The following is a 70,918-nucleotide window of genomic DNA, read 5'->3' as shown; positions in this document are numbered from 1 at the left end:
GTACACTGGGCATTGCCATGCATCCCTGGATCCCTCGCCTGCTCGTCTCTCACCCCCCAGCAAAAACTTGATGAAAGTGCTCATTAGAATTAGGATCTGATGCTCCTGGCTGTACAGTTAACAGGTTGTGTTACATTCAGACAAGTCATTTATTCTCTCTGAGCATCAGTTTCTTCAGCTATAAGAATAATATTACCTAAGAAGGAGTTGTGATGGTAAGGCAGTGGGCACAGAAATTTACCACCCCAATCCCTCCGGGAGAGCCCCACTTGCCGGCTGGGGCAGTGAATCTGCCTCTGCTGCAGACAGCTGCTTGGTCCAAGGCCTCACCCTTCCAGGGCAGCCTGCACTGGGGAATTTTATGTTATGTAGATTTTACCACAATTTTTAAAAAGACTCTTTAAAAAGGAATCAATGTCAGAGAAAGATAAATAAAAACTATAAATAAATAAATATAGCACTTTTTTAAAGCACCTAGCAAAAAATAAAATAAAAATAAATAAAAAGTACCAGGCATGACGCTTGGTGCATAGCAGGCTTTCAGTAAAGGTCAAATGATTTCCATCCAGGGGCTAGGCCTGTGCTGCAGTCCAGGATGTGAATCCCACTGTGGCAAAGCTGGCTGGAAAGTGAATTTCAATTAAGTGAACCCCATTTTCTCATTCACTTTTATTGGTAGGTAAAGGACATGTTCTCACAGAAAAATGTATTGGTGTGGCCAATCCCTGGACATGCCGGTGATGGCTGCACACTCCAGCAACCATGTGCATTCCAGGGAAACTTTGTGGCTCTTTTGTTGTTGTTGTTGTTGTTCAGAATCTCCTATCCCCATTCTTGGACTATGGGAATTTCTCTTAATACGAAGCTGTTCTGACTAGAAACTCATGTTATCCTTTTGTCCAACCCCCTGATTTTGTAGACAGGCACTGAAGCAGCCCTGGAGGATTATGCAGTACGGATTGCTGGCTGAGGGGGGCTCCATTCACAGAGAAAAAGGACAATGTGAGTGTGTCTCCCGGAGCTGTTGGAATATTGGCCCTTTTAGTGGACTTGCTCAAGGTCACGCAGCTTTCATAACCAAATCGACAAAGTCTCAAAGCTGAAGCACTAAACCACACAGCTCCACATCTGAGAATGCCTCAGATTTACGGTTTCACATTAAGCTCCCCACTACGGAAGCTCCAAATGAGTTTTTTGAAACAATGAGAAAATAGCTGAAGCCTGTTTTTCAACAACTGGCTCCCTCAGAGACAGCTTCTGACCTGGGCAAAGATATTAGAGCTCATCACAATTCAAACAACTAGGCATCCAACGCAGCCAGGAAGTTCTGCCACCAGGCAAATACCACCCCGCAGTCGGCTTGCAGGGCCCCAGCCCCTGTTGATTCCCAGACTGAACAGTCCCTCAAACATATTGCAGGACTGTCCACAGTGGATGGGTCTAAGTGGCTGGAGAATGTCTTGGGCTCTCTAAGGAAAGGAATCCTAGTGGAAGGGTGAAGGAAAAGGACCTAGATCTCAAGGACAGAGGCGCTCCCCAAGCTGTGTTCATTCTCTGGCCTCCCCTTGGCTCTGGCCTTGCTCCTGTGGCCCCATCCTCCATGGTCTCCATCGCTCTGTATTATCGCTCACTCTGTCTCCTCCCTCGGTCTGCTGTGTTCTGCTTCCACTTCCCCTTTCCTGTTTCTTATTATTTTACCTCCCTCCCTCTCCTCACAATTCCAAAAGCAAAATTAACAAATGTAGGAAAGAAAACAAACTTTTTCTTAAATTCTGTGGGGTGTTTTTTCTGTAAAAAATATATATATATATATATTTTTCAAGTCCTGTGTCCATGTTTTGGAACTAAATCTAGTGTCTTAAGCTGCTTGCAGGATGCTTCGTCGTCGGTCATTTACTGGAAGTTGGCACGGGAAGTTTATTAGCCCATTTTACTGCACAGAGCCTGAGTGCAGAGGACGGCTTGTGTTGTACTTTGGGAATCAAAGTAGAAATGTCAATGAGGCCACTAATTATTCAGCAAATTAAACATTGCTGCCAAAGCTGCTGTTCCTCATGTCCTACATTTGATCATGCTGTCTTAATGCGGAGCCAACATTCAGATTCTGTTCGAGCGATAAGATGAGGATCTGTCAAATCGGTATTGGTTCTTTATGTTTTAGTAGAAATTATCTGAGTATGCAGCCTGAAACTCACATGGGAACCCAGAATGATGCTTATGAGTAACAGAGTTCAAGGATATAAAATTTGATTTCTATCCTGTTCTTATTCCTGGGGAGGGGGGGGGATGACACATTGCCAGAAAGGTAATAATAAACAATTATTTGTAAAACCAGATACCTTCCAATTATGACAAATGTTCCACTTTAGATTACTGAGGACCCCTCCCCCGCCAAATCAGTTTTTACAACCTTGCTTCATAAAAAAAATTAAAAAGGTCAGTCTTTGTGCCACCTAAGGAATTTTAAATTGTGAAATATATTTATGAGAATATTTAAGGTAAATATTTTCAAAATAAGCAGCAAATGAGTGGGTCACGAGTTTGCATGCACTACCTCTGAAAATGAGAACATTTAAAATGGTTTGTTCAAATGGCGCCATTGGCCTTTTTCCTTCCTTCTCAATGAGCATATGTGTTAGATTAGTCTGCAGAAAAGAGAGCATGTTTTCTTAGCCTCCGGTGCTGCGTTTATAAAAATCGGGATGATTTTAGGACTGCACCTTCATTTTTTTAATTTTCAAAACTTGTCCCCTTTTACTCTTTTATTTTCTTTCAACAAAACAAAGGCTGAGGAACCCCTTTAAGAAATTTTATACATTCCCACAGAGTCCCAGTTTGTTGACCTCCAGGCCACGGAGTAAAACCTTTCTTTTAAGTCAAGCATTCCCCATTGGGAAGTGCGCCAGCTTTTTCTTTTTATGAGGAATTTTAACTGCTGGACTTAATTTAATTATTGTATTTTGTACATAACTCCCAGAAGCCCCGGGGCATGAGCTTGACTTTTTTTAAAACTTTCAAATGAATATCTTTAGAAATGCACATTTCTGATGATAATGTTACTTCTTTCCCTTGTATTTCTAATCTAAATACCAAACATGGATCTTTCTGTTTCCTGATTTATTCATGGAGAGGTTACAACCTCAGCATCTCTTTGCCGCAGATACTCTTGCTGTGTAGACATGGGATATAGTCATTTGAGTCCTTAGTGCGGACTCATAGCTTTCATAACAAGAAAATAAAAACCATCTCCAGTTTAATTACATTTTAAAAAGTTGATGGTGACATAGTCTTCGAGAAAAAGGGTTCATAGGTGGATACGGCCTTGAAATTGGTAGCTTGCTGGCCCCATGGCTGCAGTCTGCCACCACCTCTCCCTATAGTTTCTATGAGGTGCTCCCCCAACATCAGCTGCTCCTCCTGGACCCCAGGAGAGGCTCATGTGTGAACACACACACACACACACACACACACACACACACACACATGCACGCACAAGGAGTTGTCATCCCAAGCTAATAGTAAAGATTCAATATCTTCATTTCTCATTTATCTCTATCCATAAACATTTTCATTTGATTCTTTTGATTTTCACCTGGAAATATAAACTTTGACCACATCTTGACTCTCAAAAGGTAGGGGAAAAAAAATTTTTGGTAACTGACTTAAAACTCATTTAAAAATACTGAAATGTGGCAAACATAAAATTTCCAAATTCAAAAGATCTATACAAAATACTTCATGGGGTTGGGTCACTTATGAAGTAAATTTCATTTTAGGACTTCTGAGATCTCTGAATTTAAGAATATGTTTTAAAGCAAAATTATCTGAGAGGTGAATCTGGATTTATTTACTTTGATTTAAATTTTAAAAGGATAGAAATCACCATTTTGGTGCCAAAGAAGGATATGAGAGGTCACCTAGGCGAATATTTTGGACCTTGGCTGCATATTAGAATTACCTCCCCATTAAGTAACTACCAGTGTCTGGCCCCACCGAGACTCATTACATAGGGCTCTAGGCTGGCCCATCATTCTGCAGTTAAAAAGTGAAACAACCAAACAAAACTCTGCAAGATAAAGTGGGGCCTTTACATTGGAGGTGTAAGGTATGAAACTATAACATGATTTGGGAACTCCTGGCCATGCTAAACTTAAAAAAGCAAACTTAAAACAAATAAATTTCCATAATTACATTTTGGGTCACATGAATTGGAAAATAGTTGCTCAATTCCTTCCACGTGACGCGCTTCCTAATTTTATACACATGCACACCCTCGACTGGCCATAGAAATGACTGGAATACCCATAGCCTTGAAATACTTCATATTTAATTTTTAAAGTAAGGTATGCTTGTATGGATGGCTGCCTTCCTACAAATTTCACCTCTTTAGTGGCAGCATCATGCATCGTAATAATATTCTGTAAATTTGTTTTTCTTACAAATCTTTAGATTCTAAAGGCAGAAGGCAGTATTTGCCCCAGTGTCATCTAAAGAACTCAAGACTAGCAAACCGTGAAGCTTCACATTGTACAGTTTTCATAAAAACGGAAGCAAAGATCAAATATAGGGTGAGAGAAGAAGATTTGACTTTGGGTGGTGGGCACACAATGCAATATACAGATGAGGTACCATAGGATTGTACGCTTGAAACCTATATAATCTTATTAACCAATACACTCTAATAAATTTAATTTTTAAATCATGGAGGCAAAGGGATGTCAGTCAAATAACAACTCATCTGAGTGAGTCCCACAGTCTCAGGAAGGCAGAAGTAGGCATCATCTCTGATGGCTCCAAGGGAGCCAGAGAGGCCGCGCTGAGCAAGGGCTCCTTCTAGTAAGAAACCCCAGCTGGGGGCTCAGCGGGCCTCTGAGGCGTCTTTGTGAACACTAACCCTCGCCCTGCCGCTGAGAACGGCGCCTCCCTCACCTCTCCTGCTCCCCTAATCTGCCTCCTCTCCCCTCTCCCCGTCAGCGCTGGGGTACTGAGGGAACGCCAGTCCTTTTGACTTGAGGACCTGGTCCTCCCCTGAGAGATCCAGGAAGCTTTGATCTCAATTCTTTGCCTTGGGCTAAAAGACCTCTGGTTGGCCACTCCTCTAGGATCCTAATAAGGCCAGGACCTGGGATCCCAGATGCAAACTTTTTTTTTTTTTAACCAAGGGACTGAGATGCAATGATTAAAGCTACAGAGTTACTATCAGGTACTAGGTCACCATATGGTGGACCTACATAGAATACATTCACTCCTCCAGCAGATATATACTGAGCTTCTATTACGTGCCTGTGGTAAGTGATGTCATTGTGTTAGCGGCAGGCTAGCAGGGTAACCCTGGAGGTGGCCCTAAGGCCCCAAGTTCCAGTAGTTCCGTCACAAGTGAAAGCAGGACTGGCAGTTGAGGACTTTCTGTTCTGGCTCTCCCCTTCCCCCAGTTCTTTTCTAATTATTCGTCATTACCCTTTACAATAAACATGCAAATTAACCAAGAATCTAGCTCCAGGTCTGAGACCAAAAACAGGTACAAAAAGGAAGAAATCTAAAAGTATCTTAGATGCAGCCATAAAAAAGAATGTTTACAAAAAGTTTAAAAATTTTTTGATGGCAAGGATAACTGCTGAAAACAGTAATGCAGGTTTTTTTGCCCATCAAATTTATTAATCACTTTTTGAGGGCCAGTGGCAGTGTGACCAGGTGCAATCCTCTTAGAAAATATTTGGCAATGTGTATCAAAAGACTTATTGTCATTTTCTGGTACCTTTTAAATCTAGATTTAGGAATTTATCCTAAGGAAATTCTGTGATCCTAAATACAGAAAAAGCCTCATTCACAAACACTACTTAATTGGCAGTTGCATCATTTAAATTAGAGAGGTAGGTTTAGTAAACTATGGGAAATTTACTTGACCGAATATTAGGCAGCCATTAAAGCTGTGTTTCTGAAGAAAATAGGAAAATGCATTTAATATAAAATTAAGTTCAAAGACAGACTGCAAGCTGCATGTGCAGAGTCTGGAGCCAGACGGCCTTATTTGCTGAGGAACCTGTGTAAGTTACTAGCTTCCCTGTGCCTCAGCTTTATTATCTGTGAAATGAGGTAATAATAGTACCTACCTCAAAGAATTGTTGAGACTTAAATGAGTTAATATATTTAGCTGCTATTATTACAATGTGACTACAGTCATGTTAAAAAGGAAGAACAGCATCTGCCCTGGCTGGTGTGGCTCATTTGGTTGCAGTGTCCTCCCATGCACCAAAGGGTAGTGGGTTTGATTGCTGGTGGGGGCGCACACCCAGGTTGCAGGTTCGATCCCCAGTTGGAGCTAGTACAGGAGGCAACTGATCCATGTTTCTCTCACATTAATGTTTCTCTCTCTCGCTCCCTCTCTATTCCTCTCTCTCTTGAATCAATGAAAAACATACGTTGGAGTGAAAATCAAAACAAAAATAACATCAGAAGGAAACATGTCAAAAATATAGCAATTACTGTGTTTGGATGACAAGGCTACAACAGATTTTTGTTTTTTCTTCTTTTTACATTTTTGTATTTCCAAATTCTTCATTAAATATGTCAACTTTTTAAAAATCAGGGTGGAGCTAATTACAAATAAAATCTGTTGAAAGCCTGCTTCTGATCATTCTATGATTAATTACACCTAGAAGACCCTGAGTAGAGGGGCCCCAGCAGGTAGTTTTCATATGAGTTCACACATCCTGCTGCCAGGACTGGGCACAGGCTGCCCAGGGGCTCCTTCTGACACGGGCCAGGTCACTGCTCCTCACGGGGGAGAGGGGCACATTCAGCTGTGCTGGGCAGTGGAAGAGCCCAGGATTCACAAGAAAGTGACCAGGGTTCAGGTCCTGCTCTGCCACCCACTCCCAGGGGTTCTTGGAAGGAGCTTTTCCCTCTCTATGAGGGATCTCTGATGCAATTAGCAGCCTCAGAGAATCAGAAAAGCAGTCCAGGGAAATTCTGAGATACTGCCTCAGTGGTAGAAAAAGAAATCTTGAAAAAATACTCCACTCCAGCTGTCCAATCTCAGAATTCCTTCTCCCAGGGCGGAGGCCCGGCTGCTCTGTTTACACACCTGGACCTGGTGCGAAGGGCGGTTTGGAGGAGGGTGGCTCCCTGGCCATTTGTGGAATCATTCCTGCTTCCAAGCAGCACGCTACAGGCAAGCCTTCAAAGAAATACCAGAAGCCAAGTGTACTATCTGTCATCACTTAATAATGCTCGCAGCTTTTCATATAACAAAAGGGGATGGAACAGCCAGCCCTACCTCAATTTGTGGGAGCCCAATGCTCCTCCATCAGCTCTGTACCAAAAGGGCTTTCTCTTAACTTTAAATATTTGATTTGACTAAAATGGGCAACCAATGCCCTTGGTAGGTAAAACAGGAATAAAATAGCTGTTTGCAACTTTATTTCATCACACAGTATGGTGATGGAAATTAATAATCTAGTATTGTTACTTATTTTTTTGTTAATCCTCACAAGAGGATATTTTTTCCATTGATTTTTAGAGAGTGGAAGGGTAGGGAGGGAGAGAGAAACATGAATGCAAGAGAGACACATAGAGTTGTTGCCTCCCATACGAGCCCCGACAGGGCCGGGGATCGAACATGCAACCCAGGTACGTGCTCTTAACCGAGAATTAAACCCATGACCCCTTGGTGTGGGGGCCGATGCTCTAACCACTTAGCCACACCGGCCGAGGCTCTGGTACCATTTTTTGTAAAATAGACGTGTGTGAAATTTAAAGAATGTCAACATCATTTTTCTAGATCTATTTTTGCGAGGTTGGAATTCAACCACAGAGACAGAAAGTTTATCTACTTTGTTCATTCCTGACATCTAGCATGGTGCTTGCCCTTAATAAATTTTCGTTGAATGAGTCAGTTAATGAATTAATGAATAAATGAGAGATGTTCTCCTCTACGTTGTGTTAGATGCTGGGGATTCAGAAATATGTAATTCAGACTCCACTCTTAGAAGCTTACTCTAGTGGTGGAGCCAGACACACACACAGAAAAATGACTCAAATACAAACACAATTGATTCCTAAAATCATACCACTAATAGTATTCATGTGTCAGCTCCTTCTGTGTGTCAGAGTAAAACATAATCCCTTCCTTCCAAGTTCAAAGTCTGGCCTAGAAAACAAACATGAAGCATAGAAAGCACAATACCACATGGAAAGCAAAACAGAAATATGTGCACAAAGAGAGATAGCTCACTGCAATTTAACCATGTGGACTCTGGCATCAGACTGCTGGAGTTCACAAAGCTGTGTGACCTTGGACAAGTTGCTTAGCCTCTCTGGATTTTATTGTCCCATTTGTAAAAATGCATATAATACTGGGACCTCTCTCATAGGGTTTTTATGAAGAGTAAATGAGTTAATATCTTGTAAAACATAGATAGTGCCAAACCTGTAATAAGTACCAAATATAAATATACATGAAATGAAATCTTTCCTGTTCTCTGAGTTTTAAACTCTCATTAGGCACTCTCTGAGGCTTTCTCTTTGAGCATGCCTGATTCTTCCCTGATAGGACTTGTGACTAAATGCTACTCTGAAGGTGTGGACTCAGGTTAATCAGGGAAGATTATGGAACATAATGAGCAGCTGGCCAGAAGGGAAAAAAGTCTCAAAGCCAAGAGACACCTAAACAAGGACTGCAAATTCATCCTAACAACCACTACTCTCCCTCCCTGGTTCAGGACAGACATTGCTAATCATCTTTGGTATCATTTCTAACTCAGTCTAAGACAGAATTACTTTCTAAACAGGGCCCCAGGCAGTGACTGCTAACCAGGGCCTGTTGGTGTCTCTGGCCTAAACCTTACCTTCTGGACCTTTGGGTTGTTTTTCCCAGGCCCCTGCTGCCAGAGCTACAGTGTGACTGCCCTTCTCCCATGACTGAAGCCCAGCTCCCAAAATGCCCTGCCAGCCCCCATTCCTGAGAGAACACGGTGGAGGGGCGTTTACTCTGCCCTCCCTTGCGGGTCCATGGCCACTAGCTAACTCAGCTATGCAAGTTACTTAACACCCTCTGAGCCTCCGATTCCTCCTAGATAAACAGGACCTCCCTCCTCTCAGATCGTCTCGCATTAAATGTGACATGGAACTGAACCCCGCTGGAGTAGGCTCTGGATAGACGGGTAGATGCATTATTACTAAGTCCAGCTGTCTTCCCGCCAGCCAGGCACAGTGCCTCATGACTTCCCCCAGGGTCCTGGCATAACAGAAAACAGGGTTGGGTGGCTCCAGTTAAACACAGTCGCTCACCCCCCAACATTAATTGTCAACGAACTCAAGATCCCATGAGCTCAGACACCTGGGAAGAAGTGAAGGCCAGCGGGAGTGGAAGGGGCGAGGGGTGGGAGTGACGGGATCCCAGGTGCATGCAGGGACTCCTCCACAGGCCCTATTGAGAAACAATGGGAAGGGACATTGCAGGGGGCCTTTACCCCGTCAGCAGAGAGGCGAGTTCTGGCATGAGCCAGGGGTGCGACCAGGTGGGCAGAACCCTTCTGTCTGCCTTCTCCAGCTCCTCTTAACTCAGGGCAGACTTACCTCTCTTTCTGGAGCCATTGTCATTACCTTCTCCCAATCGGCCCTAAGTATGGACGTCTCGAATACGAGTTCCTGTCCACTCTTCAACTGGGAAAGTTGTTCCCTGAGAAGATTATTCTTGGCCTTCTCCCTCTGCCTCAGCCTCCCCTGTCTGACTCTCCAGTCCCCGCTGACTCGACCTCTCCTCTCTGATTGTCTCCACCCTGAGACTCAGCCCCCTTCCTCTGACGTGGTCTTGGCCTGCTCTCACTCAGTACGTGTGTGATGTCCCCCCACCGTCACACAGAGGAGCACGTCCTACTTCCCCCGGCCAGAGAAAGCAACCTGGCACCCTTTGGACCAGCCCATGCTTAAGGACAGCCAATCAGTCAAGGGCTGACACCTCTCAGTTATCCTTGGGACAGCCTGTGACCCTCCTCTCCTCCCTGGACACCCCACTCTTTCTGGGCTCAGCCTGCGAGTCAACTCCAAACTCAGGCCCTTAATGTAAAGGCCCTGTCAGCACTGCCAGGGCAGGCTCCTCTCCCCAGCGTTTACAAGTCAAATGGGAAACGAAGTGAGCCCGGGCAGAAAGTTACGAGGGAGCACACCTGGGAGGAGAGCACGGTGCTCCCGTGATCTTGGGAGAAAGACTCAGCATTCAAATGCTGGCCGATTTCATGTCTACATTAAAAATGGGACTTGTGTGGAATGCAGCCGCTTCCTTTAATTGCTCCAAATAAATATCCTGCATAATTTTAAGCCATATATTACCAGGAAGTGCTGAGGGGCATTGTTTGCTGAGAAAGGCGTTACATAAATTGAAGCTCCTTTTACTCAGCGCCGAGTCCAGAAAGTTCACGCAGTGAGAAATATTTCTCATGGTGCACAACTGTGAATTGTATATAAAATTAAATTTTCTGCTTAAAATCTGCATCGTTGGACCTCCCGCTGGTTGCCACCATTTTGCTGAAATAAGATACTATTTGTGTTAATGGCAGCGAGGGAAACCTGTTATCATTGATTGTAAACTGGCTTCACTCCTACGGCTTAAAAATCTGGAGAGCATTATTGTGCAAACGTTGCATTTTCTGTACAAATATTACAGAGCAAAGTTTCACTACTGATTCATCAGCCAGGGTCCAAGCGGGTTCATAATGCGACCCCAGCCGCCCTGAGCACCCTGCACACCCGCACCGGGCAGGGGCTGGGGCTCCGCGAGGCGGGTGCTGTCAGCAGGGGAAGGAGGCGAGCGTCCATAATCGTCTGCTGTTTTTTCATTTAAAAAATATTTTTCTTCACCAGGGCATTTTTATTTGAAAGAGAAAGGAAGATAAAGGAAAAGATGAGGCCTAGAGAGGGTTCAAATTTCAGAGCCCACCCGCCCCACTCCCGCCCCAGGCCACCGGCAGCTCTGCCTCCCAGCCCAGCTCGGAGGACCGGCCGGTGACAACCAGGGCACCTCCGCTCAGCGCTGCGGGCAGAGGCGTCCGAGGGAGCAACTTCGTTTGACAAATGCGGAATCTGAAACAAAACAGAAACGAAGATCTATTTTTTCCTAAGGAGATGTGTCCTCAGAATGAGAATCCCGAGGGCTGGCTTTTCATCTTTCGTTTTCCCCAGCTTCCAGGCTTACAAGGGAACGCTCCCCGAAAAGTCAGCATCAGCCCGGCGCAGAGAAATACTGTTGATTGCCGTCTAACCATTCGAATAGATTGTCCCTCTCTTTTATTTTGTAAATTATTTTGTTGCTTGGGTAATACAAAATAGCTGTGACTTACAAAGAAACATGGGGTGGGGGAGGGGAGGAGGAAGGTTTAGCAAAATGGTTGCTCTACAGTGGGATAGCTCATATTCTGACAAATAAAAATGAAGCCAAAACGAACGGATTTCTTAAGGAACAACCTAGTCTGAAGACAGTGACTCTCGCCAAATCTTTTTCTAGAAAAGAGCACTAAGAGCACAAAGCCAGTGCTGGAGTAGAATACACTGGGCCATTTCCTCCGAGGCAGCAAATGCAGAGGAGGTGGGTGGAGGTGGCTGGGCCCTCAAAGACCTGAAGTTCAAAGGCGAGGACCACCAGGAAGGCAGCGAGGGAAGGCGGGTGGGACCTCACACACCACTTAGGGTCCAGAGTGTCCTTTGTTCAGAAAGCCATTCTTAGGTATTCATATGCATTAACCTAAGCTGGTCTCACCTGTGGGGAAAATACCTGGGGATACAAACAGGAAGTGCCCAGTGGGGTGTCTGAGCCAGCCCCCAAATGTATCACTTTGCCTATAGAATAGAGTTTGGGGTTACTACTATTCTACCTACTTCTGTTTCAATTGCATAATTATTAAATGAATTAAAGTAATTTACAAGTCTATGAATTAGCTATCTTTGCAAATTATTCTACTGGCTTTCTTTTCCTCTGCTAAACTTCTCTTATAGTTTCTAGTCTTTCATAGACTCCACAAATCTAACTAGCCCTAACCTGAGCTTCTACACGGTCACAGAATGAGTGGAAAGGAAGATAATTTGTTTTCCTGTTTTTTTCCTAATTATCATCCATCTACATGCCCTCTACTTGAAAAACATTAATAAAATCAGTTGCAATCTTTCATTCATTCATTCAACAATATGTCTTGAATTTACTAGGTGTTAAGAGCTAAAGCAAAAAAAGAAGCTACTGATTCTTTTTCATTCAAGAGCTCTGCCAACCTGGGGAATACTTCAGAAGTCTCAGCTTTACTGTCTTTTGAACTAATGTTTGAAGACCCAAAAGAACCTACAATGAAGTCTCCCAACTTCACTCTCCTTTGTCTCACTTCCTGCCTCTTTCCAGGTAGCCAAGCAACCCTGTTCTCCATAGAGCTCTGCTGCCCAAGGCATTCCTTCCCATGGCTCCATTAGCTCCTCTAGTCTTGACCAAAGATGGAATGCTTGACCTCCCCATGCTCCTGCCCAAACTTTGCCCACATTCTTTATATATATTTTTATTTTATTTTATTTTATTGATGTTTTAGAGAAAGGAAGGAAGAGAGAGAGAGAGAAACATTGATATCAATCAGCTACCTCCTGCATGCCCCCTATCATGGATCAAGCCTGAAACCCAGGCACATGCCATGACCAGGAATCGAACCCGCCACTTTTCAGAGTAGGGATGATGCCCAACCAACTGAGCTCACCGGCCAGGGTCTTTGCCCACATTCATGCTCTAGGCTGCCACTGATTTCTTTAAATAGGCATCAATTGCTTGTTTATATGAGAAAAATCATCAACAATATTTCACTGACTTTCCAGGGACTGCATCAAGAAGATATAATGCCTGTCCCTGCATAGGGCACAAAAAGTCAATGACAGGAAGACACATCTAAAAAATGACTCGAGATTTAATAAGCTGTCTAAGCCAACCATACCCTGCTTATGAACCCTGGCAAGCACAGCCAGAGAGTGGGCAAAGCCTGACAATGGGGCAAGAAGGGAAGAGCTGGGATAAGGAGGAGTTCTGGGGACCAATGCTATGGTCACCACCTACCAACACCACCAAGGCTCTCATGCCCAGGCATATACTGAAGACCTAGATAGTAAGACCCTGCCCCCATTTGTGGGTATTGGTGGGTGCCCCTAAAAGCAATGGAAATCTCAGTTTCCATCTCAAGGAAGAGTCCTCAGATAGGAATCTGCAAAGCTGATGGTTGGCCATCACTCAGTTCTCTTCCCAATTGGTTCCCTAAAGAGAAAGGCCAACCCCCATCTTTCCATGAGCCTACTCTTCCCCATCACAGATCATGGGGGCTCCAGTTTCATCAGGCAGATAGCCCTGGGGGGTATCACTCTCCTCCTCAGCCAGATGGGAGTTGAAGAGGATCCAATGGGTACAACACGCCAGGCTCATCTCCCTTCTCCCTTCTCCCTTCTCCCTTCTCCCTTCTCCCTTCTCCCTTCTCCCTTCTCCCTTCTCCCTTCTCCCTTCTCCCTTCTCCCTTCTCCCTTCTCCCTTCTCCCTTCTCCATTCTCCATTCTCCATTCCCTTCCCTCGCCATCTCTCCAACTTCTGGTATGGAGTGTCTTCTTTCTACTTCCTTCTACTTCTTACCCCCTTCTTGAGTTCTAGCTCTTTGTTTTGGGTTGGCAGACACCAGAGGGCAACATAAACTCACCTACTTGTCAGTTCTTTCCTTTCACCAGTAGAGGGAAGTTTCAGAGAATCTACAAGAACTAGGAGGTATTTGGAAATTATTTTGAAATATGGAATAAGCTAATGCAACAGAACAGCTCCCTCAAAGGCAACCGTTGCCAAAGCATTCTGTTCCCGTTGGCAAATAATCTGTTACAAAACTGTTTAAATGCGTATTGACTCACCAGAGCACGACACTGGCAAAATTTCCCTCCAGGCTGTGTTTTGCAAAGACACAACTTTCACGTGATGTGAGACCTGAGATTAAACTAACAGAAGTCATACATTATTCAAGGTAACACTGATGCTCCATCCCTTACTCACCATTTAGTCTTTTTCAGATCTGTTTTTCATTTTGTTTGAGAAATAATTGGTCAGGCATTTAGCCCTGAATGTGTTGTTTTGAGTACCTGTCATGGTAGCACTCCAGGTACTCTGAGTACATATGGGCTTATTTGGGCAAGTGAAGCTGAGCCAATCAGCACAAATGCCTATGAACCAAGTAGCAGAGCCCTGGAGGCAAAATGCCCAAGCCGCCCGGGTCAAACTTGGAAATCCATGCAAGGGTATCCCTCACAACACACTTCCCATTCTGCCATGCATACTGAGAAATTTAAAGAAGATTTCATTTGAAAAGTGTTTGAAAGAAAGGGATTCAGAAATTAAAATTGTGTCACTGAACTAACTGACCATTTACCAGTTAATCACCCTGACCAAGTTAACATTACTAACTTTACAAAGTAGACAACGTGGAGCTAAGTAAGCTGCTCAACCACTGCAATGTGCTTAATTGTTTGAATCAAGTTACCTGGCCTGGATATTTTCTGCTTAGTGTCCCCAGCATTTGAACCATTTCCAAAGCCAGAGCTTTATAGAAGGTCTTTAAAAACCCTAAAAGTCTGTAATTGTATCCTTCTTTAGATGGATTTTTAAATTTGATTTGCTGAATTTATCCATATGACTTTGCCCTTATTTCTTCATCAACACCTTTTCCTTGATTAATTATCTAAACAAGTCTTGAGCATTTCCATGCATCCCTTCAAATTGTAAACAAATTTTTATGTGTGAGTACATAACGGTCTTTCTGGGGAGAGGGGCCCATAATTTTCATCACATCCTCAAAGGGCTCCATGACCTCCACCTTGTTGCTGTGGATTCATGATGTTCACTAGGCCAGAGTTTCCTCAGTCCGTATGAAAGAACAGGTCACAGGTATGTGCCTGAGCCTCTGATCTCCTTAGCTCTTGGGTGGCTGAACAACGCCAGGAATGGCTGGAGCATCCAAGCTGGTCATCTCCTGCCAAGAACTGCCCAGTTGTTATAAAAACATTATTATTTTCTCTGTATGCCATAGTTGGAAGCACTGCAGTAAGCTTTTCACTTTTATCCCATCCACCATCTTTGCCCTCTGCATCTCTTCCCTCATCTCCATGGCCTTAATTCTCCAGAGAGAAGCACAGCATTGATTTGGCCACCTATGGTATAATCCGCACTTCATGTACTTTACCAGGAAAGAAAGTGGTGTGGTTGAGTCCCCTTCCTAAAAATGCTCCCCAGCAAGACTGATGGTGAGATCAGCTCATTTCCCCATTTCTTGGGCTGTTCCTTTAGTTAATCCCATGCATTTACCTCCTTCCCTCTAGCAGTTCTCCCTTGTCTATGTGTCTAGAAGAATCTCTATGCCAGTCTCCTAAATGGTCCCCAGCTTCATTGCAAATATTCTTCAAAAGCATTTTTATGCAAAGATTCTTCCCAACAAAGAAAGACATTAAAATCTTCCACAGAATCCACATATAATCAATTCAACCTCAGACATAGCAACAGGGAAGGCAAATTCCCATGACCCCTGGCTAACAGGAGCACCTCAAAATAGCATGAGCTGCAAGCCCTCCCCTGCCTAACACACAAAATTAATGTTCCATGACAGGCTCAGATCACATTGTTGTTATTATCAACAATTTTATGATTTTGGTAAACTTATAGGAAGTATGCCATTCACTTATGATTCAGAGTTTTATATGAATGACTTCAACAAAATGTTGACAACTGTCTGCTGCACTTCCACTGTCCAACTGAAAGTCTTGATCACCTAATCCTCAGTTATTATTCTAGCCCACATCACATTTCTATTAGAGAAGAAACAATCTTCCTTCATTTTACCAGTTCCCTCATCTGCCCCAGAGGCCCTTCGTTTACAGATTTCGCTTTGCTACTCATGAAAAGTCACAAACCCACAAAGAAGTCTTTTCTTAGTGGCACCACTATCTCTAAAATAAACAAATAATTCTTAGGATATTTCCAACTGTAATTAGAAAGCCTCCCCGCTCTGGCTGCTCCTCGCAAGCAAGCACTGAGGTCAGCGTTCCGGAGCCGCATTGGAGGATATTTATGCCAAGATGAGCTACTGCCTTCTTAATGAAACTGACAAGCAGGCTCAATTCAGGATCACTTTACTTGAAGGGTGTAATCCCTGGAAAATCCTTTAAGAAAGCAAGCATATCACTTTTCTATGTATTTAGAAATAGGAGAAAATATTTGGATACATGCCTGAAAATCACTGCAGTCATTTTAATACCTATGTTTTTAGGCAATATCTAGAGTTACAAAAAAACTATGTGATGGAATCCCCAAAATAAAAAACATAGAGAATATTACACTTTCTTTTGACAGTAAAATAACATGTAGATTCACAACTTGTAAAACAAAATTTAATTGTTTTTAAAATATTTGCTGAGTTGGCAGACAATGAAGTGCTGCACTCTCATCTCCAGCCATTCTAGCAGTGGACTAACTAGTTACTACTCACTAACCTTACATGTGTACCAACTCTTTTTACCCCTACCCAAGGATATGCTTATTGATGAGAGAGAGAGAGACATCAACATGAGAAACATCAATAGGTTGCCTCCCACCTGCACCCCAACTTGTGAATCAAACCAGCAACCTAGGTCTGTGCCCTGGCAGGGAAGCAAGCCTGCAACTTTTTGGCGCACAGGACAACACTCTATACACCAACTGAGCCACCGGTCCAGGCTGTACCAACTTTTGAAGGGGGAAATGAATATATCTGGGGGGGAAATACATACAGTAGAGATTTGCAGAGTGATTATAAATAAATGAAACATTAAGCACACCCCTAAACCAGTCTCTTACTCAAATCATACACAGTGGAGGTCACGCTGTTTGAACTTGATTTGGATATCCAGGTCCCAGTTCTGAAGGGCCTGAAAAAATTCTGTAATACTAATGATTAACAATATTCCTTATTTTGTGAATGGGAACCCCTCCAATTTATTTTTCAAATTTTTATCTATTAATTTTTAGAGAGAGCAAGAAAGAGAGACAGCAATTTGTTGTTCCCCTAATTCATGCGCTCACTGACTGATTCTTGTACGTGCCCTGACCTTTGCAACCCCAACCTTGGCGTATCAGGGTGATGCTCTAACCAACTGAGTACCTGGCCAGGGCAACAGCCCCTTGAGTTTAGTGCATGGGGATGTTTGTTTACATTTTCTATTCATTTTAATGACCAAAGTTTGAACCACAGTGAAAGTTTCCCTCTCCTTTCGTATTTTTTGTTTACTCGTGAGTTTTAAAGTATAATGTTTTAACATTGTCTCACTTTCCCTTAGATCAATAGAATAGCTAAAGTTGCTTTGATATATACTCCTGTTGTTTGACCGTCTCTATGTAAACAAGCCATGCTTTTTACTTGACACTAACCTAATACATTTTTCTGCACAAGGTTTTCAAAGCCTCATGAGCATCAATATGCAAATCCCCCAACAGTCCCGAGGGGAAGGTGCCCTAGGGAAAAATGAGTAAAGCAACTGCTGTAACAGAGACCCAGCATAATGAAGTCTGCCTGAGCCCCCAGCTGATGGCCTTTCATTTTCCAATGCCGAATAGGAAAATGGAGTAGATTTTGAGTAATTAAGTGATTCCATATATAATGGAAATTGAGTAATTCCATATATAGAATAGCACACTGGGTTCCTGGATTCTGGTAGGTTCCAAACCCAATTATGTCATGCTGTATGTGAGTTGAGTGAGCTGTATGTCACCTTCTCTTTGAAGCATTCCTGACCCACCAATCCCCAAATGCTCCTTCGCGTCCGCATTGGCCCCTGCATGACCTTCATTATAGTACCCATCACACTTAAACTGTCCACATCACTGGCTTCTACATTTTTATCCCTGGCCATACAATAGAGCTGGACTGAGTGCCTCTGTCACCTGTATCCCCATCACCTGCCATGGCCCCTCTGATGGAGAATGTGCTCACAAATGTGGAAAGAACCTCTTGGATTCTCCTGAATCCTTGTTTTATTGTCTAAATCCTACTTAGCACCTTTAGCCTGAAGCTAGCTGCCATCTAGAAAAAGGAAGAATCCAGCCTTTTGGGTTTTTAGTAAATTCCTCAGATTTTCTACTAAAACCCAAAGAAGTGGGAGGAAGCGAGGAAGTAGAGACATATGTGTGGGGTGCACTCAGGACAGGAAAGAAAGAAGGTGAATGGGAGATGGAGACTGCAGAGATCATGGAGTAAGTGGGAACTGTGCAAAGGAATGGAGAAGCCACACAGAAATTCCGACGTGAGTGGGGGCATTTCCTCTGTTGCAGCCACTGACCCAGGAACAGAAGTGCTGGCCCTAAAAAATGCACCTTCCCTGGATTATCTGAGGTCTTCCCGTCCATCCCAAGCTGCCTAAACAAGGTCTCCAGCTTCTGGTCTTCTCCCTGCCTCTCCCAAGCATGCACATCCTGGACAGCCTTCCCAGGTTTTGCTCTAAGTGACCAGCCCATGGCACTCACACTGACCTGCTAGACTGCTCTTCCCAGCAACTTGGCTCCATGCTAACAGGTAACCTTCCCGCTGGGATGCCAGGCACCATGCCAACTGGTAGAGAGCACCTTTAAGGCCAGATCGACATTTTGGTGCCCATAAAATCAAACTGCCAATGTTGCCACCTGTCTCCAAATAGGGCTTATCAGAGAAAGCTAAGATTCTAATGAGTTAAAACCACTTGGTCCTACACACCCACGTTGCTAATTCCTTAGAGGAGGAACAGTTATTAAAACATTCAGCATGTGCCAGGCACTGTGCAGGTTGGGCATCAACAGATGAATGGGTAAACAACATGTGGTACATCCATACAGTGGAGTATTAGTCAGCCTTAAAAAAAAGAAAATTCTGCCCATTGGGCATGATTAAGCATTGACCTGTGATCCAGGAGATTGTGGTTCAATTCCTGGTCAGGGTACATGCTGCAGAAGGCAGCCGATCAGTGACTTTCTCATCATTGATGTTTCTATCTTTCTCTCTCCCTCTCCCTTCCTCTCTCTGAAATCAATAAAGACATATTAAAACACACACACACACACACACACACACACACACACAAAACCCATGAGTTAGGGACACAGACTACAGTATAGTGATTGACGGGGGAAGGACAGGTGGAGGTGGAGGAGGAAAATAAAATTTAAAAAGAAAGAAAATTCTGGCACATGCTACAGTGTGGACAGACCTTGAGGACATTGTGTTCAGCAAAATATGCCAGTGACAAAAAGGCAAATATGGTATGATCCTACTTACATGAGGTTCCTGGAGTAGGCAAATTCACAGAGACAGAAAATAGAACAGTGGTTGCCAGGGGCCAAGGGAGGAGGGAAAGAGGAGTGACTCTTCAGCGGGTAGAGCTTCAGTTTAGGAAGACAAAAGAGTTCTGGAAATGGATGTTTGTGATGGTTACACAACATTGTCAATGTTCTTCGTGACACTTAAAAATGTTTCAAGTAGTAAATTTTATGTTCTGTGCCAGGTACTGGGCTAAGCATTTTATTAATTAGCTCATTTTAATTCACACAACAATCTAATATGTCAGTTCTCATTACCATTATGCCCGTTGTACAGATGACAAAGCTGAGGCTGGAGGATGCTAAGTCATTTGTCCAAGGTCCCAAAGCCAGAGCAGAGAAGCACGGGTTCAGGATATGAAGCCAGTACTCTGATTCACAGCCTGCGTCCATGACAACTCTCTTACAAACCTCAGTTCTGTAGGACTCGTTTTGATTCTTTCCCTCACTGATGTTGAAGTTAATATTTAGCAAAAAGGAGAAATCGTTGGAGACAATACGACCAGTGCTCACCTCTGAAAAAGGAGGCACAAAAGGCCAAATGGAAGCTAAAGTTCCCACTGTGTGTAAAAATGGTAAAAAACGAACAAACAAACTAAAAAACCTCCACATGACTGGATCATAATAGCCCACTCTAGAAAAGTCTGAGGCCAGAGGTTCAAAGTTGACTATTTTCTGAGCTCCACTGGTCGGTTAGCTCTAAACCTCAGCATTTAATCTCTGATGCTGGGGAAGCCTGTTAGGAGGGTTTCCATAAAAAGCAGCAAGTACAGTCAAATTCTGGTCTTTTCCAGGCACATACCCATGTGACCCGGCTGCCTCCCCAGCGCACCGCAGCACCTAGGTGTTTAATTTGGAATTTGATAGCTGCCTAAATTTTGAGATCTCCCGTAGGTGCTGCACACAAAGAATCCTCAGTGGCCACTGGCAGAAATTCTTAGAAAAACAATCCTCTGGCTTGTTGAAATCACAACTACCACTTTCACTCCCTGCCTCCCTGTCACTGAAGAGGCTGTTTTGACTTGAATTACAGGGGCCCATGAGGACTACCTGCGGTCCAAATGTGCATGTGACAATGGACACTCCTTTGCTGGCCGTCCGGTGTTATTTCAGACACTGTTGGACCGATGGGCTCTGTTCCGAGTGGGGAGGATCCACGCCTCAGAGAGGAAATTTTCACAGAGCCGTCTCCTCACCACGCACAAAATATCCTCATCACGTTGCCAGGGTGGGAGCTGAATGGGGGCAGATCGCTTCTGAATATGAGAATGACAGTTTCTACCCTGGCATGTTCTCTCCAGTCTCGGGGCCTGGATGTAATTGTGGGGATCCTGGTTGTTCGCTGCCCCCCACCCCGCTCCCAGCTCCTGTTTCTGCCATGTGTGGGGCAAGTGCTTGGAGCTCAGCAGCTGTCGGAACACAGTAAATCCATTCACATACTGACACAGCCCAATGACTAATACAGGCTTAGCAAGGAAACAGAAACATTTGACAAGCAGAAACAACTGAATTACTTTTGGAGGGGTGAGGAAATGACACCCCCAATGGGCTTGATCTCACCATTTGGTTTGGTCTGGGGAGCACGCCGTGGGAGGCCACCCGGATGTCATCCCAGTCACCCACCATCATTCATTCTGAGCAGAGGAGGAACCCAGCCAGTGCTTGAGGAACAGGAATAAGAGCTATAAGGAGTTGGTTGTTCTGAGACCAGGCTGGACATGAAGAAAATAAATCAGTCAAACCCAAATACTCGAAGTGGAGGCAGTCGGCTGTGCAGTTTGGTGCGGGCTTTGGAACCAGGCAGAACTGACTTCAAATCCTCTCTGCCACATATCCTATGACCAGGCCATGTAACCCCTAAGCCTCTGTTTCTTCGTTTGTAGAATGGAAATAATAATTGGATGCCTACCTAATGGGGCTGTTTCAGGAATAAATGAGACTATCGTATAAAGCACTTAGCCCATGTGTGTGAAGCCTGATGTGCAATAAGCACTTAACATTGGTATTAATCATAACGGCACATCTTAAACAGGAGACAATGAGCTTTGTGTCTGTCCACACATGCAGACGGGTAACACAGAAATCAAAATGAAGCTCTGCACTTAGCTGCTTCAGAACACACTTTCTCACCCAGATCCCCATGACTGCCTGCATCAGAACCTCAGCCACGGGGTGAGTTCGAGAATATCTAGAGCTTGAAGATGTCAGAGCCCCACTGGACTCTGTGTTCTGAATCCCATCTCCCAAACACTCCCCTGCCTAGCGTGGAACACCATTCGGAACACGTCCCCACAGCATTCCCTTAAACAGCGCCGAAGTGTTGAAGGTACAGGACAGCAGGGACTCTGAGGGCTGCCATTTCCTTATGCCTCCCTGAGCGCTGTCTCCAAGAGCTTAAAGTAAGGCTTACTGACACACGCTCCACTGATTTATTATTAATTGGCCCATGGGCGGGCACAGGAAGCACCAAGCAGAAGAGTGGTCACTGTTTTGAGTGTCTGCCCAGGTCCCGAATTTATGCTACGAACAGGGGAGCCAAAGTGAGGGCACAAAAGTTCTGGAGATTAGGGGTGAGATGAAGGGGGAGGTCAGGGGAGGGAAGAGGTGTGGGGGCAGGAGCTCCAGGAGGAACGGGAACAGAAACGGGGAGGCTGAGGGAGCAGAGAGGGGGAGGGGGAGGGGGAGGCTTTCTTGGGAACAAAGCCAAAGTCTACTGCCAAGGTGTGGGATCCAGGCAAATCTCACCAGTCAACATGAATAAGTGCCCGCCAGCAGAAAGACAAACTCTGCTTCTGTCCCAAGAAACGGGCATGGATGGCCAAGGAAAGCAGATTCTTATCTTCTGGACAAGGGCCCAGCAACACCAGTTCTGAAACATGTTACCAAGAAAGGGACGTCGGGGCAGCGAGAAGATTGTTATCGCAGCAAAGCATCTTAGAACCCACCCTCTGTGGAAGAAAACAAGACATTTGGGGATGGGAAATCAGCACACATTTACACCCCCCCCACACACATGCACTTGCTGCCTGACAACACCCGAATAAGCCAGAGATAGTGACTACCCTCCCCCCAGACATGCAAGGCCTCTCCCCTGCTCAACTGCTGTGGGCTGGTTTCTATTTCCTGGTGCAATTCACTTGGGAAAATGGTCCTTCCATTGATGATATTCTGTGAATTGGCCAGAACCACACAGATAATAATGAACAATACAAGCCTAATTTTGCAGATCTGAAAAACACCCCTTAGCTGTCACTCCTTAACATTCTCCTTTCTGCTCACCCAGAGAGAGTTCTGTCTTTTCTTGATGAACATGAGCCCCTTCCTTAGGGCAGGAGACGAAATCCAACTAGAGCTGCCATGCTGTTTTCACCGCCAAGGATTTCACAGTCTGGGAGTGAATCCCTCCATGATGTACTGAGGAGGGGGTGTAATTGTTTTTCTCAATGGCAGAAAACAGTCCAGGCGCTACTCTCACACTTTGATCATGAACTAGTCTCTCATTTACTCATACCTTGCCTGGCCTATGTATCAAAGTCAGTATCACACCTCTTCGGGAACTTGTAAAACAGGGTACTTTCAGACCACTGGACGAACATGGGATAAATCAACTCTTAGGAAATAAAATATTGAAAAAAATTAAATGAAGTGGACCACGTAAAAGCAAGGGTGGAAGAAGTGGAAATGGTTGGAGCACAGTTCTGCTTGTTTGTTTTCGTGAACAGTTTTGACACCTGTGAACTCCTGCCAACAAAACTCAGGACTGCTTTTTCATAAGAAAAGAGTTCTAAAGAAAGGGTGATGTCGCTAGCAATGTCCCCATAAATAAAGATAAGTGGTTTTGGTGATAGATGGCTATTGCCTGGCTCTCCCAGACCAGTGCCCTCCAGCATGGTATCACCGTGGTTCCCAGTAAGAAAAATCCAGAGTGGAGGAAGAGAGGAAGGAGACCAAGAGGCTAACAGTTAGGAGGGAGCACTCTCAGTTGCTTTACATAAACTCTTACATTTCATACAACAAATCAATGAAGTGCTGTTTATTATAGCCTTTTTATCAATAAAGAAACAGGCTCGTCCTGGCTGGGTAGGTCAGCTGGTTAGAGTGTTTTTCGGATATGCTGAGGTTTCAAGTTTGATCCCTGATCAGAGCATATACAAGAATCAACCAATGAATGCATAAATAATTGGAACAACAAATCGATGTTTCTCTCTCTCTCTCTCTTTCTCTCTCTCTCTCACCCTTCCTCTCTTTCTCTAAAACCAATTTTAAAAATTCTAAAAAGAAACAGAAACTGAGACTCAGATAGCAAATACCTTGCCCAAGGTCACATGACAAAGACCTGATTTATCTGTCCTAATTTATCCAGAATCTATGCTTTTTCCAGAACCATTTTGCCCTTGACCTACAAAACTACAAAACCGAGAGCCAACTATCCAGAGCCCTAAAGTAGGGATTTTTTCCTGTACCCCATTTGAGAGCTTAATCATAATATAACCAGAATTTGGTTGAAAAGGTGACCTGAGACCCACCTGCTGCCTCGGGTGCTACAGAAATGGGTCACAGGCGAGCCAAGACCCTGGGCAATCCCCTCAGCTGTCAGGGGGCCAGGGTGCAGCCTGGGACACAGGAGTCCCTGAGCCAGGGCCCTCCAGATTGTGAGCAGCTTTATAATTTACCTATTGTGTCATAAAATATCACTTCTTGTGAATTCCATCTATGACAAAAGTTGGGAAGCACTCTGCCTTAGGATCCAAAGGAAACTGCCTGGATTAAGCCCCAATTCCACCACTTCATCGTTCCACAAGTTTATCTCTCTGTGCCTCAGTTTCCTCACCTGTAAAATGGGAATTGAAATAGAATTCAACTCCCGGGGAGGGGGGGTTGTGAGAATTAAGTAAGATAAAATACACAGAGTTCTCAGTACACCTTCTAAAAGTGATCACTCAATAACCATTAGCTGAGCCATTCGGAAACATAACTCTATGTGAGATTAGGTTCATCTATCAATCGGTTAATCCAGGGTTGCAATATACAATCTGACCTGCCTTAGCTTCTTTCATTATGGGAAGACCCACCCCCTGTGGCTTCCAGCTTCCTCCTCAAGGACATTTGTGCTGTGGGAGATGGCCCCAGCCAATGTCCCTTCCCTTCTAGCCCTATACACAGTGCAAGTGCATCTTCTAGGAATTGCACTTATAGCCCCTCCTCCCTGCAAAAAATGTATGGACAAAAATAAAAAAACACAATCATGAGGGAGGATAATTAGTGTATTGTGAAGAAGGGATGATTTAATCAAAAATGCAGAAAATAGCCCAGCGACGTGAAAAGCACCAAAGAGGCGAGCTCAGAGGGAATTTCAGAGGAGAGAGCCTAGACCGTGTGAGAGAGGGCCTTTCCACCTCCACTTCAGTTTCAAAGGGAAAAGCAAGGGCTGAGACGCAGAAAGCACAGAGGACGTTTGCAAGTTCCTGAAGCTTTGGGGGTTTTCACACAGTGTGGGTGCCCATATTGTGTGATCGGATAGAGTGGAATCATCTGTCAGCCTGTCTGTTCACATAGCTGCGCTATTCATAGAAAGTGTACCTCTTCCCCCAAATAAACACCATATGCCTCTTCTCTTACCTAATTGGGTGCGTGTATCCGAGGGACCTGCGGCAGGTAGGGGGAGGAAGCGATGCCAGGTGACTCAAGTGGCTGTTCTGGGCCCTTCCGCAGAACATTCTTCAGGGATGTCACGAGCCATAGGGAACTATATTAAGTAATAAATTTGAAATGTGGCTTGACTCCTGCCATCTACAGCATCACGAGAGAGGAAAGGAGAGAAGACAGCCCCATCTTTTGGACTCCAGTATCAGTCAGCTTTTTGGGGCCCCTCGCGCCCCTGCCACTTCTCCAGGCCAAGTTTCATGACCCACCAGTGGAACTCTGGCTCAAGCTCCTTTTATCCCCTCTCCCCACCCCTCTCCTTAGCCAGCCCGGTGGAACTCGGCTGTCCACCCAGTCCGTGTCTGCACGGGACACTGCTGGGGAGAAACCCCGGCCTGTGGTTTCGGGGCTGGGGCAGGGAGAGCGGGGAGCTACTGTCAGTGCACCCCGAGCTTCGGTTTGGGGTGATGATTCTGGAGGTGACGATGCACAACAACAGGAATGGACTTTAATTCCAAGCGCACAAACAGCAAGCGGACATTGGACACTGGCCACCAATCCTAATATGCTTCCCCAGTTTTTTCACTTTCCCGCTCTCCAAATGGCTATTCCCCCTTTCTCCCGTCTCCTCACACACTCCTCCCTCGCCTCGCTCTTGTGCTTCCATGAGCAAATGCGAGCCATCTGATAGAAGCCCCACCGTCTTCCCTTCACCAGAACTACCAGGGCACCCTGACCTCCAGCCGTCCTCGGTGCCTCCCCTCTTGTTATTGGGGATGAAGTGTCCTGCTCGTATCAGAAATGCCTCTCTGGGGGAAGGAGGGACAGGGAATTCTTGCTTAATGATTAGAGTTTCAGTTTGAGTGATGAAAAAATTTTGGAAATAATACAATCTGGTTGTACAATGTTTCTAATGTAATTAATGCCACTGACTTGTCCGCTTAAAAATAGTTAAAATGGCCCTGGTTGGGTGGTTCAGTTGGTTGGGGCATCATCCCACGCACCAAAAGGTTGTGGGTTCCATCCCAGGTCAGGGCGTGTGCCGGAGGCAACCGATAGATGTTTCTCTCTCACATAGATGTCTCTCTCTCTCTCTCTCTCTCCATCCCTCTCTTTAAAAATCAATAAAAACATATACTCAGGTGAGGATTTAAAAAAAGCTAAAATGGTAAATGTTATATATATTTTGCAATAATAAATTTTAAAAAATTTCAGCCCCTCTTGTTCCTGCACCATCCACCTTTCACAATCTCTCTGCTCCCCCTGCCCACCATGAGAGCACTTGCATCAGCGCACAAAGATGTTCCACCACCTCCTGTCTTGAGAAAACTCCTGGGAGCTTGGCCCCCCATCTGTTCCTGCCCCACACTCTGCTCCCTTCACAGCCATCCTCCTGAAAGCTTTCTGGTCACTCTCTTTCCTCACCTTACCCACCCAAGCAGCTTTCCACTCATACCTGGCCGTAGAGGCTGTCCCTATTAAAGACCTCAGCAGGCTCTATGTCACCCAATCAACTGACCACTCAGCTTTCTTGATACTTTGACTCCATGGCACCATCCTCTCCTGTCTCACAGAGAGCTCCATCGGGACCTTTCTCTGGTTCCTCCTCTACGTGCTCTATTCTGGGCTCCTTTCTCTTGTGCACTCACACACTACTTCTAGGTGATCCCACTCAGTCGTGTGTTTATTATTATTTTTAGAGGGGGGGAAGGAAGAGGGAGAGAGAGAGAGAAACATTGATGTGAGAGCAAAACATCAAGGGCTGCCTCCTGCATGCCCCCTACTGGGGATCAAGCCCACAACCTGGGCATGTGCCCTGACAAAGAACCAATTTGCAACCTTTTGGTGCACAGGACGGTGCTCAACCAACTGAGCCACACTTGCCGGGGCAGTCGTGTGGTTTTAAATACCAATAAAGATCAACATGCCCCAAACTTCCAAACCCACTTCTTTAACCTCTCCCTGAGTCTCCAGAATTGTATATCATCTTGTCTACCTGGCACCTCTATAGCAATGGTCTTCTGCCCAAACCGGCTAAGGTCTTTCTAATGGCACTGCTACACTCAAATTGTTAGTCTTTCCTTCATCCTTCCCTCCCTCACCTCTCACTGTGGATTCAGCAAGTGCTGTCAACTAGTCACCTAAAACTTGGCCAGAATTTGTCCCCTCTTCTCCATCTCCATTCCCCTGTCCCCTGGACCACTGCAATAGCTTGCTCCCAGGACCTCCTGCTCCTCTCTTGCCCACCCCCTACTACCCTACATAGCAACCAGTCTCTCCCTCTGCCCCCAAAAGTAAATTACAACATCCCATGCCCCAGCTTAACCCCTTCCAATGGCTTTCATTTCACCTCTAATAACATCTAAACTCTTTACATGATCTGAGTCCAGCCTACATCTCTTTGACCTCATCTTGCACCATATCCCATCTCATTCATTACACTCTTGCCATGCTGGCCATCTTTAGGGTCCATGAATTCAGTGGTTCTCGACCATGGGTGGGTGATTTTCCATTCAGGGAACATATGAAAACATCTGGAGACATTTTTTATTGTCACAGTTTAGAGGGGAACAGGTTACTACTAGCATCTCATGTGTAGAGGCCAGGGGCTGGGGCTGGGAAGGAATACTGCTAAACATCCTACAAGGCACAGGAAAGCCCCCAACAACAAAGAATTACTGGCCCCAAATGTCAATAGCACTGCTATGGTTTGAATGTTTGTGTGCCCCCCAAACTCATATGTTGATGCTCCAATCCCCAATGTAGTGGAATTTGAAGATAGGACTTTGGGAAGTAATTAAGTTTCAATGAGGTCATGAAGGTGGGGCTCCCATGATGGAATTAGCACCCATATAAGAAAAGGAAGCGACTCGCTCTGCCACGGGAAGAGACAGCAAGAAGGCAGCCATCTGCAAATCAGGAAAAGGCCCTCATCAGACACCAAAACTGCCAGCACCTTGGTCTTGGACTTTTCAGTTTCCAATACTGTGAGAAACAAATGTTTGTTGTTTAAGGCACTCAGTTTATGGTATTTTGTTATAGCAGTCTGAGCTAAGACAAGTGCTAACATTGTCTGCAAAACTGCTAAAGTAACTGGGCACCAGTCCCCTTCCTGCCTCAGGGCCTTTGCACAAACTATTCCCTTGGCCTAGAATGCCATTCCTCTAACTCTTTGCATGGCTCACTCCTTCTAGTCATCATGGTCAACCTTAGATCTTATCTTTCCAAAGAAGCCCTTTCTGATCACCCATCCTGATTTTTCAAATGTACTACCTGATAGCTTTCTTATCTTATCTGTTTATCATCTACTGCCATTAAAATTAAGTTTCTTAACAGCAGGATTCTTCTCTGACTTGCTTATCAGAGCCTAATAGTGCTTGTTGCATAGTTGGTACTCAACAAATACTTGGGAAACAAACGATTTTCCAGTTGATTAGCTTGATTCCAAAAATAAGTGTATCAAGTACGCACATTGCATAGGTAATAGGTATTACAGGACATTTGAAAATGATTAATACAGCCACCACTCTCAAGCAGCTTATAATTACCTAAGAAAGATAAAAGTTGCTTTTACACACCTTAGGCAAAAATAGGGTATATGCCATAGGGAGATTGTACAGCATCATGTGGGGAAGGGCACTCACTGAGTTGTGAGATAATTCATACAAGATGCCTAACAGTCTTAAGAGTGCCCTAGAGTTGAAAAGCAGCATTGTATAAGGGTCAGGAAAAATGGACTCTGGAGCCCAGACTAGAGAAATTCTGTCACTTGTAACTGTATCACCTTGAACTAGATTTTTAATCTCTCTGTGCTTCAGTTTCCTCATCTGTTACATGGAGATAATGAAAGCATCAGCTTCATAGCCTTGCTGTGGATTTAAATGTTATATTATGTAAAGCACATGACTACAGAGGACACTGTAGGTCTGTTCAAAGAAAGGAATGATCACACAAGACTAGAGACAGGGATGGTGGACGGGCTGACTTTTGAGATAAGGTGAATTTGAATGGAAAAGATGATGAGGGCCTTCTCAGTGTAAATATTATGTTGTACATCAAAGAAGATGTACCATGGCCTGGAGTGTTGCTTAGGAATGGGGTGGGACAAACTTCCATTTTTTTTCTGTTTACCCATCTGAGTAAAGAAGGATGCGTTTTTGAAAGAGCAACTGAGAGAACCATGTTCTTCCCCTGATCCTATTATGTCAGAAAACCTGAGAGATCTGGTCACCAAATCACAATATCACTTTCTTTTTTTAAAAATTTTTTATTGCTATGTAGTATGCTTTGGTTTAAAAAACAAAACAAAACACAGACTTGAACTAATTTGGTTCCACACTTGCTACTGTGTGAGCTTAAGCTTCTGAGTCAGTTTCCTCACCCCAGAAACAAGAATAGTAGAGCCAACCCACTCTACTTTAGAGAAGTAGTATGTGAATTAATAGTTAATATGTGTGCAAGGCTTAAAGTGTTAGGTAGATATAACATAGATGTAAGATATTTTCTAAAAACACCACCCAGGGTTTTACTCAGAAATATGATATGCACTGCATTTTAATGTAGATGAAAGGAATTAAAGAACTTTAAAACACTTTTTTTTCTCCCTTCATGTTTCAGAGAAGAAAGAGAAGGTAGGACTGCAGCTAAGAGGCCTGGGCCCTGGACCTGGGCAGAGCCAGCACACAAATGTTTCTGTAGCAGATCAGAAGTTTTATGTCACCCACGAGGCCAGACATTGCTTCTATTACATGCTACTTTGGTGGCATCCATGACTACCCTGTTAAAAGGCAAAGCCAGACATAGGATCTATCCCCAAAAGGAAATGCCAACAAAATAGCCTCTCCTTATTTCTTGAAAAGAAAAAACGATTTTCTTTTACTGTTCAGTCTAATAAGCAGGAATCTGGGAACCTCTGGCTCTATCCTATGCATTGTGATGTTGGGGAAAATTCTGCAGGACTTTCAAACCTTCAAAGTCCTAAAATATCAGAAAGGCAAGCTTGGGGTGAGGAGTTATTAAGAATGTCTTTAGCCCTAGCTGGTTTGGCTCAGTGGTTAGAGCATCAACTGGCAGACTGAAGGGTCGCAGATTCGATTCTGGCCAAGGGCACGTAGCTTGGTTGCAAGCTGGATCCCCAGTTCCCGTTGGGCGAATACAGGAGACAGCCAGTCAATGTGTCTCTCTCACATCGATGTTTCTCTCTCTCTCTCTCTCTCTCTCTCTCTCTCTCTCTCTCTCTCTCTCTTTCTCCTTTCCACTCTTCTGCAATGAAAAAAATATCCTAGGGTGAGCATTAAAACAAAAAAGTCTTTACTTTGTAGCCTTCTGAAGACACTACTTTGTAGCCTTCTGAAGACACTACTTTGTAGCCTTCTGAAGACACTACTTTGTAGCCTTCTGAAGACACTACTTTGTAGCCTTCTGAAGACACGTCAATCCTTTTTTTAGCTTCCCTGCAGCTTTCTTCCCGCCTCCCTCCCCCCACCTCCCAATGTAGGACTAAAAAAATGAGTCTCTCCTAAAAGAATAGCTACAGGGAGAGGGAAGGAGCTCAGCCACCACTATGGGAAGGACTCTGACCTGGCCCCTGAGAGGTCCCTGCCCTTGCTGTCCTCCAGGAGGGCCTGCCCGGGCGGATCAGAGGCAGGAGGCCCTCTTCCTGGCGGAGCTAAGCCAGCTCCTTCCACCTTCCAGCACCCCTTAGGCTTTCTGGGTTTTACTCCCAGCAGGTGCCTCAGGACAGCCTTAGGGCGACGTGGAGGATGGTCTGAGAGCAAAGGCCAAAGCAGGGCTTCCGTGCGACTAGACCACACCCGGCGGGGGAAGGCGGGGCTGGGGCTCGGGCTGGGGAGAGCTGAACGTGGGACCCGGGGCGGAATCCCTGCAGGAGGCCCGAGCTTTCGGCATCTCCCCGAGAACCAGATACAAGCCAAAGAGGAAAAACAGAAGGTCCCCCTCTCCAAGCTCTGGGAGGTTGAGGGAAATGGAAGATGGCGTGGGCGTGTTGTTTCAGGAAGCTCCCCGCAAAAGAGATGGGGGAGTTAGAGAAAGTGTCACCCACCCCCAAAAAAGCCGTCGGGAGGGGACAAAGGAGAGTCGGGGACGCAACTGTGCGTCGGGACTGAAAGCGCCGCGGGGGGGCGGGGAGGAGCGGGGCGGCGGGCGCGAGGCGAGGGCTGGCTGCGCGCTCGGCTGGCCCGGGCCCAAAGAAACTTCAGCTCAAAGGAGCCGTCTGAGTTTAATCCTCCCCCAGGACTGTGGAAGGGGGAAAAAGGAAGGGGGAAACAAGTCAGAAGTCTCCAGAGGAAGGAACTTTTTGTTTTAAAGGGCTACCTCTTGGGCCTGTCCCCAATTTTCTGGGTTTTGTTCCTGGTTTAAAAGGAGAAGTTTTATGTCACCCATGAGAGTCTGCATTTTTGTGGGATTCAAATATTCCTTAATTAGGTGTTGTCTCTTTACAGAAAGAAAAGACGCCTTTTATTTCATTTTACTTTGCCATTTTAATTTACTCCCTTTCGTGTTTAATAACTAGGTAGGGACACGTTAAACAGCGGCTGTAAAATATTACAAACCCCGCTCCCTGGGAACTGTTGAGAAGGAACTTTTTAGTGCTATCTCCCATCCCAGAGAGGGGCGGGAGGGACGGCCCCACAAACCCCGGCTCTAGGGGGGGCTGGAAGGAGGAGAGAGGTTTTTTCCCCTCCTTGCCACTGAGATCCCACCCCCACCGCCAACCCACACACCAGAGTCTTCTTTTTGGATTGATGCTGGGGGCAGGAGGACAGGGGTGGGTGAAGGTGGTGGATGTCTGAATGAGAGGGACAGAGTCAGGGAAGCTGAGGGACATACATCCGTTTTCTCCAGGTGACCGGCTTGTCCCTTTTCTTTGGCACCACCGTCCTAGCAGAGGGCTGAGACTACTTATCCAGAACTAGAGAATTTGCCCCCAAAAGCAGCAGTGGCCAGGGAAATATTTGGCCTTGGTCTACCGGAGACTGGCTTTCTTATTGTGTTCTAAGGAATAAGGAATATTTTTGAGGAAAGTGACAGAAAGGGAAAGGGCAATCGTTTTTCTAGGGCTGAAAATGTAAGGCGGGCACACTCCCGATGAAGTCCTGGGCCGACCCTTTCGCAAAGGGGCAGCAGTTGTCTGCAAATTGCAGAAGCTTCCCAAGGGATCTGGAACACAAATTTGCAGGGCAGCCCAGGGCACCAGTTTCCGTCTACTGAGCTGTGTATGATGCTTATACGCTCATTTTGCTGGCAAAAGAGCCTGTCATAAAATGTAATACTGACTATAAAACAAATCAGCGCTTTGAAACGACTTGCTTCAGATGTTTTCATAAATCCCTAATGGCTCAGGCACTGCCTGCTATTGATAATATTAATGTGTTAATAGTTCCTCTGAAGCAGCAGCACTGGGTAGGGCTGGACACACACACACACACACACACACACACACACATGGAAATACCAGGGAACTGGAACACAATGCTTTGGCTCTCCAGTGGATTCCAGCTGCACTTTGTTGACCTCAGAAAGCCAGATCCAAGTGAAATATCTGCTATTTTAAATTCTTGGCTGGAGTTCCCCTTTAGTTTAAAGTGTTTTACACTGGTTCATAAAAAACTATATTATATAGGTACATATGTACATATAAAAGCGTGTGAGCGCACCCATGTTCCTAGTAGCATTATTCACAGTAGCCACAAGGTGGAAACAACCCAAATGTCCATTGACAGATGAGCAGGTAAACAAAATCAAATCTATCCATGCACTGGAATATTATTCAGGCATAAAAATAAGTGGAGTTCTGTTGCACACTCCAACATGGGTAAACCTTGAGAACATTACGCTCAATGAAATAAGCCAGACACTGAAGGACAAACGTTGTATGATTACATTCACACGAAGTACCTGGAGGAGTCAAACTCATAGAAATAGAAAGCAAAATAAAGGTTATCAGTTTGGGGAGGTGAAAAAGTTCTAGAGATGGATGATGTGATGGCCGCACAACTATGTGAATGTCCTTAATGCCACAAAACTGTAGACTTAAAAATGGTTAAGATGGTAGCTTTTGTGTTATATATATATTTTACAGGCATTTTTTAAATGGGTCGAAAAACACGTAAGTAATGGACATTAAGTTTCTCTACAACTTCCCATGTCCTCTCCTGCTGAGTTCCCTGCCTGGGACCCACAGCTCTGTCCCCAGGGCCTCAGAGTGCCCAGCTCCAAGAGAGGCTGCCCCTGGCTCCCCGGGGCCCAGGCTAAGCTTCCTTTGCCCTTAAGGAAATGAGAAGCTTTATGTCTACAATTCCCCAGACACCCACCTGGCCCAAGGAAAACTTCCCATTAAAACCCAGTTCCAACCTCAAAAAGGAACTTAAAGAACCAAGAAGGATACTTTTCGTGGAGCAGTTTCTTCACTGCCTTCGTAACAGGCATCATTCAGATTGGAGGAGTCTCAGGAAAAAAATCTCCTGGCCAGGGGCCAAAGACACTTTCAGGACACATTTCTTTCTCTGGACCATCCCAGTCCTCTGATTTATGGAATGGATAGACAGGTTCTAGAGAGTCAACGTTAGAAATAATAGGCAGAGTGGGTGGGGAGCGGTGGCACTGGTTCAACTGCACTGTTTTTCCTGGAGCTGCCAGGACTTTTCCTTGCTAGGACTTGTTCCATCTTTTGGGGTTCTTCACTCCTGAAAAGCACATGCCTAGAATCACTGCACAAGTTTGCCCCTCACTGTTATAAGCAACAGAACCTGAAAACCACCAAAGCTGTTGAGTCTGAAGGCGGAAAGGGAAGGCCCAAGCGGAGGCCAATGCCTACCGAGAAGTTTCTCTCAGGAACACACAGACACTCTACCTAAGCCATGGGTTTTTCTGATGCTTCCTCTTTGGGGCCAGTTTAAGAAATGATCACAGCAGTAGAACCTTTGCCCTGTGCCCTAAAGGGAGACAAACATTAGCATAATCCACATTTCCCCTGGGCACTCCCTTAAATTTCCCTTACACATCATTACCCAAAGCCAGGCTGCCAAGAGCTCCTGGGTCCCCTCACAAGGCTTTGGCCCAGCTTTGCCTCTACAGTATGTCAGTGCCAGGCCTTCTTCTCCCTGCCAGGACAGGAAGATGAAACCTGCAGCTAGTGATGAGAGAAGCCTGTTCAGAGCCCTACGCAGAGATGACAGAATGTGAGCATGATGCCTATTAGTTTCAGGCTGACAGGCTCAATGGCAAGGACCCCAGACAAATAAGCGGAGCGGGCCAGTAAGGAAGGGAAGCCCCACTGGAAGGAAGTGGGGGGTGGAGGACAGGGCTCCCACTAGGCAGGGGCGGCCTCAAGTAAGGCACCAGCAATGTACACAGCCAGTAAAGTCAGAATCAGAACAGAATCTGAGATGTAAGCCAGTTAATGGGTTAAACGCTATTAGGACTTGGAGCTAGGGGAGAGATGCATAACCTGAATATCACTAAGAAAACTTTGCAGCCAGCAGCCAGGTTTTCTGCATCAACCGCTTCACCAAATTCCCTGCCAGCAAATAAAATGCTTGCCTGACTTGCCTTCTTTTCTCCAACTGATGCTATTTTATTAAACGGTGTTGGAGGTGGGAGGAAGAGGGAGCAGTGGAGAGAGAAGTCAGGAGTGAATAACATTTTAAGTTTGTTTTAAATGTAGTTTTTCTAAGTTTTGTTTGCTTCAAGGCTGTTCTAAATTTGGTTAGGTCCAGGATGTATAGGCCATGATAATTTGCAGGTTGGATTTAAATATGCTATAATAGAGTGTGTGTGTGTGTGTGTGTGTGTGTGTAGACTTATCTGACCAAGTATACATTTAACATGCGTAGGTATTCATTATACCAGAACAGAAACATGCTCAATTGACTCGAAGGTGTGTTTGTATTTACAGTGTTTGGTGATATATCTAAGAAAATATTTTCCTTTATGCGTACACATTTGACTTTCCTTGTAATTCTTCTGGAAGCCTGACCATTTTAACTACTTCAGCAGGAACTCAACTTGGGGAGAGGGGGTGGGGAGTATGCAAAGTGCTTTTATATTTTAAAAGATTGCTGACTTGCAAGTTGATGGACTTCTCTCCATCCATTTCCTGTTTTTCAGGCTGACCCAAACTCTCTGGCCATCGGGGTGGGTCGGTAGCAGCTGGGGATCTCAGTGGGCGCTCTGCAACTCCAGCGGGCCTATTTGGAAACAGGATCTGAGTAGCCTCCTGTCTCTTTCTCAGCCTGTGTCCAGCAGGCACAAGGGTGGATAATAAGACTCCGGGGTAGAGGGCCAAGTGACCTGTGAGTCAGCTGTGCAAAACCGAGGATGGAAAAAGGAACAGAATGAGGGTAGGTTGGTAAGCCCCGAGGAAAGGGGGAACAAGGGGAAGAATGGGGGAGCGAGGAAGCTGGAGATTTAAGACCCCCTCCTGGGAGCCAAGTGTGTTTTCACCAGACTGGAGGCCTCTAGAGAACCCAGGTAAGAGTCCCTTGCAAGCTAGCCACTCCCAGGAGCACAGCCACACTCAGCTGAATCAAGAGGCCTTTGGGCCACACTTCAACTCCCTCCTCCCCACTCCCAACCCGGGACAGACCCTGTCACTGCAGCCACCAAGCTCTCTTCCGGGCCACCAGAGTACAGTCACTCCAAACTCTGATGCGGTCTGTAGGGAATCACTAACAAAGCAACGAGCACCTTCACACGTTCACAGCCTCCAAATACTATCCTGAATCAAACTGGCCTGGCCACAAAACCCAGTGGGGAAATTCAAGGCCCTCTCCTCAAAAACTTACAGATACACGGGGTCCACCTAAGAGACTAACCTCAAGGTCCTCCTCTGGGACCACTGTTTCTTCTGGAAGCCCACTCGTGCACGTCCCAGGGACCTTTTCCTAACCTCACAGTTGTTCACACTCGCCCCCTCCAGAGTGAACCCGAGAGGAGCATCAGTGACCCTTGGCCTCCCCCCTGGCCCTTCTCGGGTCCCCTCCATTTCCCGGGCTGGGAATCGCCAGCAGAAGTTGAAAGGTTTCTGTGCTAGACGGACTTCTCTAACTTGCAGCGAAAATCGGGTCGGGGCAAGGACGCAGGGGTGCGTGGCCCACGTTTCTGGCCCCCGGAGCCAAGGCTCCTACTATCCGCACAGTATTTGGCCGGCGCTGCAGTGTGTGGGGGGGAAATGGTTACAACTGCAAAGGAATCACGACTCCTCGCGGAGCTGTTACTCGAGTCGCTCCGCACGCGCAGGTCCTGGCCAGGCTTTCAGCAACTCCCCCTTCCAGCTAACCACTCGCTCGTAATTTGTGGGCCGCTCTGCTGCTGCGCCCGGGGCTGCAGTCCCCAAATTAAAGCACTTTTGCAGCCCCAACACCTAGCGAGCTACCTCCGCGCAAGCCGGCCCAGCCCTGCTGCTCGCGCTCCTCTCAGCCCCGCTGCCCCGCGGCTGAAATGGAAGCGATTTCACGCGCACCCTGCGCGCACACACGTGCACGCACACGCAGTCCCCTTCTAACGCTGTCCGCGCACAAGCACGAGCCTGGACGTTTGCCTTTTGTGCTCGCTTCGCAGGACGTGCTTTTCCTTTTCCTGCGCCTGGTTTCCTCTTTTCGCTCCTTCATCTCGTCTTCCTTCGCCACTGCGGTCCGAGCCCCCCTGCCCTGGCTCGTTCGCGTCAGCCCCTCAGCCCCCAGCGAGCCCCTCGGCCCCTCCGCCGCCGGGGAGGAGAGGGGGCCGCGGAGACGCGCCCTGCGAGCGGAGCGAGGGCCGTGTTCCGCGGGCGACTGGGACGGCGGAGCTGGCCTCTGGCCTGCGCCCTGTTTGTTTTCCCTTCGCCCCCTGAATGCTAGATTAAGACGTAAAGATTACCCGGGCCGAATAATGCCGGGAGTCAACACTCCAGCAAACAAAAGTGCTTGCTCAACTCCGCCAACCCCGCTGGGACCCGGGCCGCGGGCTGGGGGAGAGAACGCGCTCCTCGCTGCTAATTACAAATAAATGATGATGTGCTCACTAAGTAATTGATTTAATGAAGTTCCTATGAAACTATTAAACCCGGGTGGAGGTCAGGCTGGAGGCGCCCCAGAGCGCCCATTGTGGGCTGTTTAACTCCACCATGCTCCTCGGAAAGACATCGGGGCTAATAGGTGAAGTCACAGCTGCTCGCGCTGACTTCTCCCGAGCGTCCGGCGGGCTGCGGGCACCCTCGCGCCCTTCTCCTGTCGCGCCCTCGTGCCCCGCCGCCCGCGCCCCTCGCCGGCCAGCTTACCCACGCCACTCCCAGCCCCGCCGCCAGCTCCCGAGGGCCTCTCCAAAGGGATCCCAGGTCTCGTTAAGAGCGGGAAGTTGAGCACTGAACTTGTGCTCACCGCCAGCAGTCGGCAGCGTCCACCGCCACCCACCCCTCCCTCCTCACCCCACCCCCGCCACTTCGTGCAGGAACTTAAGCCAGTGTGCCACGCAGAGTGCTCGCGCGCTCTTGGCAAGGTGCCTGGAGCCGGAGCATGTGCCCAGTGCACGGGCGGGGCCGGGGCGGGGGGTTTAGTTCTGCGTGAGTGTGAGTGTGTGTGTGCAGGGGCGCACGCCCGTGCGTTCCGGGCCAAACATCCCTTACCCTGGCCTAGGGCCTGTTCATGCAAAAAATTAGAAGGGAGACAGGGACCAAAAAAAGAGGTGCAAAAAATATCACCCAGATCTGCGACTGGAGCCTCCTCGGAGACCCAGACTTAGGTTTTGCAAACCTGTTGCTGGGGATGGGGGTGGGGGTGGGGGACCTGGCACACCTCTCTGCTTCTCTCCACCCCCTAACTCTACCAGCTTCCTGACCCGGCTAGGCGGTTCCCGCCCTAGAGCGACGCCTCCAGCTCCCGACCGGGCGGAGGTTGTAGGCCGCATGCCGCAGCCTTGGGACTGACAGATCCCAGCTTCGCCCCCCTCCCCCTCGAACACAAAGCCCAGTCTTGCAGGATGGAAGAAACTGCTTCTCCTGCAAGTTGGCTCTTGGTGGGATAGGTGGCCACTCTTAACCCAGGAGGCTGGAGGGAGCCCAGAGGGTACACTTAGGAGGTGGAGAATCAGACATTGCAAATGAATCTAGAGTTAAGGGTGCTAAACCCCTGTACCTGGCCACAAGGACCCAAATCACAGTCATACACACAGGAAAGAGCATTTGACCTAGTCTCCCCCACTTCCAAAGGATCTTGTGATAAGTGATAAGGCCCACGTTCATCTGGCACAACATACCAGGAGACCGGCTCCCATGGGGGTTGTGGATGTGAAAATCAATCTGCCAGGGCACCCTGCACCCCTCCACCCCGGCAAGTCTTGTCTCTTCTCATCAAGAACTAATAGTTAACATAGTTTCTTAAGACATGCATTTCATTTATGCCACAGTTAGTTGGCAGTGAGCTTCATCTCTCTCTCTCTCTTTTAATGTTAGGAATTTCCAGCTGCTGAAACCAACTTACATTAAACGCTTGGTGTTGGAGCCCAGGGGATACTTTGAGGTGGTTGTTAGTGTCCTTAAATAGAACTCCACTCCTGTCTGGGTCTTTTGACACAATGAGGGTCTCAACTTTGGACTCCTCGGGGGAATATTGACAGAAATCTTCTCTGAGTCTTGCTTCAGGTCTCAGTTTCACCATCTGTAAAAATGGACCGCAGGTCCTTGGCTGAGGACCCTTTAGACTTTCTTCATTTGTGTTCTGTGAAGGGGACCTTAAGGAGGCGAAGGAAATCAGTGAAGAGGCCTGTTAGTACCAAGCCTTTGTCTGTCTTTGTAGAGGCTAGTCTCTTTGTAAAATAGTGCCCCGCCCGACTGCCTGATGGATTTTTGCAGGGCTGGGGTTTTCATTTTCTTCACGCGGGAGCAGACCAGAGAGTGGATGTCCCAACCCAGCGACTCCCGCGTGGCCCTTGTTTGCTAAATGACACTCTCCAAACTGTGCCAAAAGCAGTGCGTGCTGGCGCACTCTCCTCCCCGGCCCAGGGCAGATGTTCCCATTTTGTTCCTGCCTCCCCTCCCTCACCCTAGCCCCTCTTATTCCTTTAACGCCTGCTGATGGCTACATCCCTGCTGCCCTTAATGCAGGACGGGCCCTTCTCTTCAGCCTCCAAATGAGAAGTGACATTTGCACTTGGCTCAGCCAACGCCGGAGCAGAACGTGGGGACACAGGCCTATTGACCGAGCGCGGCCGAGGGGCCGACGCGCTTGGCGGCATCCGAAGCTGCCTTAATTAATACCATCTTAAATAGTCCAGCAGCTACTGAAGACAAAGTTGAAGAAAGACTTTAAGGCTGAGTGCCCCTCGACAAGCTCTTTTTCCCGTGTCATTCAATATTTAATGCGCCCGCTTCTAATGCTACTACTGGTGTTCCTTTCTCAGCAAGGACATTATTTTTTCACGGTGCCCATAGCCAGGGAAAGCCCTTTAGGCAAAGAAAATCAAAATGTTTGTTGTTTTGGATGACTTATAACTCTTGTTTAACACAAGCACTTTCAGGAAAGTATAACAGGCGCAGCCTCCAAAGCAAACAACACAATCCTTGTGACAGAGCAGGACACAAAAAGCACATTGTCTTGCGGACTACCCCTTTTCTCTGGTGCTAGATGGGGGCCTGTCTCTGAGCGAACACCACGATGCCATTTCACTTTTGAACTATTGTTTCTGAGTTATGCCATGTGGTCAAAAGGAGCGAGAAGGGGGTTGTTTCCAGGCTCATAAGACAAACGAGTTGCCTTTTCATTGAAATCCCCCCGCGATCCTTGAAAACGGAGTTTAAATGTCACCTCCGCCTTTCTAATGGGCACAGGGCTGGAGGCGACCCTTCAAAGCGCCTGGGTGATAAACGACCCTTATTAAATATGGCCGGGACTGCTGGGAAAGTCCTGCGCCCGGCCCGCGCGCCGAAGAGCGCCCCTCGCTGTAGGGCCCGGGAGTAGCCGGAGCCTCCTCTGCAACTGGGCTAGGCCGGGGCGGCCGAGGCCCCAGCCCAGACCAGGGGGTCGGGGCGGGGGGTGGAGAGCCCTGGTGAGGGGGGGGCGGCAGTTGTAATACAACTTCTTATCTGCCGCCCCCAACACGCCCGTGCGCCCCCATCCCCAGAGATTCGGCGTGAAAGGTTGGTGCGTTTCCCCCTGACTTCTTTTTGTCCGTTGCCGAGTGGCGTCTGCGAGTCTGAGCTGCAAAGTTACTGATTTGCAGGCTGCATGTTAAGGCAGCCCATGTAAGTAATTTCTCCGGGCACCCCAGCAAAGGAGAACAAATCGCTGACAAAGGCGAGCGCTTTCGATTCAGCGGCGTCGTTAAGGCAACCCCGGAGTATTCCTCCTATAATAAGTTCCACTTCAAAGGGCTTCTCATTCAGCGGTGACTGCTTCGCACTTTTATTAAGTCCGGGCTTTTTCACTCGGAGGAATCATCTGTTTGGTTATTTTTCATCGTGTTTATTTTTCACCATTCACACAGTACTTGTATTAAATAAACAAAGAACAATCGCTTTCCAAATAAAAGTACTTAGGTGGGGAGAGAAGGAAGAGGAACTGGGGCTCGGGCGCTCCTGCCCCTCCCCCTCCCCACCCCCACCCCACCCCCACTCGGCTCTCTCTCCTCCGCTCATTCTTCCTCTTTTCTCTCAAGCTAGGAGGTTCTATGGAGGAATCGTAACATAAAAGTAGATGGAAACATGTATCACATGTCACTCATATCACGTTATATGTAACATTATATGGAAAATATGTATTTCTGATGAGGTGAAAATTGACTGAGCTAACTTGGCATGAAAGTAAAGGTCACTGCAACTGTATCTTAATAGAGTGTCTCGAATCGCTGTGGACCCTCTGCCAGCGACTCCCCTCGCCCTGTCCATTGCCATAGCAATCCTGATGCTCTCTGTGGATGTACCATAAAAGCAGTAGTTTGAATTTCAAAGAACGTGCCTTTGAACTTCTCCCTGCCTGATTAGGCGCTCACTTCGTGTGAATGTGTGTGCTCTTGAGTGTTTGTGCGTGGGCGTGTGTATAAGTTTCTGAGAGTTTTTGTTCAAGGAGGGGAAGTGTGCTGGAACTCACCCAGGGCTGTGGGTTTCACTGTGGGCCTCCTTAGCCATCCCTCCAGCCCTGGAAGGGTAGGTTTCCATGGCCGTGTGTCTATTTTAGTAGAGTAGGGGTGGATGGGCAAGCCAGCAGTGTGATGTGACAGGCTGAAAGCATTAATAAGCGTCAGAATTGTCTTGTGTCTCTTGGGTTCAGTTTTCCTTTCCTCTGCCTTAAGGTGATCACTAGAGAAGCGAGACTGGCTCCCCCTCCCTCTTTCCCAAATTGTATTTCCCAACCAAACTGGGATAAAAAAATACTTAAGGTGAACGTCTCTTGTGCCATTTTATAGAGAAAGAGGTAGTAGGTAGGTAGGTAGGTAGGTAGGTAGGGAGAGAGATAAAACCACTATCTCAAAAAGCTTCCACAAAATGCAAGATATAAATTACAAGACTGCAAGTGATACAAATATATGACATCGACCATAGTTTGGGCCTAGCTTTCAATAAGTTTGAGACTCCTCTTTTCCTGTCCCCAGTGCTATCCCTCTTGTGTGGCCATCTCCAACTCCTTAACAGAGTATAATTCCCACCCCAAGCTCTTTCTCAGTACTTTAGATTTTAGGAGCATTAGCTTTACCAAAGAACATCCTGAATGGGGAAAATATATACATAAACTACAAATAATATGTGTTTGAAGATTCTTCTAGCCTGGAAAACAAAGGTAGATGATTCAGACAGTGTTTGTGAGGGCCACGTTTTGCCGAGGAAAGATGAAGTCTTTGATGATAGCCAACTTAGTGTCAATAAGTGGCTTTCTTTGAGACATATTCAGATGGGAACGTCTTGCTTGCCAATTGCCATAGAAATCTTAACACACCATGAAGATTGTCCAAGCGCCAAGCCTTCCGTTCTGGACTAAATTACTTTGAAGTGGCGCAGGACGAGCAGTGGTCAATTTTAACTCTATAGACTGGACAGAGAACGCTGGGAGTGGGAGATTGTGCGTTTTAAAGCAGAAAATAAGAAGGGGAAACTTGTTTTATACACTCTATACAAGGTTCTGCTCATTGTCAGATCTTTTATCTTTTATATTTCCCATGAATGATTCATGTCTTGGTGGCTTTGTGTCACCCTTCTTTTCACAAGAAACTTCATTAGAGAGCTATAAGTTTTCCCATTGATTGGGGCCCTCATTTATGAGTTTTTCTACTTCGTGTGCTGGTTATTGTTATTTGGCTTAAAACAACTCTTTGCAACCTGTTTCACCTTTACTACATTTAATAAACCTGACTTTTCAAAGCCACTATATCCTTTTAGAGAACTGCTTATTGACAATATTACCGATTGTTTTTAACTATTTGCCTTTTATTGGTTTTGTATCAGCTAACATTAAGAGGCAAACATTCGGCCTTGTTAATGTCAATAGCCGATTACACTAGTTTAAGCCACTTGGATATTTTGTTACTATGAATGTAATTTCTCCTTAATACCTGCTTCAAAATGCTAAGTTACTTATATCCACTCAACTTCCAAATAAACCACAATATTAGATTGGATTCTGACCACCCCCCCATTACCTGATGTAAGAGGTATTTGATGCCAACTATTCAACTTCATCAAGATGTTTAACTCATACCCATCTCAGCTCCTGATTTTGCTTGTGTATCTGAAAGCCTCTGTCCCCAGCTCAGTCTTTTCCTCATTCCTTTTTACATTTACTTTAGAGGCTAGGCACAGAAAAAGAAATGTTAAAACTTGCTTTTGACGGATTAGAATCACTAAGGATATTAATTTTAACAAATGAATGCGGCAACCCCTAAGATTTATGCTAGTGTTACGTGCAACCTGCAGGGTTTAGTCTTTGTTAATATATTGTATTTTCTAGACTAGATTGTAAATTAAACCAAGCTGTAAAAATATTTTATTGCTTGGGGAGAGGCTACGAAATAAAGAGGCTAAGGAAAGAGAACCTAATGTTAATGTATTATGTCAGCAACCTGTTCTGTTTGGAAGAGAATGGCAGAAATATCCCATTATGTAAAACATAAACAATACATAGGAAGAATACCTTTATTAAATTTTTTACTCCATAATCACTCTTGCTTTCTATTGAAGGTACACATTTTAAGATTTTTCATTTTAGGTGTATCAGGAACCAATAAATCTGTGGCAGAGTTAACCTATGCATGGCAAAATACATAAAATACATATTCCTTTGTTTCATAATAAATAAGCCTGTAGCATAATAAAGAATAGTGCAAACTACCATTGAAAAAGTTGTATAAATAAAACAACTCATTACAAATCAGGAATATTTTGTTCTAATAAGTTTACAATACATAAATTATCCCCCCAAAGTTCATACCTTTTTTTTTTTTTGTCTATTTTGTAAGAGATTTGAAAGTGAATAATATGAAAATCAAATAAACTTTTAAATGTAGAATTATTTCATATTCAAGTTTTATGGTCTTTTTCTTTATAAAGGAGGGTCTGCATGTTTCATATTCACCGTAACAATTTGAAGACAACATTGAAAGGCTTTCAAAGTGACAGCACCATGCACTGTACTAGTAATATAATATATCTATAAACTATATATAATCTCAACACAATGCAAAAAAGACATGCAGGAAGAGTCCTGGTTTTCACATTACGTTGTTCATTCAAGTAAGTTTAAAAATATATTTTTCCATTTTCTCTCCTTTTTTTTTTTTTAAATAAACCATGGATCATAAACAACAATCTTTCACCAAAATGTATAATATAATTCTTTGGTGTGCTCTGAACTCTTCCAGGAAAGAAAAAAAAAAGGATGTCTGAAAATAAATTAATTCAGCTGTACAAATAGTGTTCACACACAGGTTGTTAACAATGATAAGACTACATCAACCACTCACAGTACACGAAACAAGTTTCTACAACCCTGGGGAGGGGGTGTCTTCAGGGTCTCTGAGGATAAATTAGTGCTCTTTAGTATATTTGTATGATGTTTATGATGGACTACATTTTGCACGCAAGATGTGTTGTACCAACCAAAAATAAATTGACTAAGAGTTATTGTCCTAGGTCCTTGACCTTTTTTATCCTAGCTTGACAGCTCTGGCAAAGGTCACACATTCATCAATGTTTGGTGGTAACTATAAACCTTTTAAAAATTTTAATATGTATAGCAACTCCCTCCCCTCTTTTAATGTAAATCATACACTTCACACACTGTCATTTTCAAATGGGATAGAGTTCCGTGTGCTCAGTGATCAGGTGGAAGAAAATGCATTAAAATGCACTTTCAGGCATCGAAAAATAAAGGCTTTTTAAAAGGTTGATACAAGAGTATAAAAGAGGGGTTGGCCTACTTTAAAAACAACAGCTTTCAAAAAAAAAAAATAGGCATATTGCCAACATCACACCTCCTTAGACTTGCCTGTAAATTTTGGCATCCCAAAGAACTTATGATCTAAAACATAATTTCTTTATTACACAAGAAGTTTGGACATAGTAGAGGCATCTGAGATTTCAGATTTTTTTAAAAAGCAGAAAAAAGAAAGCACTTGAATTTCTTGTTTTATAAAATATCACAGTTTCACAGTTGTCTATGGCAGCAGGTCTTCTTATCTCCACTTTTGCTCGAACGTCACAGTAGCACAATATATGGAGATGTGTTAAGGTTGCTGCATCTTTTTTTTAATCACACAAGCAGGGTACTGAATAATCCTGTATAAAAATACAGTGTTTAGGTATAATCAGTAACAGAGTGGAAATGGAAAAGGACAATAAAACTTAAAAGGTTTTTACAAATATTTTTGGACACAGGTACAGTCCAAGATCTGTTGGCAATGCAGCAAGTGTGTGGTTTACAATCAAGAGGCCTTTGCAGAATTAGGGCCCAAGGAGGAGGCTAAGAGGCTCCAGGGAAGCCCATGTTATGTTGTCAAAGGCATTCGCAAGGCACTCTAGGAAATGCAGAGGGCCTTGTTGCTGTGTTGAGTTCTGACTTAATAATGTTCTTTCTCTCGCCTTCAAAACTACATATATTGCATTGGCCGTGTGTGTCTCTATTAACTAATCTCTCCATTCATTTTTCTTGGTACAATCTGCTCCCAGCCCTGTCCCCCTGCAACGTGTAAAGTCCAGCTTGGTTGTTTTTTTGTTGTTTGTTTTCTAGAAGAAAGAAAAAAAGCCCAAATATCTTAATTAAATTAATTAAATGTACAAACACCATAGGGTTTCATACTAAATAAATAGGGCTAATTAGACCCGGTGGCAAGTCTGAGTCACAGATTTTCTCAGGCTCATCATTGTCTCAGGTTAGGATTTGGTCCAAGGACTCCCACTTATTATTTCACTTATTATTATTAATAAACTTTAATGTATCGTCCGCACAACTTCAGAGTTCCCATACATCTCCTCGTCTTCAGACTCAGAAGTGGTTCCATTGCTAGAAGGGGTGTGGAGGTGGCTGGGGGCCCCACTGGCCTGGCACACGTACCACTCATTGAGGTTGGTCACCTGAGGGGATAGAGTGCTAGAGCGACTCCTGGTTGGATCCAGCACAGGGGACAAGGGGGCCCCCACTGGAGTCCCCACTGATGAGTAACCAAGGGCTCCTGGAGAAGGTGGTGGGGACTTGCAATGAATCTTCATGTGCTTCCTCAGAGAGCTCGGGTGAGTGTAAGATTTGTCACAGCCTCGAATCTTGCAGTAGTAGGGCTTGTCGCTGGTGTGGACATGGGAATGTTTCTTTCTATCACTGCTGTTGGCAAACTTCCTGTCACAGCCATCAAATTCACATTTGAAAGGCTTTTCCCCTGCAACAAAACGTAGGAAAGGTTAACAATTGCTTTTCAGAGACTTCTCACTCAAGAGAGAAATCTTGGAGCAGGAATGAGGATGCATATTCCCATTCTCTAGAAGACCAACTCCCAGCCCAATACCTATGTGCAAGGATGCAACAGGGAAGGAATACTTCAGGGATGAGTCTGGTGACCACTGGCCTGGAGGCTCTCGTTGGACCAGGCTTGTGAGAGGCTAGATGTCAGCCCTATAGCACCATAAGGGTCAGGGGGAGAATGCCTAGAGCATAGTCCAGGATGTAATACAGAAACCCAACTAGACCTGAATACCCACAGCCTCGCTCCCCTCAGGCTCTGTACATGCAAACATACAAGCAGACCCCCCACCCCATCAAGATAAATGCTGATAAAATGATACTTTTAATACATGAAAAAGATGAAAAATGAACACATACACTAAATTAAAAGTAACTGGGGGTGGTGCAGTAAATTATAATGGCATTGTTTCAGTGTTCCCCAAGATTTCACTTATGGGAAAGGAAAGGAAATAAACAAAATCTTGTTCTCTTCAGAAATAAAAGCACCTGTGAAACACACTATCCGGCCACTAGATCTTTTACAAGCCTAGCACAGAAATGCCATTGGCCTCTTCCTTCTACCAGCTTTCCTCACAACTTACAGGGCAATTAAGAGCCCAGTGGCATAGAGCCTTAACAAACATTAATAAAGAACACAAGCCTCCGCCTGAACCTGGCATTTACCTGATGCCATAAGTAAACATCTTAATAGCTTTCTACATTGCTTAATAGTAAAAAAAAATAGAAAAAGAAAAAAAGACTATTTACCAGTCTTTTGGCCCATCGCCCCTTTAAGCTGCTTTTACCACCCCAGGAACAAAATACCTTTAAACACAAGGCCACTAATCATGGAAGGGGAAATGCTCAATAAAACAAGAAATTCAGCCACATCACACCTTAGTATTAAAAAGCACAAAAAGACAGCAGGCAACAGTATGAATTTTCTCTCTCACCTTAGTATGAACTTGATGTATCTGAGTCCATAAATGAACAAGTCATCTCATACATATTACTATATTAATATTTTCCTCATATTTAAATGACTTAACAAGTAAAGTTAGATTTCTCCACATTTCAGCAGCTACTCTGGTGACACACAGGTATGCCCTTTCCTTGGTTTTGGAAAATTTGTTTTTCTCCTTAAAAACTACTAAGTTTAGCGTGTGTAAATTATTCGGGTGAATTTTATTATCTTAATACAAATATTTCAGTGTAGTTTTTTATTGTTGTTAATTTCAACAATGATAACTAATTCAATGTCAGAGTATGTTAGCACAGCTGAAAGTATTCAGATGCCTGGAATATAACTTATCCTACTTGGAAATACTGTTTAAAAATAAAATTAGATACTGTTCAGATATACCTCCTGCATTGATCCATTGCGAGAGGAAAACAATGTAACACAATGATAATCACAACCTTTAAAAATTCTCTGTAGATGAGCTGCAACAAAAAATTAATCGATTTTTAAAATCAAAACATTGGTTATGTGTCCTGATTTCTGTAGTCTACTTTAAGGTGGAAATACTAATTTAATATAGCACTCTTCCAAAAAAATTACCAGCCTTTCTTCAATATGGAACCTGAGGTGCTTTTACTCACTGTATGCAAATGTGCAACATTGTTTTTTAGAATTCTCATGTTTCTGTACAAGCTACACATCCCGGACTATGAAGAATAAACAGCTTGAGCATTGCTGGCTCCAGCAGTGCATGTGAAAAAGAGAAGCAATCTGACCCAGTAAAGGGGCGATACGGAGTGTGGAAAGGTAGAAAATTAAGGATAAAGAAATGAAGGAAAAACATAGGGGGAAAAAGAAGGGTGACAGAATTGCCTATTTTATTCAGGGGAACTAAGGGGACAGTAAGCAAATTCTGCCTAACTAGAAAGGGTGAGACCCCAGTGTTTACATTTCAGACTCTGACACAGGGGTCACGTCAGACTTGAACGACTTACAGTTTTAGGGAGTAACGGAAGCTACGTGTGGGGAACTCTCAGATCCTATCAGGTCCCTCTCTGCAGAGAGAACTCCAGTCCCGGCCAGCGGAAGGTTATAAACGCAATCGGGGACACGTGGGCCAGGAAATGGGCCTCCGGGAGTGATCAATATGTCCTGGGATCCCGCATAACCCCCAAAAAGGAGAGTGGCATGGTAGGGACGGAGTCCGGGATGGTCCCTCCCTGGACACCATGATCAGTGGCCAAGGGGCCCAGAGACCGCACAAACCACCCTGTGCGGCTGAGTGCGAACGTGGGAGGTTCGCATCCCCCTCGGAGGGACGCGGCTGGGCCCGCGCAGCCCCTGGAGCGGGGCAGCGATGCAGCCACGCGCGCGACGTGGAACCAGGACACGAACCGGACCTAGGTCTCAGCGCAGGACCGCACCCCGCCAAGCACGCGCTCACGCCCCCTTAGGGGGGGGGGGGGTAGGTGGCCGCGGGCGGCTGCGGGTCAGGCAGGGCCGAGAGCAGGGACCTAGGTCAGCTTCCGCGCCATCAATTTTCAGCTTCTTGCTTTAAGGGGCGGAAAGGGCCCTGGGCTCCGGACAGCGTCCCTTCCCGCTAAAGGAAGGTCCACTCGCCCTCCGAGGCCTAGAAAAGAGGAAAGGGCAGACTCCGCTTTTAGGGGTTCCCTTTGGGGACCTCTTCGCCTCCCTGCGTGCCCCCTTCAGGGTCCCAGGCCCCTACCCCGTCTGGAAGTACTGAGCACAGAGGCAAACAGTTGGCTTAGCAGGCCCGAGAGTTTTCACGAGGGCCTCGTGGGAAGTTGATCCTTTTGGAAAAATCATTAAGGCGGATGGATCGGATTAGAAAAGAAGCCGGCAGGCCAAAGGGGCCCCCCAGAAAAATGCGCTCCTGGCCTATCATCTGCAGATCCATCCATAGGAGGCCTGTCAGGTGTGGGCGCACAGAAGCAGGGCCTTGGGCCGCCCTGACCCGGCTCCTCCCGCAGATCCCCCGGGTGCCCTCTGCCCCCGCCGCTGGCCAGGCGTCGAGGCCAACGCCCTGCGGCTGCCTCCTCGCCGCCGCGGCACCGATAAATCAGCCAAGTAATTACTGAATGTAAACTCCGGTTACTTAAGTGTCCTCCGAGGGGTAATATTGTCTGTCCCTATAAATCCCGACTGCGCTCGCACTCATCAGCGCTTCCTCACAATGCACTTGTCTGTTCAAAGGGAACAGGCGATCCCACTGCCCCCGCGCCGCAGCCGCCCTCGCCCGGGGCCGTGGCACACCCACAGCCAGAGCTCGGGGAGGAACGGGAGGGGCCTCCAGGGCGCCGGGGGCTTCCCCTAAACTCTAAGACGGGAGAGGCTTTGCAGCCAGCACCCTACTCCTCCAACTAGAACCTTCTTTAAAAGGACAGAAGCAGCTTCTCCCGCACCCTCTAGGTCACGTGTGGTACAGTAAATGTGTGACGACGCGTGTGTGTGGTGTGTAAGTGAGGAAGTGTGAGCGAGGGTGTACCAATAAGTGAATGTGGCAGGGCATGTGGGTGTCCGGGCAATGAGGAAGGGGGCTTAGGAGGGAATAGAAGTGTGTGAAGTTGTTTGTGTGGTGTATGCACGTGAAGATGCACGTGTGGAGTGTGAAACAGTGGGGCGAGTGTGTGCGTAAAGGGGGCTCCCCAGGGGCCTCATTCCTTTAGCATGTTGCACCCCAGCCCGGAGGGAAAGGGCGCCTTCCCCTCCTCGAGGGCCCACACCGAACTGGCCTGGTGGCCCAGACACCGCAGCAAACCCCACGCGCCCCTTTCACACGCGGGGCCTGCCACCGGCTGGGGGGCAAAGAGCCTCCAGGGCTGCTCCGGCTCCAGCTCCCCGGTTCCCCACCGCCCTCCCCGAGTTCCCGGGGCGGGATGGACGGGGGCTGCCGGCTGTCCTGGGCGCCTTCCTACTCCGGGCTGCTGCTGCTTCTGCTCCCGGGCGGCGGCGGCGGCTGGAGCATGTTGCGGGTCCCGGCGGAGGGGCTGCGGGAGCGCGGGCGGCTCCACCATGTGGGCACCCGGCGCGCGGCCCGTGTGTGCTATCGAATTACTTATTCATGGAAAAAAAGGGGGGGAGAGAAAAAAAAGAAGTCACATGTCCGGGTTATACGTATGCGGAGAAGCAGCAGAAGGAGGGAAAAATGAAGGCGAGCGGGGAGCGGGGGGAGGAAGAGAAGCGGCGGCGGAAGCGGCGGCGGCGCGAGAGGCAGCGGCGGCGGCGCGGCCGGGGACGGACACCCACCTGTATGAGTGCGCTTGTGGATCTTGAGGTTCTCCGAGCGCGCGAAGACCTTGCCGCAGCCCGGGAAGGGGCAGGGGAAGGGCTTCTCGCCCGTGTGCACGCGGATGTGGTTGATGAGCTTGTATTTGGCCTTGAAGGGTTTGCCCTCGCGCGGACAGTCCTCCCAGAAGCAGATGTGGCTGCTTTGCTCGGGGCCGCCCACGTGCTCCACCGTGACGTGGTTCACCAGCTCGTGCATGGTGCCGAAAGTTTTGGAGCAGGGTTTGGCGCCGCCGGCCGGGGGAGGCGGCGGCTGCGGCTGCGGCTGCGGCTGCGGCGGCCGGGCCAGCTCCTCCGGGTCGATCCACTTGCAGATGAGCTCCTGCTTGATTGGCTGCCGCATGTAGCGCAGGAAAGCCCCGGCCGCCCCTGGAAGGTGGGGGTGGTGCTGGTGCGGGTGCGGCGCGGGCGCGGGCGGCGGCGGCGCCGGGGGCGGCGCGTGGTGCTGCAGGTGGGGGCCCGGCCCGGCCGCCGCGGCCGCGGCCGCCGCCGCCGCCAGATTCAGGTTTAAGTTCACGGCTCCGTAGCCGTGCAGGGCGGCGGCCGCGGCGGCCGCCACGGCCCCGTAGTGCGCGTCGCCCGAGCGGGGCGCGAAGGGCGGCTCGGCGCGTCCGTACAACTCGGCCGCCGCCGCCGCCGCCGCCGCCGCCAGCCCCAGACGCATCTGGCCGTTGAGCGGGTGCGGGTGGCCGCCGGGGGCTCCCGGCATGTCGTGCAGCGCGGGGAAGAGCGCCGGGCCCCCGCCGCCGCCGCCGTCCGGGCCCGCGTAGGTGCCGCTGGCAGAGATGAACATGCCGGCCGAGTGGGGAGGCGGGGCCGGGTGCTGGGGGGAGCCGGGGCCGGGCCGCTGCTCCCCTCCGAGCGGGGCCCCGTGCATGGCCGCCGCGGGGGCCGTGGCGGAAAGGTCCCTCCGGAAGACGAAGTCCCTGCTGTGGCCTTTGCCGCTGCTGCCGCCGCCGCCACTGTTGGTGGTGGTGTAGCCCGAGAGGGCAGGAGGAGGAGGGGGAGGGGGAGGGGAAGGGGGCGAAGGGGAGGGAGGAAGAGGAGGGGCCGGGGGCGGCGGCGCAGAGGGCAGCGCGCTGCTGCTGCCCCCGCCACCGGGGTAGGTTCCTGCGCCGGGGTGCGCGGCCGAGGCTGCGGCGCGGGCGGCGACCGCGGGAGCCTCAGGTTGTGCCGGGAGCGCCTGGGAGGGAGGGCTGAGGCGGAGTGCGCTCGCCTGGGCCATGTGCTCGGGTCCGAGCGGAGTGATGGCCACGCCGAGGTCAGCGCCCAGGTCCCGAGGGCGGAGGTGCGTGGCTATGGCGCGAAGTTGGGAGTGGGCGGGCGGGCTGGCCAGCGCTGGGAAGCCTGTCATATTCTGAAGAGGCCTGGCCTGAGCCGTTGCCAAATCCGCTAATCTCAGCGCTGGCGGGTTCCTCTTGCTCAAAGAGGGCTCCATCTGAACCACACAATCAGACCCATACACCCTCACTGGGGGGACTTTCCCCCCCCCCTCTGCCCGCCTCCAAAAACATGTATATATTAGGGGCTCTTTAACTTCTTTGTCCTGGCCTCCTAACTCTGCTTATTCCTGTTCCCACTCTGTCCTCCAGCGATTGGCAGTGTGAACACCACAGTTGAGCTGCACAGTGGGACCGAGATTTTGGAAATGGCACGGGTGGGATTGGAGAGCGCCTCGTGATTGGCAGCAGCCGCGGCTGCCGGATTGGCTCCCTTTCAGACCCTTGGCCCAGCGGGAATCCGCCCCGCTGCTCGCGGCCGCCTTCGCTTTCGCCTCGCGCCCCCTCCTCCGCTGGAGCCCGCATCCCCGCCTCCCCGGGGATGCCCAAGTTGCACTTGCAGAAAGTTTGCGCGGGCCCTGCGCGCGCAGCGCTCCGCGTTTCCCAGACGCTCCTTGCGGAGGGCGCGCGCCGGCACGCGGCCGGAGGGCGAGCGGTGGCTAAGGGCTGGGGGCCCCCAACTTCAAAACCCTCGGCCGCACTGAACGCAGAGCCCCTTCCAGCGTCCACACACTCTGTTGCCCCTCCCTTGGAAGAGCCCTAGGCTGCTCTCTGAAAAAAGGGTGAGCAGATGTTCGCCCTTCATCGTGCTTGTAGAGGTGATGCTAGAAACTTATTTGGGAAGGACACCCAATCTGCCAAACGCTCACGTAGGGCTCCCAGACAGGAGGCGAAATGAGGAAGGATATTAAAGTCCTATTGGTTGTAAAACAATCTAAGTAATTTGGCTCCGCTAAACACCAAGTGAAGTCAAAATAAATCTTTCCCAAAAGGAAACGTTTTACCTCGACTTTTTAGCTCATGGAGCCCTTTTCAATATGCTTCAAAGGAGTTGGCTCGAAATGTAATCTCGCTGCTCATCGGTTCTAGATCTGCCACTTCCAATTAGAGCTGGGAGGCGGGGGTGGGGGGGCCTTGGGGCAGCGATTCTAAATTCTGCCTCTGGTATACAGTGGCAGGGCAGGCTAAACAGCATCTCTCCAGAGGGAAGCAACTAAGTAAATAATATCTTTTAAGCAGAATTTCTCCTTCCAGTCCAGAATGTATTCCACATGTGAGTCTCAGTTTCTTTGACAGGACCATGAATTATAATTGATCCAAGAAAATAATTATTTTTAAATCAAGCAGTATCTTCGTTACTTATTTACTAAGAGAATAACATTTAACCTTGTTATCATTTTCTAATAAACTGATCTACCAAGAGAGGTGTTTTATTTTAAAGCCATAAAAACTGGCTTTTAACAAAGTGAACCCCATATATTTCAAGTGATTTGCCATCAAAATAGTTTAAAAAGAGAAGTTTCTGCATCACTTTTTGGGGGGCTGAGAATTGTTGCATCACCCAAACTTTGGGGTTCTTACTGCCCCAAAGTGTCACTTCACCTTTAAAAATAAAGCATATTAAAATTGTGTGATGTCCTAAAATGCTCAAATTTTAAAAGTTAGGGGTTTTAATTTTCATTTTGTTGCCATGTATAAGTTATTTGCAAAAAAAAAAAATGACTAAAATTATTTTTTCTTTTGGGACACAATAAAATGTTATCAGTTAATTATTTTTCAGTCCCCATAAAAACAGACTGCATAAAGCCATCATCTGGGAGGTAAGAGGTAAGAAATATTTTCAAAAGATCCCATTCGATAGCCTCATTTACACTGGGGTGAACAATGTTTAACAGGGAACTTCCCTATGAGCCCAAGAAATGTCATTTCTCTTATACAACCGACAGCCAAACAAAGAAAATACAATCAAATTTCAAATGGCTTTTTTTCCTTTAATTTTTGATGAAATTCAAATATGAGGAAATAAAAAGGAATGAGGACAAGCACAACGACCAAAAAAAAACCACAACAGTGACAAAATCCATATCTGTATTTGGAGAGGACAAGTTCTTCTACAATTTCGTTTCAAAGACTCAAAACATCTCAAGCCAACGAGGCAAAGGTGGAGCAAGGACTGTGCCATCTCTGGATGGCTTATGGGGAAACCATCGTATTTGGGATTGTCACGACTGTCTTCGTTTCCTCTCGGAACATTCCAGATGAGTTCCCTTTATTTGAATTCCTTGGCAATGAGTGTCAACACTTCCACAATGGCAGCTTTACGTTCAATCCTGCAGGTTATAAGTAAAAAAAAAAAAAAAGAAAGAATGAATAGAGAAAGAAGAAAATAACCACAACGTGGCCTTTAATATGGACTGTTGAGCATTTTTATTGTGCAATAAAATGAGTACGTCCACCCCCTTCAAAATAGCTTTTCCTCAAAATTATAACTGCTTTGTTTTATTGAATTGCTGAAATTTAATGGTTTAATGAGTGAAGGCATGAAGGAAAGGCTGTAAAAATGTGAATAATGGTGCAGCAGAGCCGTGCGGAATCTGGAACCCGCCTCCTTGTACAACTCTTGTTAAACACAGCGTGATATGTATCTGTCATCGATTTAATATGTCTTAATTCAAATATAGTTCCCTGATCAATTTCTTTTTATGGAAGCCTTAAAAAAGAAAAGACTTTCTTAGGAAATAATAGAGGTTTGGGTGGCGATGGGAAAGAGGGATATTTACACAGTGCGTTTAATGAATATTTGCAAATTTATGACCAAACCCAGACCCTAAAAAGATAATTGACTCAGGTAAATCGACTTGAAATGCTAATTCTTAAAAGGAAGAACTGGGAACAAAATTCAGTCGACACCAATAAGGCGCCAATAAACTGCCTGCCAATTAAACCTGAGAATAGGCCTAGCTAGATGGTCCTCAGGAAGGCTCCCAGTGAATTTCCGGGATTGCCTTTCTTCATAAAAGAGCTTTTTATTTTGCAGACGCGTTTTTTTGTTATTATGATGACCCGCCTAACCCCAGGTGCGCTGTTTCTTTTTCAAGCCAAATCAACCCCCCTAAACATCCCGAGTTTCTAAGAACCCAGTAACTGTGTCATACTTCCTAAATAAACACCAACAATTTCTAGGGCGTTGAAGAAAATACTACCAGTTAAAAGGGGTGGGGTGGTATAGAAGTCGGCGCGCCGGTTCTCCTGGGGTTTAGCCCCGTATTTCCGCAGCGGTGCGGGCAGTCGGGGCTGATGCCGAAAACTCGCGCCCTTGGCTGTGCTTTTGCGGCGGAGATGCTTGTGTGGGGGCAGCAACGTGGCAAAACATAGAAATGCCCTTTCTGGGGTCAACAGGTGCTCTTGGGGGAGCATCGATCTCCAGACTTCACTGTCGCACCCCGAACCCCACCCTCCTCCCAGCCCCAAACAAAGGCGCGAGGAGGCCGAGAGGTAACAGGAAAGCACCGAGCGGGCCCTGACCCACCCTGCTCCCAGCTGCCTCGAGGCGGGAGGACTGGTCCCTGGGGATGCCCAGGCCCGCGCGAACGGCTCCCCGCTGCGCCGAGTGGGTCTGCGGCTCCCGGGTGCGCTCGGCCCGTCCCTGAACACAGCCAAATCTCCTTGCGTTGGGTGTGGGCGATTAATAAACTCTAAGGGAAGTGAATTGGACATTTCCTGGCTTTTCAGCCTTTGTTTGATTGTTTCTGCAGACGGGGGAGGGGGTAAGCCGGGGACGGTGAGATGGACAAGAAAGGAGCAGGGGGACCCACCTAGCTGCCTTTTATTGCACTGGCAATTGCTTTACTGCTCGCCGGTCCCGAGTGGTTTCCGCGACAGCGGCCTCCTTGCAGAAGGGCAGGGTGCCCGGCGACATCGGAGCGCTTAGGGCCATTTTGGTCGCGCCAGAGGCGGGTTCAAGGGCGAACGCGGTATCCCGAGTTACCCGAGGGATTAAAGGGCTTTGAAGCGCAGCCGAAGGGCGGCGGTGGGAGCTCAGCTGGGAGGAGGAGAGTTACTAGCAGACACTGAGAAAACGGGAGATACACCCGGGAACTCTGTGAGCCGAGGTGAGGTGGGCAAGGGACCCACAAGCAGCGTTTTATGGAGCTTTGTCACGGCCGGAAGTGATAAAGACTTGGGTTCAAGGGCTTTTCCCCTTGAGGCTCGGTAGGCAGGTCGGCAGTGAGGTTCCCGCCGCCCGCCCCCGCTGCCCGCGGCAGGGACCAGACCCCTACCCTCCCGCCCTCACCGCTGGCTCCTGACCCGGTGGGAACCGCGACCCGGCCCGGGGGCCTGGGGCGCTCCGAAGCTCCGCAGCCCTCGGGGCGCCGCTGCGAGGCGGGCTGCTTCTCTTTTCCTCCGGTCTGAACTCGCTCTGAGTCCTCAGGCGTCACGGAGCCTTGTGGAGCTAAGAGTAACCAAAAAGGTGCTTTTTGCTAAAGTTTACCATCCTTGTCACTTTTACATGGACTTAATGAGGATTTCTTTTTCTTTTTCTTTTTTTTTTAAGCAGAAGATTGGAACTGTGATTGAAACGTTGGGTTCCTTGGGTTTGGGATTTGTTCGTTTGTTTTGGATAGTCGATAACTGGACACACACCCTGTCCACCTGACTTTAGTGGGTAAAAGCCCTTGAAAATTATGGCTCTCTATACTTACCCACTATTTTAAAAAAAATAAACTGAGTAAAATTGGCCTGTCGTCAAATATTCTCATTTGGTTATCAATCACTTTTACCCTCCGAGATGGAGGTAGCTGGAGAATGGCCTTTGACCCACATTTGACCATTAGGACTGGTAAATTCTTGGGGAATGGCTAGCTGTTGTGTTTTAAAATATGTTTATAAGGTCAAAACAGGAACCACAAAACTCCCTTATGTGTTCACAGTTCATATAACCACCCAATATTATTATTTGTATTGGCCTCAAGATGTGCTCTCCCTCCCATTCTTTATCCTGAAGGATGTTTTTGGATGGGGTACAAAGGAGGAGCAGAGGTGGTGTGGTGGGTTTTTTAATCTCAAATTTTGTGGGTAGTCCCCCCCACACACACTGCACACCCCTTCCAATATCTATACTTCAATATTTGAAGAAGCTGTTGAGATAAATCAAATAGTGACACGTTGATGGATTTACTTGTGTAAGCAATATGGTTGACATATGGCATTGTTATTTATGAATGACAGCATAAATTGTATTACAAAGTCTATTGCAATAATACTGCAGCTTATTGGAAAGCTGCTTGCCTGTCACCGGTGTTCAACCTCCCTGGATGTAGTTCGCCTGGGAGCCCAAAGGATAGCGGTCCTCAAAATAATTAAACACATTCATGTAAGCTAATGCCTTGTGTTTTTCGGTTTGTTTTTGTTTTCTCCTGCAGCAGTAGAAACACGCCCATCAGGAAAGAGGAGACAAAGTAAGGACAATCAGTTTTCTTCCTTTTGCAAAACCACAACCACTGTCACATAGAAATGTTGGCTGAGTCCCTAATGACAAATACACAAACATTCGCATCCGTATCACTAAACTGCTGGTGAGCATATATTTTATAGGGAGACTTTTTATAAGCCCAGTTACAGAATAGTAAATTTTAACTGTAGGAAGAAGAAAAGTTCTTTTAGCAGACAGGAGAGGGCCTTATCCTATGATACCATCCCACCTCCACTCAGCCTCCCCCTTCTTAAAAATAGCATTTAAAAGTTACAACATTGGCTGAGATTTTCACGATTTCCCTTTCTTTTATATTACACTTCTCTAAAGCTCTGACAAAGAACTTTTGTTCTATGTGGGTTTTACTGAGGGGGCTCCACCCCACCACACATGTGGTCCTTCATGGGTCAGGGGTCGCCCAGCCCAGGAGTGGCTGAGAGGGGCTGAATCAAAGGTGACCTGCAACTTAATATCCTGTTGATGATCTTGTTGAATTTATGAGTCTGTGACAGAGGATGGTGCTGAAATCCCTTTTTTTCCCCCTCTAGTGTATATAGACAGCTGATTCCACATTTGTTTCTCCCATCTCTTCCCCCATATGCATCCCTTTCCTTAGGAGGAAAATTAAAAGTTTGAGTGATAGAGCCACTGAGCGTTTCTGCTTTCCAATTTGAAGGTTGGTTTTGTTTGCTTGTTTGTTTTTGGCGGCCGCTGGCCAGCAAGATATACCTGTGTGCGCGCCTGTTGTGTGTACACATGTATTGTTTTTACGTATACGTGCACACAAAGTACCCATCATACTACAAAAGAACTCGGTCAACCATTCACAGAGGCCCGCAACCGCAACGAGATGCTCAGGGAACGCGTGCCCGGTGTTTGATGGGGTTTTCTGGTTTCTGAATACAGCCGGGGTTCTCTGTCGCGCGCACCGCCATGCCCGCCGCTTGCCACGACCTGCAAGCCGGCCCAGGCGCCCGGGGACCCGCCAGGCAGGGTCATCCACAGACAGCAAGCCCCCCCCCCCCTCTTGCCAGCTTGACGCAGGCTCCGTGAGATCTCCAAAGAACAATTTTGGAAAACTTACAAAACGGGGACATGTTTACCCGATGGCGACAGTCGCGGGTCCCGCGGATCTGACACCGCCACAGCGGGCCCTTCCAGAAACCTGTTGAGAGACCGAAATCACTCACACGGTGCCGAGCGCCGCTTGGCCGCTGTTCTTCGCTTCGGCCAAGGAACCCACATCTACTTCTGAGACCGCGACTGAAAAGCCTTTGCAGGCCGCCCCCCACCCCTTGCTTTCTGGCGCGCACTCTCTTCCCTTCCCTTCCTAAAAAAAGAAGAGAGAAGGGAAGGGGGAAAAAAAAGAAAGAAAGAAAGAAATACTGTGTCCTGAGGGAAAGGGCTTTGGGGTTTGTGGAGAAATAAAGCACTTCTAAGAGGGGACGGCGACGTGACTTTGAACTTGGCTCAGCTCCTCTGTGTCCTGCCGAGAGAGGAGAACTGGAGCGGAGAAAGAATGGCCAGGAGGGCCCAGCCCGCGGGGTCTCCGGCGGGAATTCAGGCGCCTGCCCCGCTCCCCCGCCGCGCGCGCCCCCGGAACCCAGCGCGGCCGAGCGGGCGCTGCCAACGAGGAACCCGAAGAAAGGAGAGCTCGGGGCCAGGGCAGAGGGGCAGGAGTGGGCAGCCGGCGAGAAAGCGGCGAAGGAGGAAAACTTGAAGTCTGACGCTCGAAAGAAGGGCGGGAAGTGAGGTTTTGGATGTGCAAAGCTGCTCTTCTCACGACCAGCCTCTGACAAAATGCTTCTTTTGGCAATATTTTTGGAGTAAGCTTTTCCAATCATCCTCTCCCTCACCCCCTGTACAGGGATGAATAAAGTAAACGTGTGAAAGGCTGTGCATTGGGCGTTTTTTGTTTGTTTGTTTGTTTTACTTAGTGTATGTAGCAAGGCAGCTTTTCTGACTGGCAGTTTTTCTCTTTCCTCTCCGTCTCAATCTCGGGCCCCTCTATGTTTAGGGGAGCAGTTTGGCACTAGCCTTCCCCCACCGTCTTTATACTGAGAGTGGAGTGTGGAAAGGAGGAACATTTCCGCCTTTTAGGGAAAGCGGGAATCTCCAGCTGCCAGGCCAACTCCTGGGCTTTCAGACTAGAGGCTCGGGCCTCCCGTCGTCGTAACGCCTCCACCCCAAGGTGGGAGTGGGGGCGGGGACAGCGGGAGAGCACGGGGCCCCTCGCCCCGGGGCTGCTGAGAGCTTCGCCCTGGAGGCCCGCTGAAGCCGCCGAGGCCGCCGGGGGCGCCGGGCTCTGCGGGCAGGAGCGAGCTAGAGCGCTCTTCCCGCGGTTTTGTCGACTTCATTTCAACATGAAAATCTGAAATGCATGGTGATTATTTTCTCTTAGTTGAATTTTATCTCAACTCCCGGAAATCTGTAAATAAAAGCCGTTCTTCTCAGACCTTGCGTTCACACCTTCGCAGCCTCCGGGCCCGCCGTTCCCCGTCCCGTTACCTCGGAAGCGCAAGCTTTCCGCCGCGGGACAGGAAATGTCTGCAGCGGCCAACCAGGGACCCGGGGGCGGCGGGGGGGCGGCCGGAGCCCCGGGGCCAAAGGCCAGGCCAGCACAGGGAGGAGCCTCGAGTCCCCACCGCCGTGGGGGCGGGGGAGTTCCCCACTCCTAGAGGAGTTATAAAGTTCTAGAAGCCCCACCAGTCTGGAGATTTCTTCTCCGGAGGCCCTGAGCCTGACCCACGGCCAAACTCCAGCCTGAGCCTTGCTTGGCCGCGCTCCTTGGGCATCCCCACACTTCCCACCCCACCGTGGCAGCAGCCTGGGCTTCTGGGCATCTACCCCGAGGGTAACAGGGTCTTTAAACGAATTCCAAACAGCCCCCTCCCTCGCGGGGACCGATGCCCAGTGTTTACTGCTGTAATCGGAGCAGGACGCAGGCGGCTGGGGAAGCGGAGCAGCGGGTGGGGGCCCCGGCCCCGGAGGGGGGCGGTGTCTGAGTGAGTGTCCACAGAGTGGGAGGAAGAGGCATGCACCTGTGTTTTCAAGACCACGGAGCAAGTTTGCAAAATGGGGAGAAGAGGGATAAGGCGAGTCACAACCGATCAAGACACTGGCCCCCGGGCAGCTCCCCGCGGCGCGCTGCAGGCGGGGCCCGGGGCCTGTAGTGTCCCAGCGCGCAGGGCTCCAGTCCCGAGGCCCGGCGTTAGCCACGTTCTCGAGCTGCCAGGGGTACCGGCTTTTGGTGCCCGCCAGTAGAGGCCCGGGTCTGCGGAGAGTCGGTGGCCTCTGCGGAAGGGGGGATTGCAGGGTGCTGTCCCCTCCCGGCCCGCGCACCAGCCCTGCGGGTGGCCAGGCTCAGGGCGCGCTGCGGCCGGCGGGGACGGGAGCCGCAGCGCCTGGAGCACTGGCGGAGGGAGGGAGCCTCGCAGGCCCCGGCGGCCGCTCCGATCCGCAGCGGCGGGAGCTGCGGGGAGCTTCGAAGCCGCTGGGGAGGAGCGGTGGACCCGCCGCGGGGCGGGGGCGCAGGATTGACGGGGCCGGTGCAACCAATGGCAGCGTCGGGAGGGCGGACGGGGCGGGAGCCGCGGTTTAAGGGGCGGTGTGACCGGGAGGCCGGGCCTGGAGCGGCGGGAGGGAGGCCGGGGTGGGAGATACTAGGGCTAGGGAGGAGGGGAGAGGAAAAGGAGGAGACAGAAAATAAAAAAATAAAGAAAAGGCTTTGGCGACGGTGGCGCCCACTGAAATAAACAGGCGGGGGCGGTGGCGAACCGACCCCACCTCAGCTAAAAGGGGGGAACCTGCTTTGGCCTCTGCATTTGCTCGGGCCGCGGATTCCGCTCCGCCTTGGCGGGTGCGGCCGTCCGCTTCGGGTCCAACGCCCCAGGCCGACTGGAGAGAGGGAGCGAGCGAGCTGGAGATCACTTTTTTTTTATTGTTATCGTTTTACAGCCCAGGCTCCCCCTCCTCTCTCTCTCTCTCTCTCTCTCTCTCTCTCTTTTCCTCCCTCCCTCTCTTTCTCTCTCTCTCCCTCTCCCTCTCTGCTCGCCTACTCCCCTCCCACAGCCCCCTTTCCTCTCCTCCCCCTCCCCTCCTCCCGCACAACTTAAAGAAAGAGGGAGCGGCGCGGCAGCCTCCTTCATCTGGGGGAATTCGTGGCCGCTGCAAGTTGCCCAGGCCGGGCGCAGCCAATGCCGAGCGCGGAGGAGGAGGTGGGCTGAACTCCGCGGCCGCCGCGCCGAACAATACGGGCCGCGCGCGGGAGGAAGAGGCCGGCGGAGCGCGCCGCGGAGAAAGCGCCTGGCCTGCGCCTGCCGCCCCAGCGCCCCGGCGGCGGTCAGGTGGAGCTGCAGGCGCGCCGGGCCCCGGCGCCAAGCGCAGAGCTCGCCTGCGTGCACCCCTCGCCGGCCCGCCTGGCCCGCGCACGGCCGCCGCTCTCGGGTATCGTGGCCCCGCGGCGACTGTGATTTCATTTTCCCGGTGCCTCTGGGCGCTGCCGGGCCCGGGGTCCCGCACGGCGTCCGAGAGCGAGTGAGTGCGTGCGCGCGCGGGTGCGCGCAGGGGTGGGGGCCGCTGCGCTCGCCCCCAACCGGCCCCCCTCTCCGCTCCGCTCCCCGCGCCTCCCTACTGCTCCCTCCTCCCGCCCGCCCGCCCCTGCCCTGCCCGCCGCCCGCCCCCGCCGCAGCTCCTTTAATACACTTTGGTTCTCCGACTGGCTTTGGACTCTTCTCCTCCTCCACCTCCTCCTCCTCCCGCGCCTCCTCTGCGGCCGCCTCCTCCTCTTCCTCTCCGCTCCTGTGCTCGGCTCCCGGCCGCCCAAAGCAGATCCAGGCGGCTGCGGCGGAGCAGGAGCGCGGGTCCAGCGGCTGAAACCTCACCACCGCCGCCGCCTGCGCTCGGAGCCGGGCGGCCGCTGGGCTCGCTGCGCGCGGAGCGGGAGCGGGAGCCTAGAAGGCGAGGGTCTCGCCGGGGCCGGCGGGGCGGGCGGGCGCGCTGGCCATGCTCCTGGACGCGGGGCCGCAGTTCCCGGCCATCGGGGTGGGCAGCTTCGCGCGCCACCATCACCATTCGGCCGCAGCGGCTGCGGCCGCCGCCGCCGAAATGCAGGACCGCGAACTGAGCCTGGCTGCGGCGCAGAACGGCTTCGTGGACTCGGCGGCCGCGCACATGGGCGCCTTCAAGCTAAACCCAGGCGCGCACGAGCTGTCCCCCGGCCAGAGCTCGGCGTTCACGTCGCAGGGCCCCGGAGCCTACCCCGGCTCCGCTGCGGCTGCCGCCGCGGCCGCGGCGCTCGGGCCCCACGCCGCGCACGTCGGCTCCTACTCGGGGCCGCCTTTCAACTCCACCCGGGACTTCCTGTTTCGCAGCCGCGGCTTCGGGGACTCGGCGCCGGGCGGCGGGCAGCACGGGCTGTTCGGGCCAGGAGCCGGCGGCCTGCACCACGCGCACTCGGACGCGCAGGGCCACCTCCTCTTCCCCGGCCTCCCTGAGCAGCACGGGCCGCACGGTTCACAGAATGTGCTCAACGGGCAGATGCGCCTCGGGCTGCCCGGCGAAGTGTTCGGGCGATCAGAGCAGTACCGCCAGGTGGCCAGCCCGCGGACCGACCCCTACTCGGCACAGCTCCACAACCAGTACGGCCCCATGAATATGAACATGGGTATGAACATGGCAGCGGCCGCGGCCCACCACCACCACCACCACCATCACCCTGGTGCCTTTTTCCGCTACATGCGGCAGCAGTGCATCAAGCAGGAGCTCATCTGCAAGTGGATCGACCCTGAGCAGCTGAGCAACCCCAAGAAAAGCTGCAACAAAACTTTCAGCACCATGCACGAGCTGGTGACCCACGTCTCTGTGGAGCACGTCGGCGGCCCGGAGCAGAGCAACCACGTCTGCTTCTGGGAGGAGTGTCCGCGCGAGGGCAAACCCTTCAAGGCGAAATACAAACTGGTCAACCACATCCGCGTGCACACAGGCGAGAAACCCTTCCCCTGCCCCTTCCCGGGCTGCGGCAAGGTCTTCGCGCGCTCTGAGAACCTCAAGATCCACAAAAGGACCCACACAGGTAACCGCGGGCCGGCACAGGGACGGGACGCGGAGGGGAGAGAGGCTGTGGTTGGTTTGCTGAGAGAAACGCACCGACCGCCAGCCTTGACTCTGGAATGGGAGTTGTTTTTGTGTGTGCGAGAGAGCCAACAGATTGTTTTTGTTGGAAAATGAAAGAATATTACTGGGCTGGGTTTTTCCATGTGTGGAAATTGAGTTTTAAATAACCAGGGTAACATCAAATGTATGCTTTGGGTGATGCAATTGCTTCACCCGGTTCATAATTGCTCAGCCTGGTTAATAATTTCCGTTCTAAATAGAGCGCACAAAATAAAACTGCTCTCCAACTCCGTGCCTGGGAATGGAGCCTAGAGAGGATTTGCCAGCTTGTCTGAATGTGCTTTTATGCTTCGGGTGTGTCTGTGTTTGAGTGGCTTGTGTGTTTTCCCACTTATTTTATTCGAGGTCTAAACGTCCTTCCAGGACTGTTTCCCATTAAATGAATCTGGTGTGAGCCGAAGCAGCAAAGCATTTTTCATTTTTAAAGCTCATCTTGGGGTTGGTCTCGAGGCTTTACGGTGGGATCGCAGTAGTTTGGGATATCCTCTAATGGGTACCAGAGGGTTTGCAATTCCAAACTTGGACCAACATCCCCGTTAGCGAGCGCCCGGGGCAGCGCAGCCGCGAGAAGCAATCGCGTGACATGAGAGAACCGCAAAAGAACGCGCCTCTCGCTTCATAGATTATTCATCTATGACCAGGACCCAGCCAAAATTGTGCCAGACGATTTCCTAAAAGAAAGCCAAATGTTTTAGCAACTTCCCCCGTCAATATTTACTCCGAAGTGGGGATGCGCCAGCGGCCTATTGTTCTCTTCCGGGAAGGGAGGGAGGCGAGGTGCTAGACAAGCTTTTAACAAGGTTTAAAATTTGAGAAATTTATTTGCATGAAATGCTTGCTTTCGAGTCCTGTGTCTGAGCGGATGTCTTTAAAAAACAATTTAGGTGCTAATGGAATTTAACGTTAAATGGTCCCCTTTCCAAGTGGAACAATGTTAGTTCTCACACCTCTAAATGACTCCAAGCGTTTGGAATTCTGGCAACAGGATGCAGGGGCCGCCAGAAAATTAACAGGAAGATTTTGAAAGCCTTTGCTAATGCACCCACCCCCAGTGCCCAGCCTGTGCTTCTGCAGTCCCTAGATGCTGCCTTATCTCTAATATTTACCTTTTCCCCCAGCTTATTAAAACACACACACACATACACAAAACCCCTGGAAGTGAGACTAGAATTATGGTTAATTTAATTTGCAGAATTTTGGATGAAAAATACTGGCTCAGTCCCTATGCACAGCCCGTCCCCAAACAACACGCAGCAACTCCAAATCTAATTGCCTACTGGCCCCAGAGAGAAACCGACAGCAGTCCAGCAGTCTGTGTGATTTTCATAATGCCCCAAATATTTTGTCATAATAACAGCTTCTCCGTGGCGAGACGAACTTGTCGGAAGCTACAAATCCAAGAAGCTCTATTGAAAGGCGGGCAGGACCGGGTGCTACCCCAAATTAAAAATCTGAGGAACTGGGCATCAGTCTGGAAGAAAGTAAACTATAAAATAAATGAGCCAGGACCGTCCAGTGGAAAGGGTTAATTTCATCTTAGTTCTGCCACAGAGGGGACCCATCTGCTTCAGGGACCCAGGCCCTTCTCAGTCTGCTTTCCTCCTCGCAGAGGCCTTGCCCCCTCCAGGGTGGGTGGGAGTTCCCCGGGGGGGCTCTGGGTGTCCACAGCCAGTGCCCATGTTTACCTTCCACAGGGGAGAAGCCGTTCCAGTGTGAGTTTGAGGGCTGCGACCGGCGCTTCGCCAACAGCAGTGACAGGAAGAAGCACATGCACGTCCACACCTCCGACAAGCCCTATCTGTGCAAGATGTGCGACAAGTCCTACACGCACCCCAGCTCTCTGCGGAAACACATGAAGGTACCAGCGGGGAGGCCGGGAGCAGGGCGCGCAGGCCGGCCGCGTGGCGGGCGCGCGACCAGCCTGAGCAGCCCCGGCCGGCCTCGGAAGGGCATGGGTTCCCCGGGGCCAGGCGGCAGGGGCGTTTCTGGGGCGCTCCTCCGGGGGCCCGGCCCCACAGCAGCTGCACTCACACCCAGTCCCCTTTGGTCTCCCCTCCCGGCTTTTGTCTTGCAGGTCCATGAGTCCTCCCCGCAGGGCTCTGAGTCCTCTCCAGCCGCCAGTTCGGGCTACGAGTCGTCCACGCCCCCGGGGCTGGTGTCCCCCAGTGCCGAGCCCCAGAGCAGCTCCAACCTCTCGCCCGCGGCGGCGGCGGCGGCGGCGGCGGCGGCGGTGTCCGCGGTGCATCGGGGCGGCTCGGGCGGCGGCGCGGGCGGCGGCGGCTCCGGCGGCGGCGGCGGCGGGGGCGGCGGCGGGGCGGGCGGCGGGGGCGGCGGCAGCTCTGGCGGGGGTAGCGGGACGGCCGGGGGCCACAGTGGCCTGTCCTCCAACTTCAATGAATGGTACGTGTGAGGGGCCGCGGCCTCTCCCTCTCCCCGTCCCCACCCCGACGCAGCAGCCCTCCGGCGCCGAGGGCGTCCTGTGATTGTGTTGTTAAAATTATGAATCTGATTTTTATGATGATGAAAATGATTTTACCAGCAGAAGGACTTTTTAAACTTTTTTTTTTTTTTTTTAATAATCTAGGCATGAAAAGCAAAAATATCCCTAACAGAATCTCTGAAGCTGAAAATATAAAATAAGGAATAAAAAAATAATAAAAATAATAAAAATCCATAAAAATATTAAACCAAACCTCCCTTTCCTTCCCGTATGCCCACTTTCCTTCGCAGCCCGTTCCCAGTCTTTTAGCAAACTGTGTACATAGCGGACTCCTTCCTTCTCCGAGGTGGTTTTAATGGCTTCTTGGTGTATAGAAGTTTGTCCATTTGTAACGCTCTGGATTGCGTCCCCTGCCTTTTCTTCCCTTCCCCAAAGTGATGGGCTTTTTCTTTTCTCTTTTTAGTTTACTCGGTTTCTTTTTAAGTAATGTGGAAGAAAATGGTTTATTTTGTATTGTGGTATTGAATATTGTGTTCCTTTTATGAGGCAACTTGATTGTAAACTTCATGCAACTATAGACTGGAAAAAACGAGCCGTGCCAAAGTCTCCCTTCTGTTTCTTCAACGTACTGATCAGCAGCACACACATCCACACCGTCACCACCAACGCTTGTGAATGTATTTTTCTGTTAGCTGGGTTTACATGTGATGTTTTAGTGCTTTTTGCAAGTTCAATTTGTTAGTTCCTGTATGAAAGATTGTGGGGGGAAATAAACGTCGTGCCGTTAGCTTTTTCCTTAATAACACCCTTCCTTCTGTAAATACCCGTTACCATATTTATCCATTTGTAATTAAATTATGGTATTAACTTGCTACAGAGGAAACAATATTTATAAAGAATGTTTCTTAACTATAAATATGTACAATTGTGGGCATAAACTGTTTCAGATTTTTTATTTGAAGGTTTTAAGTGGTTTGATCATTTCTTGTGATATGTTTTGAAAGTAATGCATACAGAAATATAATAAAATGTGTTGAAACTGCATGAACATACTATTTTTTCTAGCAAAGTTATTGAAGAAAATGGGAACTGGCAGCTGAGAGTCCGCGTGGGTATGGATCAGCTGCCTGAATGAATGGGAGACACCACCTCACATTCTGGGGAGGAAGGTGTATGTATGCGTAGAAACCGGGCCAAACTCCCCCTTTGGCAGAAAGTCTCAAAATTCTTTTCTATGTCCTTTGTTTCATAGCTGAGAGTGAATTAAATTTTTGGAAGCCCCTGTGAGGAAGGGCGGCAGGAACCTCCAGAGTTTCTAATGGCTCCATTATCTGAGGGAATGCCTTTCTTTCAGCTATTTGGACTGGATTTAGGAGCACTAAATATTTCCTTTTTCTTTGTTTTCCCTCATCCCTGCCCCCTTTCCTCTCCCTCAGAAAAGCTGAGGTACAGTTATTTTTAATTGCACGTTTAAAACTGAGCTGAGTACTTTGTTTTTGAACTTGGCCCAATGATTACAGTTTAAGGGACCATTTCTACCAAAAGGGGTGTTTTTTGTTTTTGTTTTTTTTCCCTCTTGAAATTTTTAACAGTTTGCCCAAGAAATCCTGCTTATCTGCACAGCCACTGCACACAGATAAGCAGAATGTTCATGAGAAGGTAATAAATTGACTACATTTTAATTTAGGAAAGCAACAAACCGTTGGCCCAAAATGAAAGCGAACCGCTTCAAGAATTCAGTGAAACAATAAAAGACTAACATAGCCAAGTGGCAGTGAGGCAGAGCTCTGACCACCAGCTTTCTCTGTTTGCAGCCTCACTACTCTCCTCCTCTGCAAGAGTTTATCAGAATTTCCAAACAAGTCGCTCCAAGGAAAAAGGCAATTTTAATAACTGAAGGGTAGGAGTGGGGAGAATTCTTTTCAAATCCCATCAAGATATCTTCATCTTCCTTAGTATCTTTGGTTCTCGGAGAGGTCCTGGCAGCCCCCAAGTCACACTCCCGAACCCAGTGGTGAAGGATTTGGGCAGCAGCAACACCACCTCCCTAGAATCACCCAGCCCACGCGGGGCTCTGCTGGCGGAGACCAAGAGCAGGGGTGGCTGCTGCAGAGACCGTTGTCTCTCTCTCCCCTTCAGGCCCTCGACTGGTCCCCAGGACCTGGCAGACTAGGCCGGAGGGCTGCTTAAGAAGAGAGGCAACCCTGACCTCTTAGAGACCATGACACCTATTCAATGGGGAGGGAAAGACTCCAGCTTGGGGGCTGTGTGTGTGTGTGTGTGTGTGTGTGTGTGTGTGTGTGTGTCCCAGAGGGTGACAGATGCTGGACTAGCCCTCCCCAGCAGCCCAGCGAACTGCCCAAGCGCCAACTCCTGAAGCAATCAACCCTATTAAAATCAAATTTATAACCCCTAATAATATTAAGGAAAATTATTAAAATAATTGGCATATGTTACTGATCCTTGGGAGATTTCATTAAACACATTATAAGCTGTGAGGAAAATCCTTTAGGGTTTTCCAACGCTCTCCACCCTTGGGGGGTGGGGGGTGTGAAGGAATCAGATAAAAAATTCGGCAGAACTTGGGCTAGAATGAGATGACCTATTCTACATGTTTTAGACTCCCCCCCCCCCCCCCGTGTGTGTGTGTGTGTGTAAATTAATTGGCTTTGAGACACCTCCCAAATCTGAGAAGATAAAAGGGGGGGGGATTTAGTATCAACTCAAGGCCTTAGAGCTTTGCTTCTCATGTGGGGGAAGAAGGAAAACAGCAAGAAGAGGTGGATGGCCTCACAGCCTTGGCTGGATCGCTTTCCAGATCCGAACGTCGTCGGAGAGCTGCCGGCGCATCCCTTAGGCCTCCCGGCGCCGTCCTGGTTACCAGCAGGCTATAAAAACCGGGAGGAGGCTGGCGTGAGGAGGTAGAGCACAGCCTGGGAGCGGTCCCCCAGTCCACCCTAGGATGTGAGGAACAGATAGGAGCAGCTTTCCCGCAAAATGGCTCCTAGTTCTCTGGCCCCTGCGTCCCACCGCTTTGTCCAAACAAGTCACGGACCCGACGGCGTGGCCCAGCCTCCGCCTTTCTCTAGGGCCCCTTCGATTCCCAGAGACAGGCTGGGGGGTGGGAAGAGAGGGCACAGGGTGAGAGTGTCAGAGATACCCGAATTGCTCAGCGGAGAAGGCGCGCGGGTGCTGGCGGCCCACGGACCTGCACCGCAGGGAAGCGCCTGGGCCTTGGGGCGGAGGGTGCAAGGGTCCCCCGCCCCCCCGCCCCCCTACCGCAACCTCCCAGCCTAACCCGGTCTGAATTCCAGCCCGCCCTCGCCTTGACTTCAGAACCACAGAACCGAAGCCCGCCTTTCGCCTCCCCCGGGGACTCGGAGCCGCGTCGTGGTCCGCTGCTCGGGGGCGAGCGCACGGCCGCGGCCGAGGGCGGGTGCTGCTCGCCGCCGCCGTCGACTTGAACTTCAGAGCGCCCCGGCCCGCCGCCTCCGCTCTGCGCTCCACCCCCCTCCGCGTAACTGGCCTCGACGCGAGAGCCTCTTTATCCCGAGGCAGCTGGAGCCCCCTCGGGAGGCCCATCATTATTATTATTAATTATCGTGATCCTCGCTGCATTATTAACGACCACGATGATAACTGGCTTCGGGATCCGCTTCTCCCGGTTCACTGACGTCCCCTGAAGGCCCGGCGGGGAGGAGGTCACTCCTAGAGCAGAGGCCGGGGCGCTTCTGCTCCGGGTGCGAGCCAGGGCAGGCTGCTAAGGACGCGGGTAAAGGAAACAGGTCCCAGGCGCAGCGCAGCCCGGCCCTTTTCCTTTCTGCTGGTACCTTCTCTTTTCCTCCTACTCCCCACCCCCCGAGCCCCTTTGTCTCTCTCTCTCTCTCCCCCCCCCCCCAGATGGATGTTTTCAGTCTCAAGTGGTGTATTTTCCTCACAAAACTTGGAGATCAAGGGCAGACCACAGGCTGGACCGACCGCAGGTTTGGGTTTCCCTGTTCTCCTCCTGGTTCTCCCGCATCGTGGGGGTACCTAGGAAGAAGGCCTGGGCATCCCAGGCGACCTGCCGCCAGCCCAGGTCCGCAGGACTGGGGGAGATGTGTTCTGGTAGGTCCCTGATGGGTGCACCATTAGCAAACCGGGACTCGCAGGGACCCAAGTACTTACAAGGGACTCGGTCCTACCCTCCCCCACATTACTCCACCGAAATAACTCAAAGGGTGCCCGAGGCCTGAACCCAGGAGCGAAGAAATAAAGGCCTAGAAATAGCACTCCACCGACTAGGTTGAATCTTTGCTGCGTTTTTACTTAAATGGACACGTGTCCCCGAAAGCGATGCCTATTAACGTAGGCATTTAATAAGTACCAGTGAATTGATTGATTATAGGCGGATAGTATCTTTTTGGTTCTACAGAAACTTGGAGCTCCTGGTCCACTGCTACCCCCAGCAGTCTGAAAAAAACGGTTTCTATTTTTAACTGGCAGCTCAGAGTAGGACTGGAGAAATGTCCCCCTCCTCTCTAACACCCCCCTCCCCAGCCCCCAACAGATTATTACTGATTTTTTACTTTAGGGAAGACTCTAGATACTTCCAGATTGGATCCGGTGGTGGGGCGATCGGCCACAAACCCTCAGGCCTTTGCCGCCGGGCCCCTGAGACGGGAAAGGCACCTTAGCAGTTTGAACGGGGTGTTACCGACGACAACTTCTGTGAACCATAACTGGGGCAGCCCGAGGGTTAGAGTTCATGGTCAAGTCCGTGGGGCTACCGGGGCCGCACAGTCCACGCCCCGCCCCGTCCCTGCGCAGGGACCGGGATCTCGCGCGGGGTCGACGGCCAGGGTCTTCCCGCTCCCGCCCCGCCCACACACGACCCCGCGCGGGAACTGTCCTCGCTGAGGCCACCTGGTCGCCTCCCACGTTTCCCTTTTATCCCCTAGGGCGGACGAGCTTTTGAAGATTTGACACCTCGATTGGTCTGCAGCCCTGCGTCCTGCCCTCGTCCGGCCTGCCCCGCCATTCGGATGGGGTTCAGCGAAGCTACCAGACCAGGGCTAGGGGCGCCCCTTGACTTGCATGCGTGCACAGAGGCAGACACACAGACAGACAGAAACACACACACACGAGTCTCTGTCAGTCTCTCTCCATGCCCCAGCCTACACATACATGCCCTCTCACATGCTTCCACGCGCACCTCCTTCGGTATCCCCCAGCCCCCGGCTCGCGGAGGAGGGACAGACCTGAGTCGCAGAGATTGGGGGGGCGCATGGCTGGAGGACCCATCAAGAAACGCTCCCCTCACCCATCCGCTCTTTCCCAGCCCCCCCACCCCACCCTCCGAGGAAGCCAAGTGCCCCCTGCTCTGCACCCAA

General features: G+C 48.9%; 2 protein-coding genes across 2 annotated transcripts; one reads left to right on the top strand and one right to left on the bottom strand.

Moving 5' to 3' along the window:
• Window positions 1–43,101: 43,101 nt before the first annotated feature.
• On the bottom strand, window positions 43,102–51,801 carry ZIC5 (Zic family zinc finger 5). Its single transcript, XM_016203839.2, has 2 exons — window positions 50,141–51,801; window positions 43,102–45,850 (listed from the first exon to the last, which is right to left on the bottom strand). Exons 1-2 carry the CDS (start codon window positions 51,615–51,617, stop codon window positions 45,408–45,410), a joined length of 1,920 nt encoding a protein of 639 aa, XP_016059325.2. The 5' UTR covers window positions 51,618–51,801; the 3' UTR covers window positions 43,102–45,407.
• A 10,073-nt stretch (window positions 51,802–61,874) lies between these two features.
• Window positions 61,875–66,598, top strand: ZIC2 (Zic family zinc finger 2). Its single transcript, XM_016203808.2, has 3 exons — window positions 61,875–63,005; window positions 64,801–64,964; window positions 65,181–66,598. The coding sequence occupies exons 1-3, from the start codon at window positions 61,937–61,939 to the stop codon at window positions 65,514–65,516; spliced, it is 1,569 nt and encodes a 522-aa protein (XP_016059294.2). The 5' UTR covers window positions 61,875–61,936; the 3' UTR covers window positions 65,517–66,598.
• The last annotated feature ends 4,320 nt before the right edge of the window (window positions 66,599–70,918 follow it).

Source organism: Miniopterus natalensis, chromosome 2 (assembly GCF_054644295.1).
Source record: "Miniopterus natalensis isolate mMinNat1 chromosome 2, mMinNat1.hap1, whole genome shotgun sequence".
Classification (NCBI taxonomy): domain Eukaryota; kingdom Metazoa; phylum Chordata; class Mammalia; order Chiroptera; family Miniopteridae; genus Miniopterus; species Miniopterus natalensis.
This window is presented reverse-complemented; position numbering and strand designations above follow the sequence as displayed.

Bases quoted from the DNA above. Each gene is read 5' to 3' on its own strand.
- ZIC5 (XM_016203839.2), bottom strand. From the start codon at position 51,617: ATGGAGCCCTCTTTGAGCAAGAGGAACCCGCCAGCGCTGAGATTAGCG. The intron at 45,851-50,140 runs GTGGGTGTCCGT...GTTTTGTTGCAG, and splicing joins CCACAAGCGCACTCATACAG to GGGAAAAGCCTTTCAAATGT.
- ZIC2 (XM_016203808.2), top strand. From the start codon at position 61,937: ATGCTCCTGGACGCGGGGCCGCAGTTCCCGGCCATCGGGGTGGGCAGC. The intron at 63,006-64,800 runs GTAACCGCGGGC...TACCTTCCACAG, and splicing joins CCACAAAAGGACCCACACAG to GGGAGAAGCCGTTCCAGTGT. The intron at 64,965-65,180 runs GTACCAGCGGGG...TTTGTCTTGCAG, and splicing joins CTCTGCGGAAACACATGAAG to GTCCATGAGTCCTCCCCGCA.